General features: G+C 28.5%; 2 protein-coding genes across 2 annotated transcripts; both read right to left on the bottom strand.

Annotated features, from left to right (window-relative positions):
* Positions 1-8,819: 8,819 nt before the first annotated feature.
* LOC129981238 (dehydrogenase/reductase SDR family member 7-like) lies at positions 8,820-43,790 on the bottom strand. The gene is made up of 8 exons (XM_056091997.1): positions 43,423-43,790; positions 39,981-40,127; positions 39,003-39,109; positions 37,731-37,923; positions 22,378-22,424; positions 20,530-20,649; positions 18,346-18,512; positions 8,820-9,073 (listed from the first exon to the last, which is right to left on the bottom strand). The coding sequence occupies exons 1-8, from the start codon at positions 43,547-43,549 to the stop codon at positions 9,013-9,015; spliced, it is 969 nt and encodes a 322-aa protein (XP_055947972.1). The 5' UTR covers positions 43,550-43,790; the 3' UTR covers positions 8,820-9,012.
* Positions 43,791-52,426: 8,636 nt separating this feature from the next.
* On the bottom strand, positions 52,427-64,517 carry LOC129981315 (26S proteasome regulatory subunit 8). The gene is made up of 11 exons (XM_056092104.1): positions 64,379-64,517; positions 63,259-63,327; positions 62,944-63,013; positions 61,927-62,024; positions 61,168-61,293; positions 59,130-59,291; positions 57,757-57,920; positions 56,709-56,862; positions 55,116-55,214; positions 54,034-54,231; positions 52,427-52,581 (listed from the first exon to the last, which is right to left on the bottom strand). Exons 1-11 carry the CDS (start codon positions 64,433-64,435, stop codon positions 52,528-52,530), a joined length of 1,251 nt encoding a protein of 416 aa, XP_055948079.1. The 5' UTR covers positions 64,436-64,517; the 3' UTR covers positions 52,427-52,527.
* Positions 64,518-67,201: the final 2,684 nt, after the last annotated feature.

The following is a 67,201-nucleotide window of genomic DNA, read 5'->3' as shown; positions in this document are numbered from 1 at the left end:
CCCTTGAATTCGAGCCCTGTCGGCCGAAGACTCTCCGTGTGTGTGGTGGTTGGTGCACGTATAAATCTCTCGTGGTCACAAAGTCCTCAGTATCGAGAGTAATACCACTGGGGGTACTGGATCAGGGGTGATCGTTCTCTGATTCGGGTCTAAATTACGATCCGTGGATGAGTGAATGAAGTTTGCCCCGTAAAAAGGGTTGTGACATGTTGTAACTAAGTCGTACTCTGGGCCCTAGATGGCGCTACTGAGAGACAAGAGGCGCATCCTTGGCTTAAAATCACTGACTTCTAAAGTCAGTGGGCTTGTCAATGACAAGTGCCATTCGAAACCACAACAACAAAGAGTGAAAAAAAAAAAAAAAAAACAAGGAAAGTAAGAAACAGTTTAAGATTACTCGAAATAGTAGTAGATTAATTAAATTATATTTAAATATAGAAAAAAAAGGCAATTTTTCTCCTTACTTATCGTCTGGAATTTGGAAAGATAAAATTAATATATTAAGGGAGGGATAGTGACAGCCTCTCATGCTTTTTAATTGTAAGTCGCACAAAACTAAGGACTTGGGTGAAATAAAATAAAAAAATAACATTTTTGCTATCATGATACAAACAATTTAATGATTACTTAACAGAAAAACATTACTAAGCAATTTTCTTTATTTTCAGTTTTTTTTTTTTTTTTTTTTTGCTAAATCATTTCTACAAATTTCTTAGTCAGCAGTTTTATATTCTCTTTTGCAACCATTTAATTTACAACCTTCTTTGCATTTGTTGGATTACTTTTCTTTTTCTTTTCCATTAAGTTTTTTCTGCTTTTCAAAAGTTCCTTAATACCTCATACATGCTAATCTTGCATGCTGCAGCGAATCTTTTTAAATCGAAACATTTCACGCAACTTCATAAAAATTTACATCTTACGTTGTTTTTAGACCAATTACAAAATCTTTCAGATTTTCAACAAGTATATTCTTGTTGATACAAATCACATTGCCACGTGACAACAAAAGAATTATTTTTTACAACTTCCCAAAATTCGAGAAATTCTTTGGACTTCAAAATATTAAAATAGAAATAATCTAAACAAATCTTTTTTTACTAAATGAATCAAACTGTTCTTCACATTGACTTTTTAATTTTGTCAAGGAAACTTCAAATTGGATCTTTGCATGTTTTGAACACATCAGGGATTTTTGTGCTTTGCACTAAAGTTGAAGAAATTACTTCGATTTTCACCTATTATTGCATTGTTCTTCATCAAAGTTAATTTAAACAAGATATATCTTTTAAAATAGCAAAATTTTTTGGACATGCGTTCAAATATTTTTTTTTTATAATATTGTTTCCAAATATAACTCTGCTCTCTAAAACTCTGCTAAAAAGATTCCACTCTGCTAAAAAGCCTCTTTTTACAGCTTCAATAGGTCCACTAGAAATTAGGTAGTTTGCAGTTATTATTCAAATATCGGCAGTTTTTCTCAGTCTTAGATTTTTAGGATCATCAACTTCTATCAAAAATAAACTGTCTAATATTTTTCGCTTCTTCGCTTATGCATCTTTCGACAATATTTTTCATTAATTCTTTAGTAAAAATGAAAAGGGTCTTTTTTTTTTTTTCATATAAGAAAAGTACCATTGATTCAGTTGTCTGAATTTTTTTATAGAAGAATGTTAGAAATATAAGAAGAAAGCTAATTTTAGCCAGAATTAATTTATCCTGACAAGCATTTATAATATTATCACTCGTGGCAGATCCCAGTAAAAATTTTTTCACTAAAATCTGTATATTTCTTTATGTTAACAAAAACATTTAGACCACGTTCGCAAACACTGATATTTTCTACCCAATGAAAAGAACAAAACTTCAATGAAAATTCAGAAGAACTTGTAACTTCCAGGAAATCGGCACGTCTAACTGGACTACCTCTAATTATTCTATACATTGCTCTTAGAGTAACATATATTTTCAGCCCAGTAGACGTTACGTTAATACTGAAACGATCCATGGATTATATACAGTCCACAAGTACATAGATCTAAAGTTTTAGTCATTTTTTTTTTTTTTTTGCCCAAAAATTATTCTTTAACATTTTTTTTTATTTTAAATTGCAGTTGGCATATTTTTAAAGTAACTGCATGTCCAAACATGATATAATTTCTTTAAAATTCTCAAATAGGTCTTGAGCAATGGTATGTCTTAAGAATTTTGGTACTTACGTATTAACGCCACTGCAGCTACAGATTTGGCGGTTTTAGCGCTAATGCGCCAATAAAGAGCAATCCTGTTGTTCGCATATATATATGCCATCAAAAACATAACTTGTAAAAAAAAACAAGTCTCGCAACTCAATTCTTCTATCGTAAAAAGTTGTGAGATCCATGTAATACCAAGTCGGTCCATTTATTCAGTCCCTACTTAAGGGTAAATCTGTCTTAAGTTATTACATAATTAGCTTACCTAACAACATCTTATGGTGACCATATCAATATTAAAAATCTTTTATGGTTTAAATAAATAGATTGACTTGGCAATCGCACTAAACAATCTAATTTAATATAATATGTTAATGTAATCTAATTTAATGTAAAGATACATTGTGTTTTCATGCGATGGCCAAGTCAATCTATTTATTTAAACCATAAAAGATTTTTAATATTGATATGGTCACCATAAGATGTTGTTAGGTAAGCTAATTATGTAATAACTTAAGACAGATTTACCCTTAAGTAGGGACTGAATAAATGGACCGACTTGGTATTACATGGATCTCACAACTTTTTACGATAGAAGAATTGAGTTGCGAGACTTGTTTTTTTTTACAAGTTATGTTTTTGATGGCATCTCATTTCTTTTTGTAGATAGTCCTTTTCTTATTTTTGTATGTAGTCTTCCCCTTTTTCTTTTCCGGTACTACTTCTTGAGATTCAGCCACAGTTTTTCTCAAAGCCCAGTCTCTGTCTCTATGGGTTTTTCTCGTAAGCTTTGATGTGACAATTTTTGACAAGTCTGGACGGTAAATGCTTCTTAGTCTGTTGTATTCATATATTGAGGATTCCTGCGCTTTAATACTTGCAAAGTCGACATTTATTAGATGTAAGTCGTCCAGACTTGTAACTCTCGGAAGTGCCACGTAAGCTTGACCGGATGTGAACGCTGCAGAACCAATATCCATCAGTGCATTATTTAGACTTAGACCGTGACTTTTGTGTATAGTTATAGCATAGGCTATACATATGGGAAACGGTTCGCGATGAACATAAGCTCTATTAATAATTTCAAATTTAGTTTTGACCGGACTAAACTCGTAAACATGTTCTTTATTAAATTCAATGTATATTTTCTTAATTATTTTTTGTATTTTCCTGATCAACCTTTACTCTTTGCACTATACCGATAGAATCATTAACTAAACCAAGACTCACGTCAATATTTCGCCTTAACATGACTTTTGCACCTATTTTTATAATTATGTTCTCTTCCAGGCCTGCAGTCATAGAAGCATCGTCTACATATTTTTTTGTGCATTCACGAGCTCTTTTTGTTAGGTATCTGGGGAAATTTATGCTATCTACAGCTGTAAGTTTTATTTTGGGATGTAGAAGAGATTTAAGCATTGGAGTATTTAATTGTTGACACATGTTTTTTGTAGATAATAAGCAAACGATATCATCAGGAAGTTTCGAGAGGTGTTCAATTATTTCAATTAATCTATTTTCATTTGAATTGGATTTTAGAGTTATTAATCTAGTCGAGAGTAAGTCGCGGTCTTTTTGTGTAGTCACACCTAATCTTATTCTATTTAGCATTTCAACAGAGTCAAAATCATTGAGCTGTCGCATGTTAATTGTAAGTTCATCGTATAAGAACAGTTCGGTCCACAGATTCGGTACACTGAGGGAACCTAATAACTTGTTAGTTTCAGCAGTTGATAGTTTTTCAAAAGGTGACTTTTCTCTTACCGGCGGACGCTGTAAGAGATCTCCGAAAACTACAAGATGTTTTTTTCCAAACTACCCATTCTGATCGTCTCTTGTGCGAATATTTCAGATAAGCGTAAGTAAATATATGTTAAACATTGGATATCATCGACACTTCGTCTATTATAAACAACACTACTTCTTTCAAATCTGATCTCAGAAGGAGCACTTCATCAGAAAATTGTTTGTACTTCGGTATTTGCTTGTGTTCTACAGGCAGTTGCAATAGTCTATGTATAGTCAATCTATTCTATGTATAGTCAGCTATTCCTGTTGGGGTAGTAACTGCCACTTTTTTTGTTTAAATACGTCTTAACCCAAATTTTCAGAGTTTTTATTAAAAAGCTCTTTCCAGTGCCACCAGTTCCACTCACAAAACAGCGTAAAACGTCAGCGTTATTATCGGTTGTGTCCATTTTATTTGTGATCATATCGAAGACTCTTTTTTGATCGACATTAAGTTTTGCGATCATACTTTGAAGATCAGTTTGCTTTCTTCTACCAGATTGATTTTCTGAAAGTCACCCATTGCGTTTGCAGCTTCCACAGCTTCAAATTGAATTATTTCAAATTAGATATTGTTAGAAACCTGTAATTTTGAGATTTAATTAATTTTTCCCAGCGAGAATAGTGTCATCATATGAAAGACAGTTTTACAGTAATCTGTATTGGATGCTGCCGGATGCCGAGCCAGTGATACGAGAGCTTGGTGACAAACTTGGCGACCATTTGGCGACTTGGCGAAGAATTTGCCGACAAAATGGATAATGCTCGAAACTTCGAAAAATTTATCGATCCGTCCATTATTACATGGATATTTTAGTTTTTCCTTGATTTATACACTAAACACTAATTGTATTCTAAATTTGAAGCTTCTATGTCTGCTAGAAGTGCCTTAGAGTTTTGATGATCTGTCAGTCAGTCAGTCAGTCAGTCAATCAATCAATCAGTCAGTCAGTCAGTGACAAAATTCACAAACTTTGACTAGTTATAATTCTTTAACTACTGGTTCAAATTTAATGAAATTTGAAATATACCGTGTTTATATAATGCCTTCTTGGTTACTGAAAATTCAGGCTTCTAGTTTTATCCACAACGAAGTTATAGGGGGTTGAAAATGGCCTGAACTGCTTCGAGAAAAGGATAGTACGGCCGTGCCGCTTGTTTTTGCTCGACTTGGCGAGGGCACTGCCGTGCCCCCAGATATCGCAAAAATTTTAGGTGTAGATTGGCGGCACTTAAAAACCGCCAAATCTGTAGCTGCGGTGGCGTTAATACATAAGTACCAAAATATTGAATTCCAATATCTTTAGAAAATTCCATTGGCTGATTCACACCAATATCTTACGATAAGATCCATGAAGCATTTTTGTTTAAAAAGCTTCATCAAAACATATTGCAATTTTTTTATTGTTTAATTTCTGAAATTGTTGAAAAATTAAAGATAATCCGTAGTAAAAAATGTATGATATTTTTTATTATTATTATTATTACACTATGAGAGCACATAAGTGAAAATATTTCCTCTATATCGTTGAAGGTATTAAATGATGAACTTGAGGCGACAAGTTTTAATGCCCCTGAAAGCTCAGCTTTAAATTGTTTTTCTTAAAATAAAAAGTTCGAAATCGGCTTATTTTCGAAAATCAAATTTCACGTTTTCGAACTTAATATATCCTCTTTTTCTGCATTCCTTTTAGATACAAAGTTCGACATCAATTATATCTTTTTAGAATGTCACGTTGTTTTATATGTTTTCCTCTTTTGACATGACTACCAAGTGCCTATTTCCTTATATTACTTAGCCTTATTATCTTTGTACAAAGCGAGTAGCACGGTTTTTGCGAAAATTCTCTAATCCATGCAACAATGTCAGGATTTACATTTTTATCCGTCCAATCCATACTAAATACGAATTTTGAACATCTAATTTTTTTTTTAAATTATCACTAAACAAACTATTTAATATACCAATATGAAAGACATTGCGAGGCTACAACGAGATTGAATGTCGTTATTCCCATCAGAGAAATTTATTCTATTCTTTTACGCAGTTACAACAGTTCCTCAAATCGAAATTGAACTGATTTTTACAGGGAAAAAAATACGAGGAGGGTGCAGAAAAGGGGTGAATTACGGAATTACATAATTGCCCATGATATTGTTTCGTTAGTGGAGTTGCGGCTACGATCTTTTAGTCTTGATATATTTAAAAAATCGGCATTTTTTTAGATAGAGTAAAGAAGAAACTGAGAAAATTCACTGTACTTTCCCGATTTGTATGGAAATTTTCAAATCTTCCTTCATTTTCCCTGTTTTTTAAATGACTGAAACCAGGTTCTTCCGGTGTCGTAGCAATCTCTTATATATATTTATAAAATAAATATCTGGGTAATCTACTCTTCTCAGGTGCCGAGAGCATTCGATATATTTGACTTCAGATAAACCTTTTTTATAACTACATGTACACGATTCCACCAAATTGTCTGACATTAAAGCCTTATTATTTTAATTGTCTTAGTTAAGTTCTGTATATCATGTACATGATAGAGCACAAGTGCTAACAAAGTATTTTATTTTCTAGCTCGGGATTCCAATATTTTTTTAAGATATCTTAAATCTCAAGCTTCTCATTTCTTCTTTAAGTCGATATTGCAACTGTCGACCAGTGAAAATAAATTACATTATACGTGATCAGCAAATTTCTCTGAAATCATGATGAATGTGTGACATACAAAAAGACGAATATTTACATATTAAGTTTTTCTGTACTAAATAAATTTACAATTCTGAAGTAAATGTTTGGATCTAAATTTAAGATTTGTCCCACTAAATTAAAAAATAAGCATTATCTTTGCAAATTTTGATGGAAATGTGAATCTATGTTTGTGAATAGATAAATGTAAGCGAAACATTTCACTAAATGACACTTTTACATCATGAGGGACACTTAAAAAACAACGATTTTTTTTTTTTTTTTTTTTGTAATTTTTTACTATCAACCTTGACAGAAACCAAAGTGCTTTCATGTAATTGCCCATATTTAACGAAATTTTGTAACTGGAAGTATAGGTCTAGGTTCAATGCTTAGAATGAGGGAGATATTAGTGATTCTGGTTCTTACAAGAGATATTTCATGTCATAATTGGAATTATTTGCTACAGTGGTTTAGTCCTTTTGTTTGTTTGGTTTTTATAACTGAAGAGCATCCATCTATATTCTAAAATGATTTAAAAAATATTCTACATTTTCCAACAAAATCTCAAAGTGCTAAAAATAAAAAATTTCGTTTCAGTGCAATTATTGCATTAAATTTTATGTATTTAAAATCTTAAAAAAGATTTCGTTTTAATTTTGATTGCGGTAATTATGATTTTTTACTATATGGTTTTAAAAAATTGCTATAAATATACCGCTTGTAGACAGAAATTTATATCAATTTACAAACAGATAAGAAAAATAAATAAATAAAATAGACTAGTAAGACAGAGAACAATAATTATTTTCTATAAATTCTGTAGTCACAATAAAATTAATTCTTCTAAAAATTTCAGGTAATGTAACTTTAAAATAATAAATGTCAATTTATATTTAACTTCCTATTTAATTTTTAAAAATAGAACATAGTTAAGTATTTTGGTAAAGCGAAAAACGTTATTAAATTTAGTAAAATCCTGCAGTCAATTTTCTTTACTTAGATATCTTCCAAATTATTACAACTAATAAATATTAATATGCAATTAAATAAGAAGACAACCACTACAAAGGCAGCCATAATTAAAAGGTGCCAAAGTTCTATTAGTTTTACTTTTTAAAAAGAAACTGAAAAAAAACAAACAATTTGCGAGTTTAAAAACGCAAATAATTATTTACAAAATTATACACAGAAAATATAGAAACAAATCTTTAAAATTCTTTAAAAAAATTTATTTAACAGCTAACGTACCCGAACCACTTTAGAAACCATATCTAATAACATCGTCTGCACTTATCAATAGCCGCCTAGCTGGCATAATGATTGATGAATTTCGATGGAATCAATTTCAACTTTAATTTAATTTCGAATTGTTTGTATACAGGAACAGGAAAAATATTTTATTAAATTTCGTATAAGTGTACTGATTTTGCGTAGAAGAGTATTGTTTAAAATGAACATTAATAAATGCAATTTTCTCAGTAACAGTACGAAAATTCTATTAACCTTTACATTAAAATAAATAAAATTCCACAGTTCTTAAAAAGTAATTTATTGAGCATATATCCGTACAAAAATAGCATTTAAAATAGAATGACAGATAAGCCAGGAATTCATAAAAAAAATCAGGATTAGCAACATAATAATTCCATTATATTAATATATTATTATAAATTTTAAAAATCATATAGAGCTGTTTAAGATGTTATACAACAATAATTTTATGCACAAATAAGTCATGTTAATGTTATTCAATAAAATGTTACATAGGAATATTAACTTGAATGAATAAATTAAATTCGATTAACAATTAATTATTTAATATTTTTAGGATTATAAAAAAGAACTAATTCTTAGATTTTTTAAATCATTAGATTGCTCATTCAGAAATTCAAAATTTATTCATTGTTTTATAAAAATGTATATCGATTAAATATTTGAAATAGTTGCAAAATAAGCAAATAACTACTATTTGATCATATTTCATATAATCAATTTTTAATACTTAATTATAAAAAAAAATGGAAAAATTTATGCTACATTTGAAGTAAGAATTTGCTTTAAACAGTACCTAGTTTACACAGACCTGTATTGAAAATTTCTTTAAATCGATAAATTCATTAACAATGCAAGAACAAAAACACTGGTTGTTTTTTTTTTGTATGCATCATAAAATTGTATTGACCTTTGATAAACAAAAAGTATAAAAGCAAATCAATAGGCAAAAAATTTTCAGCATAAATAATCCAACATGTGTAAAAATATTGTGTAAATATGAAAATAATGACGAAAAAAAGTTGAATAACATGAAAGGAAACATTAATTGAGCATAATTGAGCATTAACGGCCTTGTCTCATCTTCATAACTCTCTGTCTGTTAAATATAAACTTCACAATGAACCTGAAAGTAAATAAATGCAGAAATATAACATTAATCAAATTTAATTTTTGGATTCATCACAAAAATTTTTCCAAAATAAATATTCCAAAAAATAAATATTTCCGAAAGAAAAAGTCAGTGGAAATCAGGAATTGTCTGGACTTTCTCATATATTTAAACAATACAGCACCACCTTTTCGATTCTTTTTGTAAGAATCTTCATGCTAAGTAGAGGTGCCTCGCAATTGAGGGATAATCTTTATTGATATAAGAGTTTGCTAGCACCAAATGGACTAGTTGATAAATATGATAATGGTCCGTTTAGTTATATTAACGGCCTGTTTTAAAGCAACATTAGGGATTTTAGGGACGGACCTCGTACTTTTGAGCCACGATCAGATGACGAGGACGATACTTGAATTGGCATCCCACCCTCTCCAGAATTCCGCATAATATTGTTACGAAATTTCAGGATTCGTTTGGATAGTGGAAGTTATATGGTGTGGCGAACGCTCAATCAGAAGGCGGCAGTAGAAAATAAAACAACGACGTTTATTTACACGAAGACACACAGGACAGCACAAAGACGACAACTATATACAGCATAGAAGACGATTATCTTCAGCCGAGACGTACAGCATGCAACAAGACTCTACTGTAGACAGTAGCGCACAGCTTTGTTCAGCACTAGCTTGACTCCGTCGCTGCTCTGCTAATCTCTGGAAGACATGTTCTTCACCGTCGATTCCGACTACTACCGACTACTCCGGCAGCTACAGACAGCCTCCTTTTATAGGTATCAGGAGGGGGGCTAGAACCAATCAGGAACTTTCGAGGCATATCTCGGTTTCCAATAGACGGATCGGGAAAATTCTCGATGTTTCGCGTATAATCTATTTTGGCGCCAAAGTCGCCAAATTCGTCGCCAAGGTCTGGGACCTCCGACGCGACACCCGGACTCCGTCCAATACAGATGACTGTAAAACGGTCTTTCTGATGATGGAACCATCTATGCTGGGAAGCAGCATTACAGATTCGTAACAATATCAACAGAAGGACAGTAATAATTCGTAACAATATCAACAGTTTGGCCTACGACGTCAGATTTAACGTTCACTAGACCCACAAACACGACGGACCTTTAATGGAATTGGGTCTCGAATTTGAAACCTTGCAACCCCGAAGTTGAGATGTTACCAATAAACCCCCGTGCTCCAGGGTTAGGCCGAATTAAGGCTTTTGGGAGCTCCTAGCCAGTGCAAATTCCACCTCCTCTGCTTTCACAATGTTTTTTTTTTTTTTTTTTAAATTTTTAGACCCTATATAAACAATTTTAAATAACAGATTCTTGCAAATTAAAATAAAAATTCTTTAATTTTATGTCATTTTCAAGAAAATTGGTTTCAGTATCTCGTCAATACCGAAACTCAAAATTTGAATTTAAAAATAATTTTGAACAAAATAGAAAAAAAAAGGACAAATTTTTAACACAATGAAAATACTATTTAATTATGTGATTTAACAGTTTTTAAATTATGGCAGTTTGAAATTATGACCTACCTTGTGACAGTTATTTAAAAAAAATCGTGATATAAAACTTATAAATGGTAATTAATTTGGAAGGCCATTAGAATGTTTTCAAAATCGAACAATACTCGAATTTATTTGAAAGCATGTACGACTCTTGCAGATTAAATTTTTCTGAAAATACAGTAAAAAATGTCTGGAGAATTCGAGATTTCCTAGAACCGTAAGACCCCGCCCTACATAGTTGTCTGATTTGCTTACTTATTAATCTGGGCCTTGCAAAAGGTATGAAAGTAGGCGACTAGACTTTGCGGATTGTAGAAAAATACATCCGGCAGTGTCCATACACCCTGTCCCTCGAATTTAGGCTATACTGACGTAATCAGGCGAGTTTTGTACTTCGCAATGCAATGAGGATGATGAGTCTGCATATTAATTGTGGCGTTGTTGTAAGCTTATTTTTAATATAATTATTGGATAAAAGACAATAAAATATAGTAAGTTAATTTAAAATGTTTTTACTAAGTTAATTTAAAATGTTGAAAAGTGAATTTGAGTTATAACATCTATAAATGTGATAAAAAAATTTAAAAATACTTTTTTATTAGTGCAAAATGTAAAAAATAATTTCGCTTATGAATAAAATATGAATGTCAAGCAATACCATAAAAATATGAGAAATTAACAGAAACATTTTATGCTAACTTTTATTTAATCGCACTCATAATATATTCTAATTTTAAATTAATATACTGGATTTTCTTTTCTTAATATATTTGTCGTGGTTGATTTTTTTATATAATAAATTAAAAACTCACAAATTTTTAAGGCCTAAATTTTTAATGAGTAATTATTTTCTGTTTTAGCGTGGTAATAACAAAAGGCTTTCAACTTTTTAAAAAAAAATGTTTTTGTTCTTTTGCACATAATATACTTAATCATCTCATGCGAATGTTATGGAATATTAAGTTGATTCTTTTGCAATTAATGACCAGATAGCAGAGGCGGCGGCAAATATTCGCTGACGGGGGGGGGGACAAAACAAATCCGACAGGGGATCAACCACAATAGCTCTATTTTGTCTTCAAAAAAACTCATAGTAATTAATTTTACATTTAATTACAGAAAATCAAGTATTACTTAGGGTCTTTTTTATTCAAATTCTAATTCTTTCTTTTATTGTTAAAAACTTACAAAGGTATTTGCAAAAAAAAAAAAATTTACTCAGTTTCTTTTACTATAAAAAAAACTGTCAATAATTGAGTATTTTTTAATGCGAATCATGAGATTTCATTTCTCTCAGATTTAATTTTAGAAAAAATATGGTTATATCCCATTCTATATTGTGGTATATTAGATTGAAATAAATTGCGTCAGAATGATGTGTCATGCTAAATGAACAAATGCATGCTCTTGCTATTTTATATCAGAAGCTATATAAAATGAATGTCGAAACAAAAAGTTTTATAAAAGAAACTTTTTAGAAATTCAGAATAATAAATAAAAAATATTTGATGTTTTCGCGAAAAATAGATTTTCTGCGTAGCACTTTAACCGTTACTTGGATATTTCAACTGTATACAATATATTAACTTTAAGGTTTTTTTTTAAATAATCATATTCCATAAAGCGCAATTCTCTACAATCATTTTGAAATAGTGAACACTTCTGTAGACGAAACTCTCCCTTGCCCCCCTGCTACCGCCGCCTCTGCCAGATAGTGTCACTCATATTCAATCAAAATGAAATTAAAGAATGAAACAATAATTAATTACTGCAATTATTAAAATATTATATTGTTTCCGGGTACACATAATTGAAAAGAACTTCAGAACTCTAGTGTATTAAGATGAAAATGAAAAATCGATTATAAAATTCAAAATATGAAACAAATCAAGTTAAATAAAAGCATGCAAAACTAAATAAGACATTAGAAACCCATTTCCATAAATTGCTTCATCATCATAAATCTGTATAAAATCCCAAATTAAATTTTTGAAACAAATTTTTAATGCTCTCTTTTTCATCTAACATTACATAGATGCAAAAAAAAAAAAAAAAAAAAAAAAAAAATCCATAAAATTCAAATTCTAAACTATGATTTAATAGAATGTAATATTTTAAAAAATACGATTAAAAATCAGAAAATATACCTATCATAACTAACTGAGAAGCAAAATGTTTCAAAATTGAATTTTAAATAAAAACCAAGGGGAATGGTTTCCTTAAAACTTTCTTGCGTATTATCTAATAATTATGATGTAATCCTTCATAATCTGCTTAAAAATATGGAACTTTTGCAAGACCGTGAAAATTAGTAATGTTCACGTTTTTATTTTCACACGATAGATATGTGCTTCGTAGTATAGTAAATAAAATGGCATTTGAATATTAATTTCATGAGAAACAACAATTACTGAAGATCGATCTTTTTGGCTTGGATCTAGCGTTGTTACTACAGCTTGTGATCTTTGACGATTGGAAGGGGTGGGATTAATCTGTAAAATATGGTCAATACACAAATATCAGGAAACTGAATATGTGTTTTGGTCGATCGATTGAAACGAAAACCTGACATAAAAACTGCAGTTGTAGTCACACGATCACATACCAAATTTCGTTTAATTCATTGTATTTTTATGTTATAGCGCCAACATACATGAGAAAGTGTAGATCGAAAAACAGCAAAAAAGTGGACGTATTTGGTTTCAAATTTAGTATGTATCTACATTATACATGCTAAACCTGCATCCAATTTATCTATATAGCTATACTCGGCCTATCGGTAGATATACTCCCTGTGAGTGGATTTCATTCAAAATTTGAAAGAAATCAGCAACTTTTGTTTAAAGATCATGTACCAAATTTCATCCGTGTAGCTGAAAGCGTTTTCGGGTTATCGTACTCACAGACAGAATGACAGACATATAATTCCGAAAATGAGCCTTTCGAACTCAGAATTCTGCAAATCGGTGAGTTTTCAAAATCTCGAGTATGAGTTTTTTGACTATTGCAATTCTTTCTCTTAGTATACTTTTCAATACAAGAAAGTAAAAGTTGCTGATTGCAGATTTTGCTTAGAGAATTTCCACAGAACATATGAGGTAGAAAAACTAGTGCGTCAATCTTAGAAGAAAACAATAACTAGGAAAGAAAAAAAATTGGAAAAAAGAGAATATTCTTGTTGATATTTCGAAAATATATTTGTTAAATTATTTGTAAATAGGTGTGCAGTCTATGTAGGTATTTGCATTGTAAAAGAGAGAAGAAAAAAAAACTACAGAAGTTTTGAAATGCATAGTATAATAATTCAATCATAGCTCCAAAATTTAGCTTACTTGAAACTTGACATTTAAACAATATTGCTTTTCACTTAGAATTAGGTTTGTTGCCATAAACAATTCCTCCAATGGTTTTAAAAATAGTAAAAAGAAAATTAGGAGCTCTGAATTGTGTTTTGATTATAGTTATAAATATGATAATGTGTTTCAACGCAACATATGTGTCCAAAATTTCAGATCACATTTTTACTGAAACCTCCATTGCACAAAGCACAATTAACTCCACTTAAAATGTACTGAAGTGTTATTACTGAAAGCACCTCTGTATTGGTACAGAGGAGAATGTTTAGCACAAACTTTATAAATTCTTTGTAAGTTTATAAATTCTAACTTTATAAATTCTAAGTCTACAGTTATGCATTGAAGAATAATAGTTGCAGTATTTCTTTATGTAACAAATATTCTCCCTGATGCATAACCCTAAGTAAGTAGAGGTTGGGGCTGGGCGATGGGCGAACTTCATCATCGCGATATATTGTCCAACACATGCCGATATTTTTCGATATATCGTGCTATCATTATTTATTTATAGTTATTATAAGTTATAAATAGCATCTCTTAACATATTGACTGATCAAAAGATTCCAAATAAAACGAAGCTTAAATTTATATAATAAAATGATTTGTTTTCTGTTGAATATAAATAGTTAGAAAATGATTGCGTTAAAACCCTTTTAATAAAGTGTGTCAATACCTGCATTTTATAATTTATAATATTGCATTTCAATACAGAATTTTTCTTTTTAATTTCACTCTTTTTACTGCTGACTTTAAAAAACTTCAGTTTTTTTTTTTTTTTTTTTTTTTTTCCATTTTTCATTAAAAAAAACGACAAACGACATAAAAAAAATACCTTTAACAAGTAAAATTAAGTAGTTTTACTAAATAATGAATTCAAAATCTGTTGTCTTGAAAAATTAATTAGAGCTTCTTTTTTTCTATGCGAGTACGTTTGAGTGTGAAAATGCGAGCTGTGAATAAAATTGTGAATTTAATCTGAATTAATTCTTTTTGCTTGCATTTCTGAAGATAAATAGCTAGCGATTATACAAAGGACAGTCAACAGCCTTCTGATAACCGCAATTAACTTTCCATAATGATGTCATTCAGTTAGAGAACAGAAAACAATTTATTCAGCATGCTTAAAATAAGTATTTTTATATGTGAGAACATGACAGTATTTATATTTTTACTTTTTATATATTTTTTTATTTTATTTATTAATATTTATTTAATTCAATAATATTAACATTATATTTATAATATTACAGAAATATTAACAAAAATTATGTATGAAGATCAATAAGAATGAAAAGCAACAAAAAATAAACACTAACCAGTAACCGAAACGAAATCGAAAACACAAATTAATTGTGAAAAACGATTTATTGTATCGGTACACATTTATTATTATCGTGAACTATTATTTATGATCATGATTTCAATAAATCGGTATTTATCGAAAGCTGGCATCGAAAAATCGATTTTTCAAAAATATCGATTTTTTTTTTCTCGATAAAATGAAAATCGGCACAGCCTTAGTAGAAGTAGCATTTTTTGTCAGTCTTTATCTCTGGCACACAAATTTAAATAATGCGAAAATTTCAGACATCTTCTAATTAAGTAAATCTATGAGGAATATTTTTTTTTCCACAAGGACCTAAAAGATGTATTTCCTTTCATTTACAATCGATTTTATAAAATGATGCATGTTTCTTATGGAATTTCATTATTTTATTGATCTATGATCACAAGTGAAACAATTAAAGGCAATGTTCTGCAACCACCCTGTATAGCATATATGGTGTATAGTTTCGGATGCATCGCATACTTCATAGCAGTGATTCCATGGAAATGAAAGAGCTCTAATCTATGCTTGAAATGTGCACAAATAGTTTTAATCCATCATTAACTGAAATTCCGAAATAAAAAAAAATAATATTAACTAACTTCTCTATAACTTACAATCGAAAAACAAATGTGTATACTAGACAATGAAAGATAATAGTTGCGGATATAGCAAATGTCACTTAATGTGATAGTGAACCGACGTGTTCAAATGCACACAACAATATGAACTGTTGTGTGTATTTGAAATTAGTGTGAACACTACATCGTTCAATGTTATCAGTTTTGAAGCAGAAAATTGATAAATTCTTCATTTTCAGTCAAAGCTAACAATTAACTTTCATGGAATTTCTTGCTCCACTAGTAAGGAAATATATCTAGATGTCTTTTTTCACTTTATCACCACACAGTATGCCAAGAATTTGGCGTATTCTCGGGATTCGAGTAGTCTGGATTTGTTTTTCATTAAACCTCCTGAAAGTATGCTAAAGGAAGCGTATGACAAATGGAGAACGTGGCTCAACGGAGACATACAGTAACTGCAACACTAAAGCAACTCTCACATGAAGTCAACTATTAAGCAGCGTCCACACATGAGCCAATTATAGCGGCGCAATCGAAGCCCCTGTGCCACTCGGAAAAATCACGTGACCTCAATAGGATTACGCTATCTAAACTATTTACATTAGGACAACATTACAAAAGCAGAAAGACAAATATTGCGAGCAATATTTGGCACCGTGTGAATGCACCTTTGTAGCGCAATGAAAAGTTGCGCCTCCTTCAGAAAACTCACTGGCCTCGATGGGATAATGTTGTCTCACCTATTTGTGTTAGGACAATAGCGGGACCACAGCAGAAAGATAACTATTACGCGCAATAGTTGGCCTTATGTGAAAATATTCTGACAGATTAAGAAATTTGCCAAGCTGTTAGTAAGACGACCAAACGATAAACATTGATATTTCTGACGGCAACGAATATGCTGAAAAATCCCTCCAATCGAACGCCGAAATGAGACGAATACTTGATATTTTGAGACGCGGCGTGCAAAATTCAACTAATTTTATTCTTTCCAAAGCTTTCTCTTATACTCTCTAATAAAGGTGTTATTTCAGAAAACGCCTTGTATGGCATTAGCGTTCAATAGTTATAAAATAACTAACATTGGCGTAAATTTAGCCAGCATTTTTATTGAATCTATTGTGGATTCCTTGGCTAATTTTTTAGCGGGTGATCTCTGGCATGTGGTAAATATTATTCAGAAATCGAATTTGTGTTTTAAACGCGTTTTTCCCAAACCGATTGGAAGAAAAATTTGTCACAAAATTACACTTGTAGTCCCGAAAATCCCATACCAAATTTGATATATCTAAGTCATTAAGTTTTTCATTTATCAAGTTTACATTTTTCGGAAAGAACAGACCTACAGACAGTCAACTCTTGCTTGAGTTTGGCTCGAACTTTGATATGAACTGTGCTATAAACTTTGATATAACATAAATGTTAAATCTCTGTACCGAATTTTATCTATCTAGTTCTTTTCAATATATTGTTACGAAATTTCCCGGGGTTCGTTTGGATAGTGGGAGTTATATGGTGTGGAGAACGCTCAATCAGCAGGCGGCAGTAGAGAATAAAACGACATTTATTTACACGAAGACACACAGGACAGCACAAAGACGACAACTATATACAGCACGGAAGACTATTATCTTCAGCCGAGACGTGTAGCATACAACAGCATACACAGCAGCATACAACAATATACACAGCAGCATACAACAGTATACACAGCAGCTCTACTCCGTCGCTGCTCCGCTAGTCCCTGGAAGACGAGTTCTTCACCTTCGCTACCGACTACTCTTCGACTCCACTGATCCACGACCCAATTCACCATCTGTTCACAACTCGATTCACAACTACGACTCCTATCTGGTTCACCACGGCGACTACTCTTTCGCTTCCGACTACTCGTCGACTCCACTGGTACGCAACTCAATTCAGCACTGCCCGGCAGCTGCAGGTGCTTCCTTTTATAGGTCTCATGAGGCGGGGCTAGAAGCCTTTCAACCAATCAGGAACGTTCGAGGCGTAACTCCATTCGTACTGGACGGATCGGGAAAATTCTCGATGTTTCGGGTATAATCTATTTTGGCGCCAAAGTCGCCAAATTCTTCGCCAAGTCGTCAAGTTTGTCGCTAAGCTCAGGGATCTCCTATGGAACTGACTATGCTGGGAAGCCGCCTCACATATTCGTAACATAATTATGGATTAACCTTGCACTCAGTATTTTTCCCGTTATCTTAATGTGATAAAAATATCGATTTTTATCTTATCCGGTTATTATTATCAATTTGTAAACGTTATCAAAATTGTTAAGTCTAGAAGTAATAACATTAAGTAGCAGAAACAATAAATTATTAATTCTCATTACATACAATACATTTTATTCAATATTAATTAATTCAACTCAATACATTTTATCAATATTATTAATTTATAAGATGAACTTTATAAATTAAAATTCATCTTAAATTCATCACTAAAAGAAATGAAACAGTATATTATACTTACGTTCGAAATACACTCGGAAGATATTGTGCCATATAATACATAAAAAGGATTGGCTGAAAGCATATCCAGCATTCATCTAATTTATAAGCGATGGCTGTAACCATCAAATCAGAGCAGCGCTCAGTTTTCATTTTCTTATCTGTAGGTTGTTGCTTGTGGTCATATTTCTAACAGGGAAAAAAATGCTCCGTTATTAAATCTATGAAAATTAGATAGCCAAGATTTTAATATTTGAAGATATTAAAATCTCATTCATTTTATCAAAATATCAAAACATTTCATTTTAAATTAAAATTTGAATACAGAGAAACCGAAAGTAATTGGAGGACATTATTTATTTCAGATATTCAGCAAGGACAAATGTTTAAAATTTAAAACCATTCAACTGTTTTTCACATGTTTATTAAGTCTTTTAAGAGTAATGTGATTTATTTCCTATACGAAAACAAAGCTAATACATGTAAAAATCCATGAAAAACCAACGGAGTGATCTCTGAATGTGCGGAACAACAGACAGTCAATAGGCATTTCGATTTGATTCGCAATTTGACAAGTGTCTACTCTATAGAAGTTATTCGAACTACTCTACTCTATAGAACAGATGGACAGACAGACTCCTTCTCAGCGGATGTTGCTCAACATTTTATAGAAACCTGAAAATTTGGTGCAAAGGCCGTATACAAAAATTCATCCATCTATCTGAAAGCGTATTTGAGTTACTTTTGTCACAGACAGACATTTTACAAAAATGTGCTTTTCAAACTCAGGAATGTATAAAACGTCGAGATTCGTCAAAATCTCAAGTTCGAATTTTTTGACAATTACTTTACTTTCTCTAAATTACATATACGAGAAAGTAAAAAAAAAAAAAAAAAAAAAAAAAAAACAGAATCGAACGCGCGGTGATATTTGTTGTTTTTATCAGATACCAGAAAAGCATTTTTTACTTAGAGGTTACTATAAAAACTACCGTCCATTTAAAAGATATTCTGTATAGAAATTGAACATCTGCTCAAAAAGAGTTACATATGCATTTTTTGTTTCATCATTTAAAAAACATTTCAGAAAATAGAATTCAATAATAATAAAACGAAGCAACCAATTAATATAATATCCGCAAACAAATATACTATGCGATCAAAATTTCCAGAAACTTTCGAATTTAAACTTTGTTCCAAATTTTTCCAAAAAAAAAAAAAAAAAAAAAAAAAAGGAGGACGAATTATTCTTGAGCTTTGCCCATCTAAAGAATACATTTCAATTCACATTTTTCAACAAAGATTCGATCACGATGGCATTTAAGGGATCATATAAAAATGTATGAAGAAAATAATTTGAGTTCACTACGAATTGCAAAAAGTTGATATCTACTTGCAACTTTATCAGCTATACATAGCACTTGCATGCATTTTTGTAAATATATAAAAAAAATTTTTAATCCCATATTTTCTACGTTATAATTATTATTATTACATACAGAGTTTTAAATCAAATTATGAAAAATATACAGAATATTTCACAATATAGCAGTATCTTCTTACATTAAAATTTGAAGTAAACGCTAAACTTTCGGTGAATGAATATGAAATGAAATGGTGAATGAATATGAAAATTTGATGTAAATAATTTTTTAACTTCGCATGTAAATTACAGCACCTTTTTCTTTCTTTTTTTTCTCTTCATAATTTTAAATATGAATAATATAGGGCACCTCATATAAAAATTCCAGTCAATACCGTTAAAATTTATGAAGATACTGGTATTGCAGCGAGTTAATTTTTCAATTGTTTTCTGAGAGATGTTATATTAAGGGAATTTTTCACCAACTGATATTTCTTAAGCCTGAACTTATGAATAGTTAAGTAGAATTGTATAAAAGTTTAAATAAACTAAATATTCCTACATTTATAATATGAATACATAGCATTAATTACAGTAAACTAGGCTTCATAAATAACCAGAAACATTTTTTCAAGTTCAAACGCAATTCCTTCAATCTGTCTGGAAAAATTCAAAAAATGTGTAAATCCGTAATTATTATTAATTATCCGGATATATTTTATATCACGCAATGTATTACAAATATAATACTAAAACTTCATACAAATATAATTCTTGAATCAATTTTTATCTTAAAACACTTAAAAACTTCTTGAAAAGACATTTAAATAAATTTATACATACTTCTCCAATTTTTCCAGTAACACATCTGTCTGTTATATTAGAAAAAACTGGTCCAGGACAGACCAGAGTGACATGTATGTTTTCTTCTACCATTTCACTTCTTAAGCACTCAAAGTATCCCTAGAAAAATTTCCAAATATTAATATTTCAAACAGATGATAATAGTTATTGATCCAAGAAAAAAACTTTTACGGAAATTTGAGCCTTTAGTTCAAAGTATAATAGTGTGATAATGTTTTACACCTAATTCATTTATTTTATTTTTTAATGTACTATTAATTACATAGCAGCGATAATATGTAAGAAGAAAAATGTATTTAATGTAGTCGCAATGTGTGTATATAATAGCGGAAACAGAAACAATGAAAAATATTATTACAAAATACACTTAGAAATATTTTCCAAAAATTTATTAAAATTAGAGGAAAGATTGTACGAAAATCAAATTGGCTTTAATTAAAAGTAAATTTTTTAAAGAGAAGTATAAATGCTTTTTGTACAATAATATGCTCAAAGCTATTGAGCAAAATTTTTAAATTTTGAATAATTTTTAAATTAGCATTACTATTAAAATTCTGAAAAAACTATTCTTAGAAATCTCCTACTATTTTAGAAGTAACTACTTGCCAAATATGGTAGATCTAGGTCCAACAATCGGCCCTGCAGAGCGTTTTGAATTCTTTTTGTTGCACTTTAAAAATAGTATGCTAGCCTATATCATATTAAAATTAAACAAGTCACTTCACGAGAAACTGCAAATAAAAGATTTAATGTTACATTGAACTTTTTTTTTCTTTTTTGCATTGTGGGAGACAGAACTCTTTAGAATATAATACCGAAGACCGATTAAACAAAGCTAATGTTGGACAACTTGTTTTTTTTAAAAAATTAATAAAAAAATTATTACACTATTAAAATCACAATTCTAAAAATGTGACAGAAATAAATTAACGATGTCTTAAAATAATTTTGTCATCATGCAATTTCGAAGATGAGCGTTTTGGATTAAGACGAGCAGTATTGAATTATGTGCATTTTGAAAATTTCTCCATGTATAAAATGAGAAACTAAATTTAAAAAAAAGATTTCTATGATTATTTAATCATTTATTTTATTGAAAGAGCACTTTATCGTTATTTCGTAAATCTTCGACAAATTATCTAAGTTGATTTTTTTTTTCTTTTTTTTTCTTTTCAGCGCTTAGATATATATTTTTTTTTCTTTAAGATAGTGCAAAAAAACTATTTGTTATAGTTATTTTTGAAATTTTGGGAATATTTTTTATGCGATTTCTTTTATGTGGTCGCTATATATCGCACAAAAATAGGTTTGATTGCATTTGTTTTGATTTTTATCGTCTGCAGTTCAACAAGCAATAATATTGATACGAAAAAAAATAAACATGTAAAATCATAATTATTTTTTGATTTCGCTTTCACAGCTTTTTTTGTTGTTGCTGTTGTTGTTATTATTATTATATAGCACTTAAAATAAAAGAAACATAAAAATTATTTATAGTAACATAAAATGGCAAACACAAATAACTGAATTCTAATTTATATATCTAAACATATGCAAAATTATTAACTACCACTTTTAAAAAGAGACTTGCTTTTTTCCAATTTCATTGATTAATAAAAATTTAAAGAGTGCACTGGAACATAATTAAAGTTCTTTTATAACTTGTCTCATATATTGGATAATATAATTGAAAATCAATAAAAAATTTTTAAAAAATATACTAAATATTTTCTCGCATAAATTCCACCATAATAATTTTAAATGCATTTCATTTTTAACTATTAAAACTAATTAGCAAATAAATTAATTAAAAGAAATTAAACTCACATGTAATGCATGTTTTGATCCAGTATATGCAGAAGAATAAGGCGCTCCTAAAAAGAAGAAACTTTTATGCTTATCTTCAAAAACGTTTTGCTTTCAATGTTCATTGAAAAAAAAAATTCCATCTAGAAAGTTAATAGAAGCTTAAATCTATTTTTTAAAAGATTTCATTTACTTTTTTTAAAATCATATTTACATAGAATATAATTTTAAAAAATCGACCAAAAATTCGTGATATTTTTAGTGCAAACACAGAATTTCGATTAATTGGATTTGTATCAAATGAACTCCTTGTTAATTGAGCCGGTACCAGAAGATTTAAATGTTTATTTTTTAAAAAATCAATGAATTTTTTTTCAGAAAAAAATCTATCAAAATCGGCACTGAAGTCGATTTTGCCGATGTGACGTTTTGCAAAGGGCAAGGCTGACCAGAACAAAAGCGGGACGTACTGCAAAGTTGACTTGCAGGGCTTTGATACAAATTTCATAAAACATAATTGTAACCTTTTGATATTTATTAGATTACATATATTGTTCTAGTAAAAACATAATAATAATGATAAAAAAAATTAAAATATTTTTATAAAGTTAATTTTTAATCAAATAAATAATCTTCAATAACTCAGATAAAAAATTATTTCTAATAAACTTATTAAATACATTTAGGCATGGGGATTCCTGGAATAAGATCAAATATGTGAATTTTTTTGCTTCATTTTGCTTATTTTATAGCACATTCGTTGATAGCAATTTCATAATTCAGCTTTTTGGCTAATTCAGTTCTGACAGATAATATAAGTAAGGTACGAATAGTTCTTGATTAATGCTAAATATCAACAAAAAAAAAAAAATCAAGTTTTGAAAACGATTTTTACGCAGATGCGACGATAATTAACAAAAATAATATAATTTTCAGAAATGAAACGAAATTTATATATAATTTAAATAAACTATTTTAAATAAATATTACAACATTTGCATAATTTGAATTACTGAGATTCTGAAATACAAAGAATGACAATGAATTTTGGTTCTATTAAGTCCTGCAAAGTTGCATTTAAATCTTTACAACAATTGAAAAAATCGTCGTCCGTCTATTTGCGAAAATATGTAGAGATATATAAGACTTTACGCTTTAAAAAAAATTTCGAATTTTTACATAAATAAATAATGACATTTTCGATTAAAACGAGAACTAAGTAATCGTAGCTGGAACTATGATTAACTTAAAGTTCTCAAACTTGTCTTGGATTAGTAGAAAATAAGTTCGTTGGATAGTATTCAAATGTAGGAATATAAGGATTTTTTTTCTAAAAAAAAAGGGGGGGAGAAAAAAAGAGTAGGGGAAAAAGAAGAAAACAAAGCCATTTTATTTTTTCAAAATCAGTTAATAACGCGAACTTTGTACGATTACTTTAACATTTTATAAATGTAATAATTTCAAATTTTAAGAATTTTTTATAAATATTTATTAACATTTATTTATATATTTCTTAATATTTATAGAGATAATAAATAAATATTTATTAGAGATTAAATACTTATTAGAGATAAAATATTTATTAGAAATTTGTGTTTAATTTATTAAAATATATTATAGCATGAATAAAACATTCGTAGCATAATGGATTATAAAGCACAAATAGATCATATGCTAATCAACGCTCATGACATCAGCATTTATTTTGAAAACAATCAGATTTTACCAGTAAAATGATCTTTTTTTCTTGAACATTAAAAACTAATTATTTAGATGAAAGAAAGATAGAAGTATTTTGTTATTCATTTCCTTAAGAAACAGTATTGTAATTCCGTTATAATTTTTCTCGGGAAAAATAAATCATTGACTTGGATGAAATCTAAGAACTATTTGAAAGTTTCAGTTTACTTCTAATTATTATGTTTTCAATATATATCTTCAAAATAATTTTTGTGTTTTTATACACTGCTAGGGTTTGACAGTTTTTCAAACCCGGTTTTAAAAAGCCGTTTTTTTTTAAGTGAATTTGTCACATTTGAAATCATATTTTTAAATTTAGAAAACCTATTTTCCGGACGCCTGGATATTCCTCTTCTTAAAAATATATATATATTGTCGGTTGGGACTGATTCGTCCAGCAGCTGAAAGCTTAGGGCGACGAGATGCCTATTTATTAACAAGTGAAGGTATATTTGAATTTCTGTTAAATGAACTAAAAAATTTAAACACTGAAATAAGTTTGAAATTATGATATGCTTTAGAACAATAAATTCAAGAAAGAAGACAATTAGAATCAGGAACTCTTTTGCTGCAATTGGAAAATCTACAAAACATTTCTAGTTCAGCGAAGAAATCTACCTTCTGTTCTACTGTTTCTTTACCTTCAAAAAACGAAATTATTAAACTATCTGTAAAGATATTGTCTAGAATATTTCCAAATTCTTATGTGGATACCGATTTTGACGAAGAGAAAACCGAAGAAACTATTCATCAGAGTAATAGTTTTTTAAAAGAAACCATGGAAAAATCAATTCATAAGTTTCTTGAAGACCCTGAAGAAAAACTTACAAATCCAAAGACATTGAAAGCTAAATTTTCATTATTTGAGGCAACGAATAAAAGAACAAAAATTTGTTATTTGATGCCATGAAAACTATAAAACCAAACTCAGTAGCTAGTGAACGAGTATTTTCAATTTCAGGCAATATTCCGTCCAAATAAGAACAAGATTTAGCCCCCGTTCAGTGGATATTTTATATTTTTTTTAATTCTATTTTCTTAGAAGTAATTAAAATTAGAGGAAATAATAAAAATATTATTTGAAATTTTTGTTTGAGTTTTCGTTATTTTGTGTAAGTAATACGTATATGTAATTCTTAATTTTTTAAATATATTTTGACTCTGATATTGATTTTGTTTTTTGTTATTTTACATAAATTAAATTAAATATTTTTCCCTATTCTATTTTTGTAAAAAAAAAAAAAAAAAAAATCGAAAACCGGCTAAAACCGATTTTTTGGAAATATTGAAATCGAAAACCGGTTTTTCAAAAATTTGGTTTTAGTATAAACCCTACACACTGCTTTTTCTTTTCATATCTAAGCTATTTTTTTAAATGATATTTTAAGTAAATTTTAATGGACACGGACAAGCACTACAAAGTTTAAGAAATATCTTTATTTAATACAGAAATTGAAATAATTTTGCACCGAAAATTATTATTCTCACATCTTTCAGATGCAAAGCTATGTTACTTTCAAAGATTTCAAAACAGAAAATTTTAAATGCAACGTAATTTTAATCTAAGTCCCTTATATGCATATAATAAAAAGAATAAGCAAAAAAAAAAAAAAAAACTCTCAAAAATAAGTACTATAAAGGGAAAATAGCGCAGTCCGAGAAATTTAATACATTAAAGAAACTTTCAATTTTATTGTTAAGAATTTGTAATATTGCCCTTGGTAATAACATCACGGATGAATGCCGAGTCATTGACCCTCGGTCTTGGTGACGAAATCGAAAATTCCTGAAACTACAACAATCATGGCAACATCTCCATTAAAACTCCATTTATGTTGTTTGTTCTAGAAGCTTCTGTGTCTTGTCTTGGAAATTATAAAAAAGTCAAAATGCAGAATTGAAGAATCAGTGGAAAGTAGTTAGCAAGCGAGTCAAAAGATTTGAGTAATTAAACCAAGTATCTCTTGCGAGTTCTCTGTTAGCTGTTATAGTTGTTTATTGCCTTCTGCTAGTGTGCCGCCTGTTTATAGCCACTTCGAATATATTTTGTTACCTGTGTATTCTTATTCTTGCATAGAATAAAACGACAGTATCTGTTATTGACTCATTTGGATTTTTTTGTCGAATAATCCGTGAACGGGTTTCGGATAATTTTCTGTGACAATATATTGAAGAAATAATTTAAATATTAAAATAATAAACTAGTCCAATTAATATTTACTTTAAAAATTAGTAATATTTATTATAATAATAACAATAAAATAGTATACAATGTCTCCAAAAAGTGTTCGGATATTTTTGAAATTATTCATCGAAATAGTTTTATTTATTAATATAATATTTCACAATTGAAATTATTTAAATAATATCCTTATTCTATTATTAACAAAATTACACAAAGTGTTTTAAATACAAACTCGGTTTTAAAAAAATCTATAGCCAAAGCATAATTAGAAATTTTATCGATAGACGTCATCAGATACTTCAATAAAAAGTTAAAAATTAACAGATATATTTATTAATTTACCCCCCCCCCCATCTAGTTCAATAAGTCATTCACTTAGATTAAGAACCACGATCGTGAGATTTTTATAGCTCTATATTCCAAGCCAGATTAATTTGACAGTACAGGGAAAACTATAAGCGTATCATTCCGCCCAATTAAACAATCCTGAAATGATCTTAATTTAATTCGAAAGCAACTGCTATAATTGAACAAAATTTTGTTTTAAATACTAATATTCGATATTCTCTGTACTAAAAATATATTTTAAAAGCAAAAAATGGATAAATTTTATAGAGTCCCCCCCCCTCCCCTTTGTCTAGTAGAACATGAATCAAAATTTAAACTTGGTATGCTTTAAGAAAGAAAAAAAAAATGATCAAGCCGCCAATAAAAATGGCAGTCAAAATAAGCAAGTATTTCTGCAAAACAGTTACCACTTTCTGCACTAAAATTATGATCCTTATTGATAAGTATAGTTTTATCTGATATTTTTTTTTTAACTTTAGGACCACTATCGCTGTTTATCTTAACAATTTTGAAATAAAGAAGTTTTTCAAACCGGCTGAGCCGGTCTTTTGTGTACAGAGTAAAATTTAGAACATGTGATGCCTTCGGCATCAGAATGAAGGCATCGGGCAGAAATTTTTAACTTAAAAAAATTCAGACGATTTCCAAAATGCATATTGACTGTTAAGTATTGCAAAAGAATAAATATTTTCTTTTCGTATTCTCATTAAAAATAACATCACAGCGTCTCATCAGCAATAAAAAAACTTTTAATTATAATACAAAACTAAATTAAACTCTTTAATATTTTTCATTATTTTTAATTGAACATTTTTCATAAAATAATTGTAGTTCATGTACAAACTCAACCACTGTAAAAAGTAGTAAACAAAACAGCATTAGGATTGCTATAAGATCGTTTCGTTGGGTTACCATATTGGCGACAAATTCGGGGGTACACTAAATTACATTTCAACCGATTTGACAACTTAAATCTCTTTCAGTGCTTGAGGGTAAATCAGATTTTGTTTGAACTCGTTATTTTTATTTCTCCTTTTATCATTCATAAATCGTAGCAATTTATACAATATTACAACTTGAGACTCGTGTGTGTGTGTGATTATTGATTAGGCATCTATTCAATATCAACAACCATTACTATACCTTCTTTACCAGAGACTTCCTTATTTAGCAGAGACAGATAGCGAAAAAATATTATAAATTCATAACATTATTTTAACTCAGTTTCTAAGAATTTCTTTCTTATGATAAATTGTATTTAAATTTCTTTATAATATAGCTTGGTTTTTCATGAAAGTGAATTGCTTCCTCTTTTAACTACACTTATAAAACACTTTTCGAAACTTATTTATTTTTATTATTTTCTACCTTTTTTTCTTTACTATATTGTAGTTCATGGTTACTACTGTATTACTTTACTATATTGTAGTTACAGAATTTAAACAATGTGTGTGTGTGTGTGTGTGTGTGTGTGTGTGTGTGTGTGTGTGTGTGTGTGTGTGTGTGTGTGTGTGTGTGTGTGTGTGTGTGTGTGTGTGTGTGTGTGTGTGTGTGTGCTTATTATGACCTCTCATTGATTATTTGGCATGGATTAGACCAATATTTTTCAAAATGATCCATCGATTTTGGCCCACTCTTTACCAAATGTTTTCTTAAATCCTGCCTGTTAGAAATTTGATATTCATACAATTTTTGCTGAAAATAATCCTACGCATGCTCACTCGGATTCAAGTCTGTACTTTGTACAGGAGTCTTAATAACACTAGGGATTCATAACTTGCAAATATCAAAAAATTGCAGCAGGTTTCGGGTCCTTATACCTTGCTACAGTTTAAATCTTGAAATTGGTGTACAGCTTATATCTTGAGATTCCCAGCTTGCTCGCACTTTACTTTAAATTTCTATTCAGAATGTCAAGATAGACATATTTATTCATTGTATCATCAATAAAATGCATGTTCCCGACACCAGTGCTTACCATACAACCCCAGACTATTTGATTGCCACCTCCATATTTGCCATATTTTTTACATGCATTGCTGTATTTGGTTTCAGCCAAACTTTTTGCTTGCCATCTGACCCGAAAATGTTATATTTGCTTTCATCAACCAAAATTACAGTTTTCTGAAATTCTTCTAGCTGCTTTACATACATTTTAGCAAATACTAGCTTAGCTTGTCGATTTACTTTGCTTATGTAGGGTTTCCTTTGAGGTACTCTGCCATGATATTTATGTTTTATTCAAACATTACTAACAGTTTCAGGATTTACAGATTTTACGAACTTAATTCTACATTGCAGAGTCAATTTTACTATACTAGTTTGTAGATTAAAGTATTTCACAATCCACCTCTCTTCACTTTTATTAAATGTCCTTGTACACCCTGATCTTTGCTTGTTTTCAATATTATTCGTTTGCTTGAACCTGTATGTAATGTTAAAAACAGTAGACTTATTCAGTTTCTAGATACGTCCTATAGAGCAAACTGATTTTCCATTTTTCCAATGACTTATTACAATATTTCACACATCAACCGATATATCTTTGTTTCCCACAATTTTTTTCCTGTAAAAAATCTTATATGTAGAAATTTTTATGCTTAAAATTATAGTCTAAAAAAGGTAGTAAATTCAATTCTAGTGATGTGCTATATGTTTGTTAAATTTCTCATTTCAAAAGTGTCCAATACTTTTTTTACTCCTATTTGATTTTGAATTATATTTGAAAAGCTAAATAAAATTGTAATTTTAAAATACCAATAAAATTTTCTTTATAAACTGTACATCAAATGTTAAAATATTTCTTGATTCATTTCATTTTTATTTTAATGTGATAAATAGTTTTGTAAAATAGCTTTGTAGTTATTATTCATGCCAAGTGTCCCAATACTTTTTTGAGTGACTGCATATAATTACACAGAAAACAAAACTCTAATATGAAAAGCAGAACCTGAAAACGACTAAGTAAATGACAAATGACAAAGCATATAGAAACTGAAATATCTCATAATAAAAATTAAATGTAAGTAAGATGAAATTTAAAATATTATAAAGGGTAAAATGAAAATCAAAAAGTTTCAGTACTTTTATTTCTCCAATTTTAAATAATTTTTCTAGCAATAAAAAGACATATCGAAACAATTTTTTTAAAACCAAACCTTATCATTGGTGCGAAAATTGTGTTTGTCATCAGTTTTTGATCATAGGCATTTATTTTGCCACTGATTCGGTTGTTTTCAGATGCGAGATATTTTCAATTTTAGGAATATAAATGTGCAATTTGATCTACAAAGTATGGCCTTTAATATAATAGTGGATCAGCCCCCGTCCCCCCTGTACCATCTCCGGGCTTTTGTTTTCTTGTATTTTATAGTCGCAGTAATTATCTTTAAAAATATTTTAATGTTTCAAGTTTTAAATTGGTACATAAAAAAAATTAAAAATTAAGCAAAATTTTTAAAGTTTTAAAAATTGCGTCTTTTTTATGGTGCTATCCTTTTTGATTTGCAGAGCAACAAAATAGAAATCGGAACGAATGCAGAATGCAAAATAAACCTTTAAGATTCAATAAATAAATTAAATTATAAGAATAAAATAAGTAATCACAAGTTTTCAAGGAAACATATTCGATAAAGCTATTCAGACTTGTCAACATCGAAGAAATGTCCTTGAGCATTTCTTCAACCGATAATTAATGCAGGTTCTATTCAGAAGTGCTAAAACATCTGAATAGAGCAGCCTGTAGAGCCAGATCGCTATCTTTATTTATTTACTTATTTTTCAAATCCTTTGTCGACAATGCATACATGCATCAATTAAAAAAAAATACCCCTCAGGATATTTTTTTTTTTTTGACAGCTGCTACCGCGTTATCTAATTTCAGCTGCTTTCTCACTTTATAATACTTCCGCTCATTTTTCTAAATCATTTAAAATCGTTTGCAATTTCCTTAAAATAAAAAAGAAAGAAAATTTCTTCAAAGATAAAAGTACATTTTCACATATATTTAATGAATCAGTAACAAATATAAATAATTCATCCGTCAAATTACGACGTGTAATAATTTCAAGTTTAATTTTGTTGAAAAAAAAATCACCTTATATTATCGTAAAGACAAAAATTTAGCAAAGATTTATTTCCTCATATCGTACTTATGAAAAACATTTATTGGGCAAGCAAAATATGATTATCCATGTATTATAAAACAATTTAAAAAGTAAATGTTTATTGTTTGATTACAATTATTATAATTATTTCACTAATAAAATATCAAATTAATAGTAAAAACAGATATAGAGAGAAATGAACACTACAAAAAAGGACTAATGTGTCTATATCAGTTGTCACCATTCATGTATTACCACTTGTCCGTTTTTTCTTTAAAACAAGTTATCGATATTGGGCAGGAAAAGACAAGCCACGAGCCTGTATCTTGTTTTAAATCATCGTGACCATCCTCTTGGCTCGGGTTTACTAGCACGCCTGGCAAAACATGCGAAACCGATCTTGCTTTTTATCTAATAAGTCGAAAAGGAAGATTGTAAGATAGGATAATCTCGAGATATCATGGGAGAATTGGGTCAAGAGCATGTCTATAAAAGCAGGAAATGTGCTAGATAAAGTATTTAAAATATAGCTTTAAGTATTTAAAATAAGCTTTAAATACTTGTAAAGTTATATAATGTAAATGTAAAATATTCATATACCCACTCTGTTAAATGCAAAAAAAAAAAAAAAAAAAATCCTGATAATTATGCCGTAACTCGAAAAACAATTACTATATTTATAAATTAAAAATTGTGTTGCAGCTCGATATTTATTATAATGTAATTAAACTACGTAGTATCATAGCTTAATTTTTACCTTATTCAGAATAATTTTTTTTAATTTATTATTTTTTAATTAATGAATTATTTAATATATCTTCTATCTCAAGTTACCAATATTGTTACTCAAAATTAATACGTAAAATAAAAAGTCCTGTGCAGTGGGTGTACATAAACACTGTATAACAGTCTCAGTAACTGATAACAAAGTTTCATTAACACGGAAAACACAGTCGAAGCACACTCAAGAGCAGAAAATCGGTAATAAAAACACAGTAACACCACAAAGCACTAAGAGATCCCGCAGGTGAAAAGCTTTGCAAAACTATTCACTCCCGTCGGATCGTCTGCTACTCTTAACCGCTTAAGATGAACTCAACTCGATCTCAAAGCTTTTTATAGTTTCCGTTAAAGGGCAAAGATCACTATAATTCGCGTTCTAATAAAGCTGTCGCCAATATTCTTGGTTTTTTTTTTTTTTTTTTTTTTTTTTTTTTTGTTTCTGGAATCTTCGATTTTGTCGCCGAAGCGGCCAAATTCATCGCCAAGCCAAAGGGGGGTCACTAATTTGGCATCGATTGAGCATTCATCAGAGGTATCAGTAAAATGTCTTCCTGGTCATGGAACTAACTGCGTTGGGAAGTAGCATTACAAATCGTAACAATGTGAAAAAAAAAAAATGACTGATATAATCAATTCGTTTTTTGCACAAATTTTTCAGCCATATATTACTTTAAAAATTGTGTTGCCCTATTAAAATGGGTATTACTTAAGATTACGTTTCTTTAAATATATAGCGAGCAAGATATATCTTAATTACAACTTAAAAAAAAATCATAAATCCGGAAGACGACTTTCCCTCTTTGTTTTGACACTGACACTTTTTTTAAATCTGTCATTCACTGTGACGAAATCTATCTGCAGAAGAGCAGATATATGAACTATGTCATGCTTCGATAAGGCAGTTCATTATAGTTTTTTCCGTACTGTCCAACCAACTCTCTCTCTCTCTGACTTTATAAAAAAGTAATTAAAAAAAGTTAAATAAAATTGCTTATAGAACCAAAATTGGATTTAATAATCATTTCAGTGATATCAATTGTAACTAACTCTCTCCGATAGTGTTCTTATTAAGTCCAAGCAATACCGAGTGATTCGATTCTTTATCGAGTGACGAGTATTTTTAGAGCCAAGCGAGCAACTAATACACTGTTAACCGAACATTTCTCTCTTCTTATAATTAATGTTCGTAAACTTGTCTGTGGATAGCATAAACTAATAAATAATTTGTACACAAATAGCAACTGTTACAGAATTCAAAGAATCTTTCAACGAAAGTAATATTTTGGTAACTTTAACACTTAGCTGGAAATCCTTTAGCTTTCACAACAACTTTCAAACGTCTGAGCATTGAGTGCGCCAGTTATTTTGTAACTTCAACATCAACTTTCCTGCTTTTTCAAGGCAGTAGTGTTTTAAACTCACTTTTGTTTATAAGTCGTATTTTCATATTTTAAATTCCAATTATCACCAAACTGAAATTCAGAATATGAAAAAAAAAATTCTTATTATTCTTATTATAAATTATTTTTTAAATTTCTGAACAATTTATACGGATATCAGAGGAGACTATTGTGAACTTAAGTATTTAAAACCGTTGTCTTATATTATACAGGGTGTCTCAAAAACTTTGACCGCGGCTTTTATTTGTTAAATATTGATCATAGTCATATACTGTAAATTACAAAGTTGCGAAAAAATAGGTGCAAACTGTTATGAAATCGATTAAAATTTTCAGGAAATTAAACTTACAAAAATACAAAATTTAAATTTTTATACGACCCCTGTACACACACACAAAAAAAAATGAGTAAAATGTGCCTCATTGACTAACAAGGCCATGCACAAAATTTCAGCATTTTATCGCAAAAAGTCTCAGATATGAAACTACATAAATGCTGACTTAAAACACTTTTCGATGCCTGGATATGAGTTCGCAAAGAGGAAAAATCATGTCGGATGTTCGTGTTTTAGGAGTCGTACACAAATTAACGAAGAAAGTAATGATTGAATAAATAAAGAATAATTTAGCTATTTATTGGTTCAAAAGTATTAAACATTTGTAGAAATAATAGCTTAAAGGAAAGATTACATAACTTGCTCAAAATGTTTTCCATCCATGCCAATACAGGGCTGCATTCGTCTGATGACACTTCTGTACACGCTATCAAGTTCTTGTTCGGTGATGTCACGACAACCCTCTAAAATGCGCTGTTGCAATTCTACTTTATTTAAAGGAGGTGACAAATAAACCGCTGTACGTAAACGACACCACAAAAAAATTCCATAGGCGTAAAATCAGGTGATCTAGGGGGAAATTCAACTGGACCATGCAAACCAATCCACTTATTTGGAAACTCGTTATTTAACAAGTGTTTCGCAACTGTAATATGGTGAGCTAGAGATACATCATGTTGGAACCAAACATGTGAAAGTATTGTTAGAGGAAGTTCCTCCATAAAATCAGGAATAATGACATTCAGAATCTCATTAACATATCTGTCTCCCATCAACGTACCATCATACAGTATGGGTCCAAGCAAGCAGTTTTTGAAAATACCACACCATGCATTCACAGAAAATTGCCTCTGGTGATGAATAGCACGTAATACGAATGGATTTGCGTCTGACCAAAAGTGCTCATTTTGAGGATTTATGGCATCCATCTTGTTTAAAACAGCATTCGTCTGTCCAAATTATGTTTTTCAGGAAAGAGGGATTAGCATCTTCCTGATTAAGAGCCCAATAACAAAAATCTAGACGACATTGATAATCTGTTGGCTCCTGTTCTTGCACACCGTGAATGCTAAAAGGATGCCATCTGTTCAGTCTGAATATTCTCCACACTACTGCGAGTGATAGGTTCATTTCTGAAGCAGCAGTACGAACACTACTATGCGAATGACGGCAAAAGTAAGCCAAAATATCAATTTCTTCATCCGTTGAGTGAAGTATGGGCCTACCTGGTCCACCTACAGGATATACGCTTCCTTTTTCACGCATTCGATGCACTAATCGGGAAATAAAACTCCCAGGAAGATGTCGGGAATTAGGATTTTACGCCGAAATTACCGTGCAGTTTCGCTAGCATTGCGATTGCATAAACTATAAAGAATTAGGATTTCAAAATGTTCTTCATTGCTGTATTGTGACATACTGCTTGTACAGGCTAATTGCGCTCTCAAAATGTAGCAGAAGTGTGAAATATCTATGTGCGAGTTATTCTTACGTAAACTATGCTACTGATCAAAGACAGAGCACAAATAACATAATATAATGACGCGTCTGTTGAGATTATGGGACACACCACTCAGATGCATATATTTCCATATGCAGAATTTCTAAGTTTTTTTTTACAAGTTCATTGATTGTGCTACTTTTAAGTTATATCCTGTAATTCATGATATAAAATTTTAAAGTATTTTTTAGAAAGCATAGATTTTAAAATCTGTATTTAAAACTAAAGAGATGAAGCGTATTTTATTTCCTTAGGATGCATTCCTGCGTCGCGTCATCTGCACTGAAGCTGTAAACATTTGCATTTCAATTTGTGATTGACCCTTCACCAACTTTGTTTTAACATATCTTTGAGAGTTTTCATGATAAAATTCTGAAATTTTGTAGATGACCTTATTAGAGGATGAGGCATATTTTACTCATTGGGAATATTTTTGTAGGGGATCCACATAAAAATTTAAATTTTGTATTTTTTTAAGTTTAATCCCCTGACAATTTTAATCGATTTCATAACATTTTGCACCTTTTTTATGCAACTTTGTAATTTACAGTATATGTCTACGATCAATATTTAAGGAATAAAAGCCGCGGTCAAGGTTTTTGAGACGCCCTGTATATAAGTTGATCAAAATTATAACGCCCCTACTCTGAGCTCTCTATACAGTGAACTACTCAGTGTAAAGGCTCCAAAATGGGTAAACATACTATTCAAGACACAGGGAGACGGAATACGTGGGAAAAAATTAGTTCCAGAAACACCGATAGATGGCACTGTACAATAGAAAACATGTTAAAAAGACTTAAATAATAATCACAAAAAAACATGAGAAATTTAATTTTTTTTTCTTTCTCATTTCTATTTCTGATATGAAAAAAAAAAAGTGAAGAAACTGAAATTTCGCGCTGTAAGCACAAAAACGTACATAAACCCTTGGTTTCCTGCTACTGTTCTAGGCATAAAAGGGATAAAGCTGGGAAAATGCCATTCTTATCAGCGATGGCTTCACGCTTTGCTTGTGAATGTTTTATGAAAACAAAGGAAATGCTGCAGCTGCACTTCGAGAGTTTCGTCGATTCGGGAGTTCACTCAAAAAGGCCAGGAAGTAACAAAACATGCTCGAAACTTTTGCTGTACCCCAAATGCAACAGCTCCAATGTCTTGATTCCATTACCTTTTTGCAAGATGAAGCGTCTCCACACATTGGACTCTGTGTACATCAGCTTCTTCGGCAACATTTTACTAATGATAGAGTAATGAGTCGAGCGCTTACGCCAAGCTAACCATCTCATTCTACACATCTTAATGCCTGTGATTTTTGGCTATGGGGATACTTAAAAAATCTTGTTTATCCAGGACGTCTGGTGACCTTGGCAGATTTGACAGACGGTATCACTCTGCATGTGAAAAGCATCTCAATCGACACATTACGATCCACAGAATGCAGATTTTACATCTGGAGGAAAGGAACCAAACTGAGCAGTTTCCCTTGCATCGATAAGGTCCTCGTGATTGAATGTTTGATAAGTTCAAATAAAATGTGTAATAGTTCAGCAACAGATTATAAAACACTCCGCGCTTTTGCGCATGCGTTAGGATGGGTTTAATTCGTCAAAATAGGGGTGAAAGGAAAGATGAAAGGAGGAGATGTTTATATTTAACAATGAAGACTCGCGTTTTTCTGAGACGTAAACATTACAGATAATTATACGGGAAACGCGCTTATCGTTCCTTAATGAGATGGGGTCGGCGAAAAGTGGTCGTCTCAGAATCCGTTGACGAACTATACAAATGTGTATTTTGAGTCTTTTCAGCATATTTTTGGTGTACAGCGCCATCTATCGGTGTTTCTGGAAAAAAAATTTCGCGTAATCCGTCTCCCCGTGTCTTGAATAGTATGTTCAACAATTTTGGAGCCTTTACACTGAGTAGTTCGCTGTATAGAGAGCCCAGAGAAGGGTGTTTTAATTTTGATCACTTTGTATATGCAAACTTAATTTTGCATATGCGTAACAAAAAAAAAAAAAAAAAAAAAACTTTTGAAATTATAACTTTGATTTATTTCCCCACGGGAGTCATAATTTGCACAAGAGCGAAATGATGATCGAATGACGTCTATTTATATCGTGATCTAAGAACAAAGAGACATAAATTTTCCCCTTCAGTGAGTTTATCATGAAATGCTGTTAGGGATTTCTTTGCCACGTGAAGATTTAGGTAAGTCAACCAACCGACCCGCCACGAAGGTACACGGATTTAAACCATAAGGCTGAATGACCGGACCACCGCAACAGCAACATTGGCGGGAACTGTGGTTGAGTCCTAAGGGCCATCATCGGCCACGGTACAACCCTCCCCGAAGAAAGTACGTCCCGTCATCGATGGGAGGAATCAGATCCCCCACCTATTTGTGTACCCACCAGGGTGGCAAGATCCAACCACCATGCCGTAAGCATCTCATCCTCATTTCGAGGTGCCCCTCGGGAGTTTTGTAGACTTAGGCAAGGGAAATCTTAAATATCTTTGCAAGTTATGTGGGAGTGTTTTGGATTTTTATCCTTTTGTTTCTGGCATGAGAACGACGGAATCAGCAATTTTGTTAAGCGCGTGCTAGAAGTAATTAAATAAAAAAGAGGGAATTGAATCAAGAAATAAGAGAACATTTTAAAATGAAAACATGGGCGAAATTAAGAAAAAAAATCAGGAAATTAATTAAGATTTAAATTACGAGGTATCATTACATATACATACATATACATACATATATATATATATATATATTATATATAATATATCGTTTACTATTATATTTTAAAATATTTTCAAAAAGCCAAATATCTATTATACTAATAAAAAAACCCATCAAATTACTGCACTTATTTCTTAAAATATTGTTTTTTTAGATCAGAAACTTTTATATAATGAAGAAATAAGCATATATCTTCAATTCTATACAATCGAGTTTTGAAAAAATAACTACCTAATTTTCCAGCAGTACTGCTTGTAACAACTACATGACCTTTCTTGCGTTCCAAGAAATGCCTGAGAACTTTTCTGGTCAGATTGACAGGCCCAAACACGTTCACATCGAAAAGTTGATGATCAACTGCAATGTCGATATCTGCAAAATCAGCTCGCTGTGAAATTCCTGCATTATTCACTAGTATGTCAATCTGCAGAAAAAAGAAAAACATATATAAATAACATTTTTTATCTAAGTTTTCATTTGTTAATAAATAATGCCTTATTTTCTTGTTAATTCAATCAAGTTACACCTTGTTTTGCACTGAATTCGATATCTCTTATAAATTCTTATTCCCAAACAATTTGTTGACACTTGATATAACAGTTTACCCAAATGAGTAACATTTTCTGGGAAATATGGGGAAATATATAAATAGAAAACGCCTAATATTACATAAGATACTAAAAATAGTTCTTTTATTTATATTATATATATATATATATATATATATATATATATATATATATATATATATATATGTATATATATATATATATACCAGGGCGTTTTTTTTTTAGATTAATTCCTGACATGTGATTAATAAGCATCCGAAAATAGAATTTGTATTTTAGGCCTGTTTTTCTCAACCGATTGAAACAAAATTGCACTTGAAGTCACGAAATCTCCCACCAAAATTGATATATTTAAGTCACTATATTTTCGAGTTAATACAATTACATGTTTCTGAAAGTACAGACCGACAGACGATCATCCCACTGTTGGATTTACTTCAAAATCTGATAGATATCTACACTATAGAAGTTAAAAATGTATACCAAATTTTATCTATCTAGCTCTCTTCGTTTTGTAGTTATCGCGTTAATTTATATTCGGACAGCCAGGCTCACAGATTTCCCCTGAATGAAGTTTGCTCGAAATTTAATAAAAATCTACAAATTTGGTGTAAAGACCTACACTAAATTTCATCCATCTAGCTCAAAGTGTTTACTGAGATACTTTAGTTCCAAACAAATAGACGGACAATTTTCAAAAATTTGTTTTCGAACTCGGGAAAGTCTAAAACGACGAGATTTGCCAAAATCTTGCGAGTTCGAAGTTTTTTACGATCAATTACTTTCTCTATACTACGTATATGAGAAATTAAAAAAACAACCTTATTATTATAACTTAAATAGCACATAAATAGAACAAAAAAAAAAGTACAAAAATTAATTTAATTCCAAAAATATATCCTATTTCATGTTTGTAAATTGTTTAAATGCTTACATGACCAAAATGATCCAAAACTTTATTCACGCATTCATCATGAACATCAAAATTGTTTATTTGGAATGGCACTAATAGAATATCTTCTGCTGCACAACTTGATACTTCTGCAAATATTAATTTTTTAACAGAGTGAATGAATTATAAAATACTTAAATTAAACTTAGAATATTCATTCACACAATCAAAAAATATTTGAACAAAAATAGTTTAATGATGATTGCCAAAATTAAAGTATTTAATTGCTTTAAAGCAAATTCTTATTCAACAATTATATTAATTTAATTCAGGTGCTGAGATTGCAATATTAAGTATCAGACAATATCACAAACATGCACGCCTTCTCCAATACTATAGCCTGTTGCAAACAAAGCTATATTTCTATTTTTTCAATATCTGATATTATTTGGCATAATACCTCCCCCCCCCCTTAGTTCCTTCCAATTGCTTTAGATCCTTTTAAACATTATTCAGTCACTGGTATGTGGTCTTTCTCTCCCTCACTTTCTTTCTATTCTTGAATAGGCTTTTATTATTATTATTATTAATAATAATAATAATAATATTGGGAAGGCAATATCATAAAATAATATAAATATTTACAAGCAGGATTATTTCACTTTTAATGACAAAGTTGAAGTAAAAATACATATTTTTTTCCTATTTACTTGGTTATTGGCATTGAAATGAATAAATAATACAATTATCTCAAATTTTTCAAATGATATTTTGATCTAAATTTAAAAAAATAGACAACATTAGAAATCTTGTAACATACAACTCCCAGAATTACATCTCTGAAATGATTATAATAAACAAGTTCATTTTTACAGTTTCAATAATGATCATTTAATGATATAATGTCTAAATAAGTTTTTAAAATATCATTTTTGCCCAATATGTTTTGAAGCAACATATATGTTCATTATTAATAAATAAAAATAATTGAAAATTAATTCATTGAAATAAAATGCTTACCTTTGCATCTCTCGCCTACAGCTGTTAATCTTTCAACATTCACACCAGACAGAACTAATTTTGCTCCTGCTTTTACCAGATCATAAGCAAGATACTCTCCAATTCCACTTGAAGCTCCAGTTATCCAAACTACTTTATTACGAAAATCTGTAAATAGTTAGGTAGGCAACAAAATGGATGTTAGATAATTACATCATCTGATAGATGGTACATAATTTTAGTACACTATGAATAGCCTGATACTTTAGCCATTAAATAATTATCTCAAAAATTTATATATATATATATATATTATAATAGTTTGAGCATTTTAAGTTTGTTAAATGTATCTTAAAAATTATTATAATGAAATATAAAGTTAAAAAATAGATTAATAAATTAATAATAATAGTTAAATAATAAATTAGCTTAATTAGTTTATTTGCATCCTTTTTTTCTTCTATATTTATCATATCCATTTTATAACAGTCCAAATTAAAAGTTAAACATGTAAGGAGAATATAATATAGTGGTAAAAAAATAATTGTAGAAAATACAAATTTTTATTTCTAAATTTCAAACATTTTAATCCAAATTCTTTGGTTAAAACAAACAATAGCCAAATAATAATAATAATTAAAAAAAATATGCAGGAAGCAAAATTTTTGAACATCAGGAAAAACTTCAACATAATTTGATGAAAAAAAATTATATTTTATATGAAAAAGCATTAGTATTAATTATAGCTGAAAATCGACACAGATTGGTATTAATATTCCATTGCAATTTTACCACTTTTCCAAAGAAAATAGTTATATTCAATACTTTTAAGTGCACATTGAAGTTATTTCTATTTTTAATCAAAACAATGGCAAAAATTTTCACTGGAATACCCATTAGATGATAGAGAAAATACAAAAATATTAATTAAAAAAACTCTTACTCTTATTTATTTATTTTCTATTTTCATGATGCTCTAATACTTATCTTATTTCAATTTATTCTGCAGTTCTTAGATGTGATTTTAAAACTTTAAATTTAATTCACTCTAAAAAAAGCTACCTTGTAATATAGTTCATATGTATTCTTTCATTCAAAACTATTAAAAAAAAAGTATTCATCATACTCATTCCAAGTCACGCATACTTTAATAATAATTTTTTCTAATATTTCACTATTTAAATGATATTTTGTAGAACTTATGCATTCTTTATTATTATTGACTTCAAATTATTGCTGTCACACCAACATAAATTTAATTTGATTTCATTAAATAAAGCAAGAGAATTAAAACCTCCTATTTGTTTATCGTATTGCTAAAAATTTTCAGAAACTCTTATCTTAACAGATTTTACAATCTATGACTTCAGAATATCTAAATTTTCTATTTTCAACTTTTCTAAGATCACGTGTTGGTGAGTTATTCAGTATTACTTAAAATACTTAATTTTTTGATAATAAATATAAAGTAATTTCTTTTTAAATTCACAGTTTTATAGAGTCATACAAAGAAAATTCAAACTTTTTTTTTTGAAATTTTAGTTTATTCAAATCTTTACATTTAAAGCATTAAAAATTTTCTATAAGAATAATCATGTTTTTTTTACATTTTACTCGTGCCTTGATTGATAATCATTTACTATGAATTATTAAACTGGGCAATGCATTTAATGTCCTCTCCCCTCAGAATAAAATTTGCATATTTTATCTAAAATGACAGGCTCATAACAAATTATTTTTATCTCAAATACTCAAATTTTTAAAATAATTTTCTTATTAGAGTTAAATTAGACATTTTAATAATTACCTATTCAGTATTATGTAAATAAATATTAGATACTAATTATTTTTTAATGTATTTAGTATCAAAACATTCTTTATTGAAATAATTTTTCCCAACTCACTGTAGCAAAAAATATCAGATATCAAACAGCTTTAAAAAAAAGCTAATGGTGGATTTGTGGTAAAGAATTTTTATTTGTAAAGCTGTTTAAATAAGCTATGATCTCTGTCTTTATCAATAAAATCAGAATCAAGGTACTTAAAGAAACAGATGTTTTAACTTTAAGTTACAAAAAGTTTGTAACTCCATACAAAATTTTCTTGTACTAATTCACAAATTTATAAATATAAATATAAAATTGGGTACTTACTTTTTAATGCCACAGCAGTTACAGATTTGGTGGTTTTTGCACTAATGCGCCAATAAAGAGTAATAATGTTGTTCGCATATATATATGTCGCAAAAATTTTAGGTGTAGATTAGAAGCACTTAAAAAAAGCCAAATCTGTAGCTGCGGTGGCGTTAATAAGAAAGTACCCAAAATTGCTTAAAACTGAATCTCAAATACAGAAGGTATGGTAATTTAAATTCACATCATTTTTTGAATTAAATATTATTTTAGAGATCAGATATTAATTTATTATAAAGATTTCTTAGCATAATTGAATAGCCTATAAACTAAAAATAGCTTATTTAAATTGAGGGAAAGAGAGAAAAGAAATCTAATGCTACTCATATTGATTAAATACTTTTTGATACTATTTTACTGCACATGATTTCTCAAATATTTATATAAATGCAATGAAACTTAAAAGCACAATTAAAATGCAACGACTCGTCTGAATAATGAGGAAGCATTTTAATAAACTATGAAACACAGAAACATTTAAAGGATGTTCTGTGTTTAAAGGACACAGATCAGCATTTAAAGGATTTTTTTTTTTTTTTCAATTATGTTACATTATAATAGCAATCTTGTAAATATTTGACTAATATAATGCTAAAATCATAAAGAAAAAAAAAAACTGCAATACAACCTTAAAAATTGAAAGTAATAGATACATAATAATTAATCATGAGATAAACTGCTATAAAATCTGATTAACATGCAGATATTTTAGTAAAAATATTAATAAACAGGAATTAAAAGCAACAGTTCACATGTACTTTAAGAGAATTATAGAGATAATGTTCTTTTATTTTAAAAACTCCAACAATTAACTTTTATAAATAATATATTTCATTTTTTTAGCTTTATAAAGCATAAATATAAGATGATACAATATTTTTTTTTAAAAAAGCGAAAGGGAAAATTCCAGCTTTTGAAGGAAGAACAAATACTTATAAAACAATAAAGTTTTTCAAAAAGTTAATAAATCTCCTACAAAAATTAATCAATTATACCCCCTTAAATTCAGAAAAATAAATCAACTCAGCCATTTATTTATAATTTAAAAGAAATATTCTCATAAAAACTCGGCGATATTTTAAAAACTTAACATATCCCCCCCCCCCTTTAATCAGAAAACATCTCAATTAACATCATAACCCAAAGATTTTTTTTAAAAATCAATCAATGCTTATTTCAAAATTTTATTTGTTTCTATTAACATAATGAATATATAAGCCATATGCCTAAAAATTACTTTCTTCAAGAGATAGTAGAAAACCGGAACTTACCTCTTGGACGATTTAGAGAATGATAAAATAAAAGTGTTAAATCAGCGTCAGCATAAATTATAAACAAAACAAAACCTACTAAGAATGAAAGAAGAAAAAATATCCATAAAAATGCCAAAAACTCCATAACGAAACTCAATAGGGAATCTATTTCGAAGAATTAAATGAACGAACTAAGAAGGTATGTGAGATGCTGCTCTTTCACGTGCTACACAGACAGTAACCGGTTGTTGTTAAACAATCAGCTTTGGCGAAAACGAGTTCCCTAGCAGCACATGTGGCAACAGAGCGACCGGGGGAAAAAATTTGATAACGACCATTTGATCGCCAAATTCTCATCAACTGATTGGCATACATCAGTTTGTTACATATTTCCTTTGAATATTTAAATCTTTTATAATATGTTATAATAAAGATACTTTTTCTTGTAGTGTTCCACAACTATCATGATGCCAATAATTTAATTTGGCGATGATTGGCGCCGTGTTTAAGGAATAATACCATAATGAATTCTCATTCTGCTTGAAAAAGTAATTCCATAGCAATCAAGCAGAAATGTGATGGAAATTTGGTGGACTTTTTTTAATGCAGTAATTTGTTATTCATTATCACTTATCTTGTAGTGAAATTAATGTTGAGTCATCGATTTCCAAAGAAAATTGTTTCAATCATATTACGAGAATCTGATGTGTTATTCGATTTACATGAAAAGTAGTTTCTGGAGACATTAAGTGAGATGAATTTAAATATACAAGTTCTGTAATAAGGCCGGAGTAAAATATATAAGAGGTATCAATTGCAATGATCTGCCTTCCTTGGTACTTTTGTTGCAGGCTAATTAAAAAGTCATTTTCATTGAAAACAGCGCCGTCAAATAACAATGCGTCGGCTAATTTGAAAACTAATTAGCACTATCATATCTGATCGCTATCTTAGAGACTGATTGCAATATTTCTAGAACATGTACGTTAATTAAAAAAGTAAGTGTAAAAAAATTGGAAATGTGAGCAAGTAAATGGAAGTGTTAAAAAAAAAATATCAGAAGGAGTGATTACTACAAAACTTTCTCGAACAATAACGGTGTTATGCCCTTCACGCCGCATAAAATTTTGGACCTTGGGAAAGGTTGCAAGTGTATTGCAAGCAACTGGCGGGCATTTAGATGCATTGGAAATCCTGAATGCGTTTCTTGAAGTTCATAAAACAAATTTTTGATTATGTTAATTTAAAATTTAATCTATATATTTGTTTAGGATTTTTTTTTTTCTATTTAATGTATTAACTTTGAGTAATTCAGTTTTTTTGTTTTTTTTATCTCAGCCTTGTATGGAATTATACTGAGACAGGTTGAATCGAACAGTACCTGTGCATCTCTCACTTTTTTTTTTTTTTTGGTACATGATTTTTTTTCCCCCAATTCTTACTATTAGTTCACATTTTCCCTATATATATATATATATATATATCTTGTTCAAATTTTCAAATTAATAAAATACTTTTTATTAAATAAATACTTTTATTCATCCACTCAAGTTCAAATACAGGTTTTTTAAACCTGTAGTGGATGACACTTGATGTTAATACAGTTTTTTCAATTATTAATTCATTAATTAAATTTAATTAATTTTTAATACTTTAAATAGAGTTTTAGCAGTTTGTAATGAAAATTGAAACCAACAGGCGGTATCTCAATTGGTAAAATGCCAGGATTTCAGTATTTTTCACATGAAAGAGAAGAATGCGAGTTCGATTCTTGCGAACATCAATACTTTTTTGATATTTTTTTATATTTAATAATTTTTTGATTATTATTTAATAAAAAGTAACAAAAATAAAAAATTTCTTTGTTGACCTAAGTAGGAATTGAATTAAATTTTTTTTATATATATTACTTGTTTTCTATATAAACAATTATAAAATTCTCCTAAACCACAATTGAAGATAATTTGAATTTAAAAAGTTAAAAATATCCAGATTATTTAAATGATATAAAGCCTATTTTTACAAATTCATTAAACTTCGTACCACATCAACAAGTCATTTGTTTCATAAATTTGAACTAGTTAATAAGTATCATACCATAATAAAAATATATCCCAAAACTTTCTTATTCTAAATTTCAATAAAAATATTGTCAATTGTTATATTTTGATAAATATCTATAATTATCTATGTTTTTGGTTAGACTGTGACTTTAAATCTGTTATTAAAGAGTCATGAACAATTTTGAAAACTAAAGATAGAATATTTTGAAATTTAAATATTTTTCACATGTCAACAAAATTTGAGCATATTAAAAGTATTCATAATTCGACGCGTAAATGTTTTCATTCTTCTGATAAAGATTTTGAATAAGGTGCAGTAACCTATTTTATTAATTCAATTCAATAATTATTTCTTTTCGCTAAAAATAAACCAGTGAGAATAGTCTCCGAACACTTTCTCGCATACTCTCTAATAAACTTACAATACCAGAGATTACCTTGAATGGCTTTGGCGTACAGTAGTTATGAAATATAAACTTTTGGTGTGAATTTAGCATTTTTACTGAATCTAGCGTGTCATTCTTGGTGAGTGTTTTGGATTTATCCCTGATATATCAGTAATGTTCACGCGAATGTCGCTTAACGCCAAACTTGGCAATCTTAAAATTGCGGCAACCCCATTACCTGCCCTTCCGGTCGAATATTTCAGGGGTTCATTAGAACGTTGACCCGCATCGGCCCCCCCCCCAGCCCCCGCAGAAGCTGTAAACAACTTCAGTTTGTAAAGTTTAACAAAGCCAACCGCAATCAGCCATGTATTATATGATCTACTCACTGCAAAAGGAGTGTATGTAGTGTAAATAAAGAAGTTTAAGCAAAAGTACGGTCCACTGCTCACTTCGAATCACCAATTAATATTATACTAAAATAGAATTTGTACTATAGACAACCGATTGGAACAAAGATTCGATACAAAACTGCACTTGTAGTCACAAAATACCGTACCAAACCCGATATATTTAAATCACTGCGTTTTGGACTTATCGTGTTTGCATGTTTCTGAAAGTACAGTACAACAAACGGTCAATTTCTTGTCGGATTTGACACAAAATTTGACAAGTGTTTACACTATAGATGTTAAATCTGTGTACTGAATTCTACCTATTTAATTCTCTTCGAGTATCCGGACAGATGAATTTCACCGGAATAGATTTTATTTAAAATTTAGTAGAATCTGTAGTAGAAAATTTTGTAGAAATCTTAACATATATTGGAGCAGCAGGAGAGACTAATTTCCTCTAAACAAAATTAAAACTACCTTTTACTCAAAATTTGACAGAAGTCTGAAAATTTGATGTAATATATACCAAATTTCATTCGCCTACCTCCAAATGTTTTTGAGTTATCTTTATTACAGACAGACAGACAGACGGACATTTTCTAAATATGTGTTTTTCGAACTTTTGGAGTCTAAAACGTAAAGATTCGTCAAAATCGAATTCGAGTTTTTTAATGATTATTATGCTTTCTCTATACTACATATACAAAAGAAAGCGCAAATAAAAAAAAATGAAAAAATGTAAACATTGAAGATTTAGAATAAATTTGCATGAATCTTCGTAAATATTTCTGCAATTTTAGCATTATTTTTATAATAATGTATGCGTTATTAGCATATTAAAATTAAATTTTATTTCTACCAATTCATTGTAAAGAAATAATAAAACTCTTATGAGATTGTGCATATTTCAAAAGAATACGAAACATTTTACGAATCTTTCATAAATATAGTATAATTAAAAAATAAAAATCACGAAATAAAATACTGTTTTCTGTGATTATCAAAACGTATCGTAATCAGTGAAATACATATTTAAAAGTTAACCACTAGTCGACAAATTATTCTGCGAGTTGCAAAAAAAAAAAATAAATAAATAAATAAATAAAATAAAATAAAGACCTCATGAAGAAAAAAAAATATAAAAATGAAATAACTGGTCCAAATATTATATTTTCATTTGTACAATGATTATGAAATTGTTTATCACATTGCTACGGACCTTCTGATAATTTTAAATATCCGGGATAATGTGAAGACTTAGATCAAATGTAGAAAAGTTCCTTTTTCTGTCTCTCTTTTGCGTATACGTGCGTGTTAAAATGCTTTTTTGTATATTTCATATCCGAGAATGTAAAAAATTAATAACAACTTGAAAAAAAAAAAAATATTTGGAAGAAATTTTTTTAAAGAAATAATTCATCATCTCGGATTTTATTGGGACGAAAGCCGTATCTCTTCGTTTTAATTAAATTAAAATGATATATTTAATATAAAACTCAATTTTGAAATATATTCACAAAGGGTTTTTTAATTTAATATAACAATAACGCAATTTAAAATTTAATTTAATGGAAGATAATTAAAAATAAAACGGATGAAAGCAGAATTCTAAAAGAAGAATTTTCTCCAACTAGTGTTAACAACGATATATATATATATTTTTTTTTCTCCTCTTTTTTTTCGGATATCAGAAAGAATTTCATGTTCGCGCTTGATAGAAAAAATAACTGATAACAATATTAATGACAAAATCTTTATAATAATCCAATTATTTTATGCAATAATGAACTAAAAAAAGAAAGTGTAATAAACAGAAATTGTTACTTCACTTGAAAAAAATGCTTTTTTTTTTCATAAATTTACAAAAACTGTAGTAAAGTTATTGCAATCTCTAAATTATTTAAATCTGGAATTTATTTTTTATTTTTATTGTCGATTCTTCTGTTTAATATTAAACTAAAGTTTATATTAGAAATATTTTTTTTTAATTTGAAAAAAAAAATATGTTTCAGAAATATTTGAAGATTTTTTTATATCAACTAATTCACCAAAGATGAATCTCATTCCAGTACATTCCATTAAAAAGCAAATTCAAACTATTCCAAGAATCTTCTTTCAAAGGCAAACAACCATTGGGGCATATAGTACAACCAATGGGAGTATTTTCCGGATTTTCTCACGTACTCTCCAAAAAAGGTCTCATCAAACATCCACCTACGCATAAAATTGTGAACTTTTGGTAAGGCCACGAATACCTCGAATGCCATTGATAAACAATGGCACGAAATATAGATCTTTCTCGTGAATCGAGCAATTTTACTGAATCTATCGCGAGAATATATATAGATTTGGCGTCTTTTTGCCGACCGATTGACACTAAAGTTTGATGCAAAACTGCAGTTGTAGTCACAAGAAAGCATATTAATTTTTATTGGTTTAAATCATTGCATATATGAGTTATAACTTTTACATGCGTGCGAAAATACAGACGGTCCACCGTTTGATGAATTTGGTTCAAAATTTGATAAAATCTACAAATTTGGTTTAGTTTAGTTATATTAAAGTCCCGTTTTAAAGCAACACTAGGGTTATTTTGGGACGGACCTCGGAATTTTGAACCGCGGTCAGATGACGAGGACGACACCCGAGCCCCCTCTCCACACCACACCAGTGGAAGGACGTTTGATGCCGACGGATTTAACGTGCAACAGACCCCCCTTACACGACGGTTCTTCGGTGGAATCGGGTCTCGAACCTGAAACTTTACGTATCACAAGCCGAGACCTTACCACCAAGCCTCCGCGGCCTTTATAAGTTTGGTAGTAATTCCATTACCAAATTTCAGAATTTCAAATACTATTTTTCTATCTCAGAGCGTTTTTGAGTTGTTAGCCTCAAGCTGACTGAGTGAGACAGATGCACATAATGCTAAAATGTGTTTTTCCGATTCAGGAAGGTCTGAAATGTGGAAAATTGTTAAAATCTCAAGCTCGATTTATTTTTTGACAATTACAATGTTTTTTTTTGTATACTTCGTATCCGATAAAGTAAAATAATAATAACAACTGAAGAAAAAATTGTTCTGAAAACAAATTTAGCATTACTTAAAAAGTAAAAATTAAAATTTTATATAACTTTAAAATGTTTCTCGTGAAGTTATCAGCTTAGGAAGAGAAATGGACCTTATATACATGTGTGATGTTTGGCCGCTATTGGCGATGCCTGCGGAAACAATTGGCGAGATTCGACGCTGCCGTTGAGGGTTATTGTTTTTTTATGTGATATGACTGAGAACTTGTGTGTCAGAGGAAGAAGGACGGTTGTGCTTTTGCTGTGCATTTAAATAGATATTTCTAAAGAAAAGTCTGAGTGCTGCGTTTTGTTTGAGTTGAGTGTCTTTTATATGTATTACATGTATTATGCTCGTGTCATTACAACATATAAACATATTTTAACAGTTGTGTGGTCGAAAAGAAGAAACTTAAGAAATTTTTGAATTTTGATTTTATTTCATCCCGGGCGTCATAATTTGTACAATGAAAAAGTGATTAGTGATACGTCAACCTACATCGCGACACGAGAGCAAAGGAGACAAATTTTTTACTTCAGTGATTTTACTATCAGATTTTGATAGGGATTTCTTTAACAGCTGTCATTTCAGGAAAGGGAATCTTAGATATCTGAAAGGAAATTGTAAGCATTAGGGTTTTTTATCCCTTTGTTCGACGTGTGAGAAAATACTTCAGTCAGCAGTTTTATTAAGTGCGTGTTAGAATTAAGAGAATTTGCAGAATCTACTTGAACAAAGTTCCTGAATACATAAAATGAATTTTCTTTTTCCAAAGTTTGATCAGCTTCTATTCATAAAATGTGCGCAAAAAGTTATGAATTGCAAAATGTATTTGTGAACATTCTGTACTTCCAATCTGACCAATCAAGAGAAGGTAAAATTTTAGAAGCTAATATCCAGGAATATTTTTTTTTTTTTCAGAAATATTGACGAAAAAAAAAAGAAAAAGAAAAAAAGAAGTACTAAAAGAATGTTTATTAAAGCAGGATAATGTGCAATATTTCTTTTTGTGTGTGTGTGTTTGTGTGTAAAATATTTTTTGATATAAGGCTATAATACCTTTTCATATTTTACATATAATATTTAAAACAAAGTATTTTACTAATCAGATTATTAATAAAATGTGTAATTTTGAAATAACATTTTTGTATATTTTAATTCAAATACAGCACAGCAATACAAAATTGAATTTGAGATTATATAGGTACTTCCAATTACATCTAAAACTAAGCATTCATAGTTTTTCAATAATATGAGCATTTTCTCCACCTTTGTTCCACTGTTTTCTGTTATATTTATCAAATCGAGACGTTTATAATTTAAGACAGAAATAAATGTAATAAAATATTTAAAATGCATTTATTACTGAGCTAAAAAATTATTTTAATTACTTTCCCTGTTTGCAATTTGCTATTATATACATTATAAAATCATAAAATAAATTTCTCATTTTTATTACTAACAGATGATACTACTGATATGAAATTAAAAACACTAATAATTAATTTTAGAATATGAATGCATTGTCATCAAGAAAGCTTAAATATACAAAACATGAAGTCTCTTAACACACCCATCAGAAGTTAATGAAAGATTAACTATAAAATTCAACCTTTATACATATCAAAAAAGTTAAAAATGTATACAAGTATTAAGCATTATGTAGATGCAATTTCAAAAAACAGCATCGCAGTAATTCTTTTGGTTAAATAAACTATATGTTATCTGATGAAAATAATTATTTCAGAAAATGAACATTTTATAAAAATTTCAATAAAATTTAAAAATAAACAAAAATATTGCATTCCCTTAAATCAAATTAAATACCAATTTTACCAATTTCAAAGAAAAAATGCTTTAAAAAAGACAAACAACTTTAATAGTGTCAAATTCTTTTTCTTTTTGACAAGAAACTAAATATTTATTTTGAAATAGAACAGCATCCATTTTGATAAATTAATTTTTGACAATGAAGGAAATTTACAAATTCTAGACATAAGAGTATGTCTATGCTGATGAAATATGTATTTCAATATCAATTCAAAAGCAAAAAAAAAAAAAAAAAAAAAAAAAGAAATACATACATAAAATTGTATTTTCTACAAATTCCAATTATGCAACATTTAATTAATACAATCATCCAAAAAAAATCTTTCATCTCTTTAATGTGATAACATAAAAAAAAAAAAAAAAAAAAAATTAAGTTTGAATCCAGCATCCCAAATGAGAAGTGTTAATATTAAAAAAGATTTTACAATACTATACAATTATTTTATAAACTCACTGCAGAATTAGATGAAAAATATAATATAGATTTAATTACAGCATTTATTTTTTACAGAGAGAAAAGAAAAATAATATATAAAATAAAAGAAATATTCAGATTGAAAGCAAAACCAATAATAAGCAAACAAAAACTCTTAAATGAAATTAAAATTCTGAACAAGAAAATGCGAAGCAAAGGCAAAAAGTAAAATAAAATAAGCAAATTCTAAGGAAAAGGACAAACATAGTGAGAATTGAGTAAAGAAAAGAAAGGGGAACAGTTCATACAAAACAAATACAGAACAGCAGCATAACTAGTAGTGCCATGGAAATAAAATAATTCTAAATATATAAAGAATAAAAATACATGAATGTGGCAGTATGTGAAATTAAATTTATGTGAATTCAATAGATGATTTTAGCATTCTTCTGTTAACAATTTAGTCTAGTCGAGAAATGTCATTACTTTTGTCACAGTATTGTAAAAACAGCATTTCTCTGCTTTCAAATTGTCAGCAACTTCATTTGCAATTCATCTGAATTCCATTCCTCTTATTGTAATTCATGTTTTTGTTTATAATGTGCAATTTGGCTTTCATATGCACTTTTCATTTCTTTATATGTTACAAAAGAAAAAAATACCAACTCAAATTTTTTATAGTACAAGAAACTTATAATGATAAAATGAATGGTCATAATAAGAGATATCAGCTTTCCTTTCCTATTCAAAGATTTTTTTCCTCATATATATACATAAATTCTTGAAATTTTATTTATGAATATACATATTCCTTTGTTAGTTCTCTTGTGAAAGAGAAAATAAATTTGAATCCAGAAACAAAATACAATACAAAAGTACTAATTGTTTTATTTCCTTTACTAGGATCTTCCCACATGAATTTTGATGTGCATAAATAAAACAACATGAAAAGAAAAATAAATGTTCATTTCCACAATTTCTTAATCGACATATTTTTCTCAGCATCTTTCTGCATGACCTGTAAGAAATAAATAAAACAACATTAACACACAATATTTTTTATTATCCATAATTAGCAAAGGAAAATAAAAAGCTTTCGAATGTAGAATGCACTTAAAGTATAAATAATTTATACTTTACAAGAAAGCACTTAAGAAATCTTAAAGGAAAAAGCACTTAATGTTATAAATTACTTTTCTTAATGACATTTCTTAGTTCTTAAATGACAGCAATAGCTTAGTTATTTTTTTTCCAGCATTTAGAATCTGAACATTTCATGAAACATAACTAAGCTGTTTTCCATAATCAAACACATTATAAATGTTAAATTTAACATTCTGCTATCTTCCAAATATTGATGAATCAAAATTCTTATATTATATATATATATATATATATATATATATATATATATATATATATATATATATATATATATATATATATATATCCTGGCAATTTGCCATGAGTATAGAAATTGCCATATTAAAAATAATTAAATAAAAACTAATCATAAATAATAAATATAATCAGAAGAGGTTTTTCTTGTTTTTGTTTTCTGAACAAGTGCATAATAGTTCCAACTAAACAAATCTTCAGCATAAAAAATAGCAACATTACATGAATAAACAGAAATTCTGTTTCACAATACTTTTTAAATTCAACTTTCTTATTCTGTTTTAAATCATCAATATCAGAAAAAGTACATAATTTAAAACCAACAATTCTATAATTAAAAAGAAACGACATATATTCACTTTTAAGGTAAAATCCAATGTATGCAATTAATTTAATAAAATATTCCTATAAAATTGTAGCTGTTTGACTGGATATGCATAATGTAAGTTTTTATTAATTATCTAGGCTGCAAATAATAATTTTTTAAATATTAGTACATATTGCAAAAAAATATTTGATTGCAATTTGAATGAAGTGAATAATCAACATTTATGATGAAAAAGTGAGCGTATATTCAATTAAATTGTATGAAATGAATAAATTTACACATTTAAGCAGCAGTCAAGACATTTGTCAAGATTATGTCCAACAATTAAATAGATTAATAATGCTCAATTGACTTCAATGATATTCATAAATAACACATTTGCAAGTTTGCATGCATTTGCTTTTCATAACAGTAAGGAAATTTTTTTAAATGTTTTAAAAAATCACCAGCATCTTTTATTCTATATTACGGTAGACATTACTTGAAAACAAATATATTTCTAATCAAATTTATTTTAAAAATGCAATTAAATAAGAAAATTCTTACATAGACTCAATATGATAACTTTTGTTCTTTAAAAAGTAATTTTTCACTGTTAACACATATGATTAGATATATTAAATTAATGGAAATAAATTGTTTAGAACCTGCTTTAACATATATACAAGTCATAATGTTAGTAATTTCAAACTTATATACTTAAATGAAAATTGCATTTATGTTTATCAATCCAAACAAAATTACCTTAGCGACTGCCATTTCAAAATCTTCCTGCGTCACATGAACCCGCCTCTCCCTCAGAGCATACATGCCAGCTTCTGTGCATACACCCTTCACTTCTGCTCCTGATGCACCAGGCATCATTTCAGCAATCTTGCGTAGATTGATACCTCTGGTTAGATTCATTTTACGAGAATGGATCTTCAAAATATCCAGTCGAGCCTGTCAATAAATTTATTTGGACATTAAAGAAAATACTTTTACAGCATATATAGTAAATAACTCAAACCAGCAATAATAAATAACATTAATTACTTCATAAAAACAAACATTTAATTACAAGGTGTTCCAAAAGTATCTACGCGCTTTTAAAATGTAACCAATAAAGACATATATAAATATGTGTCGTTTAAAGTTAATCAATAACAATTTTCCCCCCTATTAAATGGCAACAAATCAATGATACTATCATTCTGGATTCAATATGGACTCTTCCCAAGAAAAGACGCAAGTTTTACTAAATCACTAATGTAGGCAAGAATCAAACCAAATACTATCAAAAATTCAATATATAAATGGCAGAACTAATGTATGATAATGGGTAGTATTTTGACAAGACCGAAATACAAATGGCTTAGTAGAAGTTCTCAAGATACTAAAATATACTAATAGGGTTGTTTTTTTTTTGCTGTTGATTAATTGTTAAAAAATGTGATATTATCAAAAAAAGTAAATGCATGCTTGTTACTTCTATATTCTGATTTATTTCTTATTATTTTATATATTAAAAACATAAAACATACTTTTTGAACATCTTGTATTTTAAATTTTTGATGCTAAAACAATGAAACATGAACATAAAAGTAAAATTTAAGTTCATATTCATGCCTTTCATTTTTTTTAAAGTTACAATTCTATTATATTACCCCACTACCACCAAATTATAAATATGGGATTGAAAACAACATTTTAAATTCCACATATTATAAAGTGCGGATGTGAATAAATCAAGAAATCAACTGCCTATGATAAAAAAATATAATACATAAAGAGCTTCCATATAGCACAGTATTTTAAAATCAATCAAGACAGCTTCTTCAACCTACTTCTTCATTTGGAGGAGGGAATTCGATCTTTCTGTCAATACGACCTGGTCTTAGAAGAGCAGGATCCAAAATATCAATTCTGTTAGTAGCCATAATGACCTACAAAGAAACATTCATAAATATAAAAAACATACAACAGAAATAATACATCTTCTTACAAAAAATGTAAACTTGTAATTCTATTCAGATAAAATAAATCTACAATAAAATTATATATAAATTAATAATTTATATTTTTTTTTTTCAAATTGTTTATATATGAGGATGATTTTTAACATAAGACATATCATAGATCAACTTAAGATATTTTACAAAAAAAAAAAAAAAAAAAAAGTAACCCTGTCCAATTTCAGAAAAATATCCAGTAAATAAAATTTCCATATGTAGCTTTTATTCCTAGCTATTGTTTCTCTAAGATGATTACAATTCCCCTTAGTTGGATAATTGAAGTTCTTAATTTATGTAACAGGAAAACTTAAATTGAGGCAAAAATAGTTTATTATAAAATAAAGATTAAACAAATCTTAGAAATTATATTAATCATTTCAATTTGCACAATGAAAAATTAATTGCTTTTCATAGAATGTAATGATATTACAAAGCATGGTTGAATACATCCTTCAGGAAAACTATTTTTTAATAAATTTTTATTGCTGTTTTAAAATAGCTTTTTATTGAATTTATTTTAGCCTATATTATAATTTATTATTATAAATATTAGGGAATTATTACTTTTTTTTTCAAATAAACTACCATGAGTTTCTTAAATAAAATCAATATTTAATTAAATTTAACTATTAATTGATGAATAAGTTCTTAAAATATTAAAATGCATTATCTCTGAGAATATATATATATATATATATATATATATATATATATATATATATATATATATATATATATATATATATATATATATATATGCATAAAATTTCCAAACACTTGAATAAGATTGTGCAAACTTTTTTTTGGAGTCAATATAACTTTTGACAGATCAACATAATTTATAATATAACCCCATGACACAAAATATAAATATTCTTAAAATCTTAGCTGAATAACCTTTCAAACAAATGTGATAAATGAGCCTGCAGCTGCATTTTTAAATGTTTCTAATATTCTGGGGTTTGAACCAGGTTGCATTGATTAGCTAGACGAAACTTCTAATTTTACTATATCTGGTTGTAGGCTGTAGTTTGTTCATTATTGCTCTAGAACATCAGGATAACAGGGAGAGGAAGGAAGAAACAATTACAAAATTATATCATTGACAAACTGGAAAATTTTTAGTTCAATAAAAATTTGAAGACAAATCTTTAAACAATTAAAGGTATTTATGCACCCTCAAATTTCCCTTCCCTATTAAACTGTTTGATTTTAACACATATAACACCTTTTCATATATTTGCACAAACATTTGCAATGTAACAATTAAATGTAGCAAAATAAATTAACAATAAAAATTATTACAGAAAAAAAATTAATAAATTTTTCATGTTTACATGTCGTAAATATCAAAATAATCAAACAAGCAAGTTTAACTTCCAAAAAAAATGCACAGTGAATAAATATCATTGATATTTTCTTAACCTTAATATTTTTTGTAGCTTCAAATCCATCTAACTGATTCAGCAGTTCAAGCATAGTTCTTTGAACTTCACTATCACCTCCAGATCCAGCATCAATCCGAGATGAACCGATGGAATCAATTTCATCCATAAATATAATAGAAGGGGCATGCTCTCTGAAAATAAAAATATTACAAATGATGGATCTTTTTTCACCATTACTAAGCAAACAATGGTTTTTAAATACAAAATGACTCAATGTACAAAACATTAATATATTTCTTTAAAAAAATGTGAAAATTTAAACATGTAAATTTAGTCTAATCAAAAATAATGAAACATCTTTAAATATAACTAAAAATTACTTCGTTTGAATATAAAACATTAATTGAATATAAAACAATTAATTGAATTATTTTAAATGATTATAAAACATTCTTGCTACAAAATTTTGAACAATAACAGAAATTACTAATTCTTCAATTTAAATTTAGCTGATTCTAAATTATTCAACAAATTGAACATTCATGTCAAATTATTTTCACCAAAATCGCTTCATGAAATTTACAATTTATAATTCACAGTTAGTGGTCATTTTTTTTGGGGGGGGGGTCCAAATCTATCTCCTAACTTCTTTTATGCCAACTGATTGTAAAAATATTTATACAATGGATTAATTACAGAAATTAGACAATACAATATTAAATTATGATATTACTACAAAAACCTCTAAAAAAATTGGAATTCACAAACAATGTAGTAGTTAATTTAGCCTTAAAGAATAAAATAATTTAAGATAATTAAAGCTAAACTTAAAAACATTCAGAAATTAGTCTATATGTCACTAGTTTTAAGTTAGTAGAGTATCACACTGAATCATAGACAAATATTTTATTACTTAATATTGATTTAAAAACATAATTATAACTGTAAACTTCCACCAGCCTCTTTTTTTTTTTTTTTTTTTAAAGAATGTAAGAATTCCTTCCTTCCTTATACAGAAAGTAATAATAATCAGGTAATATTAAAAATTATTTTTAAAAAATAATAAGAAACATGCACATATTCACCTTGCCATGACGAACAATTCCCTCACCATCCTAGAACCTTCACCAATAAATTTCTGTACTAATTCAGAACCCGATACTCTAATGAAAGTACAATCTGTATGGTGAGCCACAGCTCTTGCAAGAAGTGTCTTTCCAGTACCTGGTGGACCATAAAGTAAAACACCCTAAAAGTAAATGAAAAATGTTTATAATTTCATTCATTTTTAAATCAGGCAAATGAAATATTGTAATTTTAAATATTTCAAGTTAAAATACGCTATCATTAAAGTTCTTTTTTAGTGGATTGAGATAAAATACCTAAAAGAGAACCAAAATATTTATTCTTACTTTTAATGGTTTATTTCATTGCTCTTTCTGATTCTGATCTTCTAATTCGAAATTTCAAAGTTGTATATTGTTCAAAAATCATTTCAATATTTCAGAAGTTACTTAAATTTTTAATTATGATGACAAAAACATATTTGCAAATTACAATTTTAAATGCTTTTTCTTCTGAATGTTCAATATTTCTTCGTCTTCACATTTTAAAAATCTAAGGCCCTTTCCCTATTTCAAGACAGAGCTTTCAAATTCATTATCTTTATGTATACAATTAAACTATATATGATTAAGCATTCGGCATTTTACTTAGTTTCTTATATATAAAATGAGATTACTATTAAATTTTCTATATCACTCAATGTAGAAGCAAATTAAAAAAAATTAATTAAATTTAATATTAGCACATTAAATTTAATTAAGCACATGGAAAAAGTTTATGCAACATATTTCAATGGAAGATAATTTTTTTTTCTATTCAAGGTGATTTTATATAAATGATTAATTACATCAAAATTATTTCAAAAGCATTTAAAAATTTAAAAAAAAGACATAAGGAAGGCATAATGTGCTTTTACTATGCACTGATAACTTGTCACATGAGAAAATTATAAACATTAGTTCAAGTAAATCAAAGGGGGGGAAGGGGAGGAATTGACTAATCTCAGAAATAATTACATAGTTAAAATATTAATATCAAACCTACAGCAAGCAATCAAATGACAATTTTTTCCAAAGGCAGTTCTAATGTATGGGTGAAATGCTGGTAGGTTTAGTGCTAAAAAACACACATTAAAATTTAATTTTCTTATGTGAAGAAATTTCTAGAAAATTAATTCTTGGAGACAGAGTGTCTTTTTATTCAATGTTTGTGATTTACCTATTAAGTAATTTAATAATTAGTAGAAATTTATATATACTATCCACATTTACATTTAAAATGTTTACACAATTTTAACCACACAATTTATTTATTTTTTTGAATAAAAGAATATTATTAGCATCAAATAGAAAGAAAGAAAAAGTAGAATTTTTTTTCCTTCGTTTCAACTTACTTTAGGTTGTGCAATGCCAAGAGCTTCAAATAATTCAGGATGTTTAACAGGAAGTTCAATGACTTCCTTAATTTCTTTAATTTGTTTGTCTAAACCTCCAACCATCTCATAAGTAGAGTCTGGAACTTTTTCTACCATCATTAAGCTCACCAAAGGATCAACCTAATAAAATAACATGGAGATGAATAAAAAAAAATGAAAATTATGAGTTTATTATACTTTTTCTCAACCATATTCAATAAGTATAAGCAATTATCAACTGATATCTGTAATGCTCTTTTAGTATCTAAAAACTTTTTTTTTCATTGTTTTTATATATGTGAGTAACTAAGCATAAATAATAATTAGTTATGGGATTGTAAACTTCATGTTTACAATCATGTTTTATTTACATATTTTATGCTGGATTGCATCAAATATTGGAGAGCTACAATCTGAAACTTTTGTTATGTAAGCTTGTATTTTATCTGGAACAGATCCTGGAATACTTAAGGAAATTACATTAAGTATATTGAAGGACTAGACAAAAGATAAATGGGAAAATTTTCAAATGGTAAGAAGGTTATTAAATTGTGGTTCCATGTTGCAATACATCATATTCTTGTTTCACATAATGAAAATTATTTTAAACATCTGATAGCAATTTTTTTTAATATTTTATTTAGCAAAACATTTTCCTATTATTAGATCATTATTAGTTTCAATCTGATTTTAATGATTAGTTTTATTTTGAGTGTTCGTGAACATATGAATAGAGATGTCATTGCAAGGAAATAAAGGTTAACAAGAGAGAATTACAGTAGACTCCCGATTATCCGCGGGCGGATTATCCATGGAGCGGATTATCCGCGCCTGCCACACTACGTTTTTTTTTGCTTCCAAGCAAAGAGAAAATGCTTCCAAAGCAAGAAGCAAATACAAATGACTGATTTCTTCAAAAAGATGTAGTTTTACAGTTATGCTTTTGTAATTACATAATACATTACAGTATTAAAACAGTACATATGTATTAATTTTTCTGTGTATACTTGAGCTTCTGGTAAGTACAAAGCACTTTTCTGTTTTCATTAACAAAATGCATTTTAGGTTAGTTTTGAGTGATATACTAAAATATTAGCGTTAGTTAAACATTTCCTGCTGTTTATTTTATGTTTTATTGTACATAAAACGATTTTTCAAAGTTGGAATGACTGTTTTCTCTTTTGCTATACCCGTTTCTAGCTTTTTTCGGATTATCCGCGATTTTTGTTATCCGCGGCGGCAGCGCCACCCTATTCCGCGGATAATCGGGAGTGTACTGTATACGATTGAGTGCCAGATAAAGTCAAGAGAATAAAAATTAGTTACGGGATCTCTAGTTGCATGTTTTATTTCATTTTTTAATGCTGTATTTCATTTGGAGGTTACTACTAATATTTTCTTTTGGTATTATTTTTATTTTGTAATGGACATTTCATTTTCTCTGTTAATGGATTACTATTTGTCTTGAGTCAATTAGGCTTGATTTGTGCTTTCGAAGGTCACTGCAGCAAAACAAAACTTTAAAAAAAAAACTGCATACTTGCTTCTAAAGTATAATATAAATAACTTTTTTTTAAAAAATTTTTTAATCACTCTACCAGTGTTCAAAAAATATTCTATTACAACTTTCATTAGCTAATCTGTGACAATCATATTCAACATATTATTAACAGAATAACAGCCCATCTAGATGGGTACATCTTCTACATTAAACAAAAATAAATTATAAATACTACAGAATTTGAATTTAAATATTATTACATAAAATGTGGACAATTATCATACAAGTCTTTATACTTTTTACTTTCTTCAAATTTCCCTCAATATAACAAAGGAATTATTATCATCTTACAAAAAGTTTAAAGAATTGCACTTTAACCAAATATTTTAGCAAAAGCCATTATTGATATTAATGTTTTCAGAAGAGGATTCAGATACTTTTAATATTTAAAATAAAAAGCATGCAGTTTTATTTCAAATATGAGTTGGAAAAATTATCTACTGATATGTTTTATACCTTGTTAGGAAGAATTTTGTGAAGTGTATAACTGTCATTCCTCAACGCTACTCTGCTGTTAGGTGTTACATCATTGATGTCAATATTTTTATCAATGTCGACAACAAATTTTCCTTCAGGATGCACCTTAAAAGATACAAATAAAATATCTTAGTTCAGATAGAATGAATCATTTTTCTTTTTAACTCTAAACATTACAGCAGATAAAATGTTAATATGTAATAAACTCAAAAATAACAAATATTTCTGAAGGATATTAATTTTAAAAATCAGATAAAAATATTAATATGATTATTACAAAGATAAAAATTATATTTGCAAAGTATTCAGAAAAATAATTTTATGAAATACTCTTTACCACTTCAATTGATTTTTTTCCCTCTCACTAATTATGCAATTTGCACAATCCAAAATAATAATTTGCACAGAAAAAAATATGATAACTAGAAACAGTAGACTAATTATTAGAAAACACTTCAATAATGTTATGTAAAAAAAAAACTTTCAGAAATATAATTTTAAAAAATATATATTGTTATGATTTCAACATCTAAAACAATTAATAAAATCGTTTAACTAATATTGTAACATAAAAGTTTTATTCTAATAAAATTAATTGTATCGTAGAGCAAATTAAAATGAACTTTTCAAAACTTCTATCCATTTTCCAGTAATACATAACAGACAAAGAAAAATATTGAATATAAGGATTTAATAGTTATTGCAGTAATACTTTTTTATTGATATAAAAATCCTTACCTTCACCAAAACTTTCTTTTTATCCATTGGTTTGACTACTTCTCCAACATAGGAACCTTGTTCCTGCAGCAACTGTAGCTCCTCGCGAAGCATTCGGACTAAAAAGGAAAATTAATAATAAAGAAAAAATAGTTTTTCATAGCCATTCACATAGTTTCCCAAAGTTTTCAAGAAAAGTAAAGAATAAAAAAATACTATTACATTAACTAGGTCTTTATTATCATTAGATTTGAATACAAATATTAAGTTGCACATACAAGGAAAGAACTACAAAGAAATTGAATATCGACATTAACATTTGGTGAATTATTGCTAAGAATTTAAGATTTTAGTCTGGAAATCCACAAACAATAAAATAAATAGAAAATAAACAATATTCCCTTTTTCATCAACACTTCATTTAAATGATAAAACTTTTCAATTTCATATAAAACTATTTAAAATTAAAGAACCATAATTTGGTTGCAATAGTTCCAAACCTTTTTATTAGACTAATTATTAATATTATTAATAATATTTTACACTATCCTATGAATTAGGCCGTAGATAATATGTACCAAATATGCACTTAATCTAGAATATTATAAGAATCAAAGTCATAATTTTAAGACTTCTTACATGATGGACTGCTTCCACACTAATAAAGTAGAAGCAATTTGAATCACATTTAAATTTCATAATAATTAGAGCAGATGTCGCAAAAAATATATTATATTCATATTATTTATTTCAGAAAATTTTAAAAAATTAGAATATTTATTAAATTTTTTAGTGAAAAAACACATTGAGAGCCAACATCAAGGGTTAATCCCCTTGCAAGATTAAAAGAATGACTGTCTCTAAATGAAATGCATTATAGCACAATATCAAAATTTTTGCCAATTCTGTAATGTTATTTGCTGTATTTTACACTTCAGATTACATCTTTAAAATTGCACAATAACAATATAAAAGGTGAAAATAAATGCTGTCAATGAGACGAAAAATATTATCCAAAATTATTTAATTAAGAAATACCTTTAGCATTTAGTTCATTTCTTTGAGCTTGAAGACGTCTCAGATTTTGAGTCTTTTCAGAAACAATAAGCTATAAAAATGAATTAAAAATTAAACATGATATTATAAAACAATTTCGACAACAGATATTTCATTAGTTTTAAGAATTGAGAATAATAAATTCAGGCAACTTACATCACTCAGAAGATATATATGATTTTCATAATTATTTACATTAATAAAAAATTCTCATTGTGACATAAGCATAAAATCTAACTAAAACTCATTGGATGAATTATTGTAGAAGTTTTTACAAGGGAATTAGAAAATCCTTACCTGTAATTCCTCTATTTTTGTTATATAGTACTGTTTCAACCCTTCACCTTTTGCATCATCAACATCCATCTAACAAAATTTAAAATGAGATTTTAATACCAAGCATATTCAAAAACTTATATACAGTTTACAATTACTAACTGTGGTTTAAGTTTTAAAATATTGATTTTAAGAAAAATTCAACAATTGCAATAAAGAGCTAGATAATCATCAATAATAATGCAGATAAAGTATTACTAATGTTTTATTACATCCTGGACAGTTTAAAGTTTAAAATTCCTTAGCAGCCAAGATTATATATATATATATATATATATATATATATATATATATATATATATATATATATATATATAAAACCCCTTTCATACCATTTCATAGTAAAAAAAGAACTACAAAGGAAAAACGGAAAGATTCGAATTATTTTGAATGAGTTGTAGTTGTTTATCTTGTCCGATTTATAAAGTTTTATTGTTAAAATATTAGAAAAAGTCATTTTTAAGATTTGTTTATATAAAAAACTTTTTTAACAATCAAAAACTGAAAAAAAATAACACAAAACTATTTTTTACTGATAACTGCTTTTAATTTTTATAACTTAATAAATAATATCTAGAATTAATTAATCAACTTGACAATTCGCAACTGTCGCAAAATAAACAACAACTGCGTAAATTCTACTTATTGCAAATATTTTTGAATTTAAGTACATCAGAAAAAACTGTTCAAATCATTTCATTAAAAAATACTGAACAAAATAGGTTATTTTAAATAGAGTGGCCTTAATAATTCTTTACAGCATTGAACTTTCCGGTCTTATATTCAAAAACTCGATGCGAAGCTTTCAAGTCATTACAATAGATAAAAGGTATAAAAATTAATAATGAAATCACTTTTTAAAATCTTATGATTAATAAAAATATATTTATGTTATATAAGTCATATTTTATAAAGAAAAAGTAATGACAATGACGTCACAAAATCAAAACAAAGATATTCTTCAAATGAAGATAAAATACTTTCAACCGAATCATTTAGCTGAAATTGAAATGAAACAAGACAATACGATTCAAAAATAAAATATTCATGATTATTAATATAATTATATGATGTACAATACCTGATCTTTCTCAATTTTTAATTCAACCATCTTTACCGATTCAATTTGCTGTTTCATATAATTATGCCAGTTGCAGTTAAAGAGTCTGTCAGCATTTCTTGTGGAAAAAAAATATTTCGTAAATTATCTCCACTTCACTTTTCTTCTGTCTATTTGATTTTAATTCTGGTCTTAAAAATCTTAAATGAAAGACCTGAAAACAGTACAAAAACATCAAATGACAGTGGTGCTTTAGAAATGTTTTTTTTTTTTATTTGGTAATTCCAAAATACAATAAATAGGAAACAAAAAAAATTATTATCTTGTTAACTATTTTTTTTTTATTTTTGTTATCGCAATTTATTACAAAAAAGAAGGGAAAAAAATAATTACTACTAACATTTCTTCTAATTAACTGACAGCAGAGTTCACCAATTTTTAAGGATATGGAAATTCAGAATAAAAGCTAAATTAAAACTTGTTTTCCCTTAGATGTGAAATATAAAGAAAGGTAATCTTCTTATGTTTGTAATTCAGAACAAGAAGACGCTACAACAAACAATTAAAACTAAATATTGGAACCAATATCAATAAAAGGAAGGATTAGGTGACAGTAGTTATATGAATATTTCATTTAAAGATCCGATTCCAGAATCCAGATGCAAAACAACTATTCAATCATTTAATTTCAGCTGATTCCTCTCCCTATATTAATACAAAAGTTCGCTAACTTTTAAAATTTTGTACGACAGAATTATAAAAAAAAAATTACCATTCAAATAGCAATAAACACTAATTACATTATCTTTTACCAAATGATAAAATATGATAAACTTATGATAAACTTAAACTTTTCAATTTCCTTTTCGATGCTGAATATAGCAAATACATTTAAGCCTTCTATACACAATGCTTGGCCGAAGACAATTCTTTATTAATTTTCAATTTGCTGAAAGAGTGCTCAGCAATCTCTTTAATGGCTGAAATAATTAATTTCGAAAAATATGAATTAATTTGAAATACTCTTAAATCTATCTTCTGTTTGTGCAATAACAATATCAATTATACTGTTAAAAAAGAGCATCTAAAAGAGCATTCTTCTATCGTGTTTTCTACCTTTAACTTGTTATTTCGGAATATAATATTTTTCTTTTTTAGAAAAAGGTTCTGAAATATTCAAATTACACACTATCATTTTCGCTTCTTCTAAAAATGTATTAAATTTCGGATTTCAGTTTTAATTTTATTGCCTAAAATTAAATCAATCAAGAACAATTGCTTTTGTTCGAAATAATTTATTGATATTGATAAAGTTGGACAATATTGCAAACCATACTTATAATACATAAAATAAATGGCACTTCTGGTTTTGAATACCACAGACTTTTAGCTTCGGGAGCTGTATTTGCATCAATAAATTCTTTAAGAACATTACAAATTTATTCAAACTGTGTATACACTTTCAGCGGTAAGTGACGCGCTAGGATAGAACCTGGGACCTTGTGGTTAGCAGTCCAGTAACTTAACCAGGATACAAAAGTGCACGCTCGTGTAGTGTAGTTGTTAACTGGCTTATATGCTATTCAGCACAGTACTTTCCCTCCAGTGGTTGTTGAGTGGTGATGTATTAAGTAGCTGTTGTCTTAATGGACCTGTACCCAGTTGAGTAGCGAGTGTGTGTGTGAATGGTTGCTGATGCTGCGTCACGTGTCTGACGACTTTGGTTGTGCTGCGTCAAGTGAATCTGACGACTTTGATTACGGGTAGATGGCGCCACAACAGCTGTACGAAGGTTGAAGGTTCATCATTCGAGGTCGCCAATTTAGCGATATGTGAATGCGTGTAGCGTAGTTGTTAACTGGCTTATATGCTATTCAGCACACACTGTTTTTACTGAATCTGTTTTGGCTTTCCAGTGAGTGTCACATAATGATTTAAGAGTAATATTTTTGTAGAATTTCCCCGCTTTTTGTAGTTGCAGAAAATAGGCCATATAAACATTGCAATATGCAAAAAAATTACAATATGCATTACTGGAAGTGGTAGCACATAAATTAATAAATTTAAAGAATGTAATTGGGAAGGCATATAAATTGTATTAGGGTTCAGAGCAATTGTTCTAGATTGTGCACTTTATATTTTCCTTTCATGTTATTACCGTTGTCATATGCCTGGCCACTACAATTCATAATATCTAAATCAAGCTTACTTAATCTTTTAAATAGAATTTTTTTCTAGTCCTTCTCCAGTCACATCAGTTATTTCCATAAATGACTCTTTTGTAGTTAATTTTTTTCTTCAAAATTTGTATACTTAATAATGACTGAAATTTGTTCTTTATGGGAAATACCAGGAGTGCATTTAGATACTATAGTAAGTGAATGCTTTTATACTGTCCTTAATTTTATTAAAGATTTCATTTCCGAACGCAGAAATAATTTGTTCTTGTGATCTATGTGTTAAATGATGCACAATTCTGTTTCTTGAATTTTTTATTCTGTTTATATGATCCGTTGGCACATAATCGTATTTACTTAATAATTCGATTAAATTAAAATAATTTTCCATTATATTTCTTTCAAAGTGAAAGATTATTACATGCTCAAATTAGAATCAATTACATTCTTTGAAATAGTTAAGTCGTCCCGTTTCTTTATTTATAGTAACTTGATTTGTTTTATCAAAAGTCGAACATAAATTTAGTCGTTTTAGTAATTCTTTCCAAACAATAAACGAATTAAAGCAGCGATTCTCACCCCCCCAGGGGGGGCGCGAGCACACTAGAAGGGGGCGTAAGAATATCCAAGAGAAAATTTCATTTTTAAAAATTTATTAACTAACTGA

The sequence above is a fragment of the Argiope bruennichi genome, chromosome 8 (assembly GCF_947563725.1).
Source record: "Argiope bruennichi chromosome 8, qqArgBrue1.1, whole genome shotgun sequence".
Lineage (NCBI taxonomy): Eukaryota > Metazoa > Arthropoda > Arachnida > Araneae > Araneidae > Argiope > Argiope bruennichi.
Note: the sequence above shows the minus strand (reverse complement) of the source record. Positions and strands in the feature narration are given on the sequence as shown.

Coding starts and splice junctions, on each gene's coding strand:
- LOC129981238 (XM_056091997.1), bottom strand. CDS start 43,549: ATGGAGTTTTTGGCATTTTTATGGATATTTTTTCTTCTTTCATTCTTA. Junction 18,513..20,529: donor TTACTGGAAAAATTGGAGAA/GTATGTATAAAT, acceptor TTTCCCTGTTAG/AAATATGACCACAAGCAACA. Junction 9,074..18,345: donor CTTCCGAGTGTATTTCGAAC/GTAAGTATAATA, acceptor ATTTACTTTCAG/GTTCATTGTGAAGTTTATAT.
- LOC129981315 (XM_056092104.1), bottom strand. CDS start 64,435: ATGAAACAGCAAATTGAATCGGTAAAGATGGTTGAATTAAAAATTGAG. Junction 63,014..63,258: donor CAAAAATAGAGGAATTACAG/GTAAGGATTTTC, acceptor TCATTTTTATAG/CTTATTGTTTCTGAAAAGAC. Junction 59,292..61,167: donor ACAAAATTCTTCCTAACAAG/GTATAAAACATA, acceptor TTATTTTATTAG/GTTGATCCTTTGGTGAGCTT.